Source organism: Nicotiana tomentosiformis, chromosome 11, assembly GCF_000390325.3.
Source record: "Nicotiana tomentosiformis chromosome 11, ASM39032v3, whole genome shotgun sequence".
In the NCBI taxonomy this organism is placed as follows: domain Eukaryota; kingdom Viridiplantae; phylum Streptophyta; class Magnoliopsida; order Solanales; family Solanaceae; genus Nicotiana; species Nicotiana tomentosiformis.
In genome coordinates this window covers 91,753,791-91,825,879 of record NC_090822.1, presented here as the reverse complement: position 1 = coordinate 91,825,879, position 72,089 = coordinate 91,753,791, and the positions used below count along the sequence as shown (strand labels likewise).

General features: G+C 36.6%; 5 protein-coding genes across 5 annotated transcripts; 4 read left to right on the top strand and 1 right to left on the bottom strand.

Moving 5' to 3' along the window:
- Positions 1-21,541: 21,541 nt before the first annotated feature.
- On the top strand, positions 21,542-27,266 carry LOC104095279 (membrane steroid-binding protein 2-like). Its single transcript, XM_009601372.4, has 2 exons — positions 21,542-21,965; positions 26,666-27,266. The coding sequence occupies exons 1-2, from the start codon at positions 21,655-21,657 to the stop codon at positions 27,060-27,062; spliced, it is 708 nt and encodes a 235-aa protein (XP_009599667.1). The 5' UTR covers positions 21,542-21,654; the 3' UTR covers positions 27,063-27,266.
- Positions 27,267-33,238: 5,972 nt separating this feature from the next.
- LOC138901834 (secreted RxLR effector protein 161-like) lies at positions 33,239-33,742 on the bottom strand. The gene has a single exon (XM_070189631.1). The coding sequence runs from the start codon at positions 33,740-33,742 to the stop codon at positions 33,239-33,241; it is 504 nt and encodes a 167-aa protein (XP_070045732.1).
- A 20,322-nt stretch (positions 33,743-54,064) lies between these two features.
- Positions 54,065-58,209, top strand: LOC104103637 (protein phosphatase inhibitor 2-like). The gene is made up of 5 exons (XM_009611548.4): positions 54,065-54,236; positions 54,902-54,956; positions 55,666-55,784; positions 57,141-57,287; positions 57,724-58,209. Coding segments are annotated over exons 2-5 (492 nt in total). The 5' UTR covers positions 54,065-54,236; positions 54,902-54,954; the 3' UTR covers positions 57,948-58,209.
- A 1,011-nt stretch (positions 58,210-59,220) lies between these two features.
- LOC104103638 (probable methyltransferase PMT15) lies at positions 59,221-62,684 on the top strand. Its single transcript, XM_009611551.4, has 6 exons — positions 59,221-60,253; positions 60,347-60,557; positions 60,691-60,976; positions 61,206-61,598; positions 62,085-62,162; positions 62,269-62,684. Exons 1-6 carry the CDS (start codon positions 59,504-59,506, stop codon positions 62,522-62,524), a joined length of 1,974 nt encoding a protein of 657 aa, XP_009609846.1. The 5' UTR covers positions 59,221-59,503; the 3' UTR covers positions 62,525-62,684.
- Positions 62,685-63,138: 454 nt separating this feature from the next.
- Positions 63,139-63,843, top strand: LOC104103639 (protein 108-like). Its single transcript, XM_009611552.4, has 2 exons — positions 63,139-63,482; positions 63,614-63,843. The coding sequence occupies exons 1-2, from the start codon at positions 63,206-63,208 to the stop codon at positions 63,619-63,621; spliced, it is 285 nt and encodes a 94-aa protein (XP_009609847.1). The 5' UTR covers positions 63,139-63,205; the 3' UTR covers positions 63,622-63,843.
- The last annotated feature ends 8,246 nt before the right edge of the window (positions 63,844-72,089 follow it).

The window sequence follows — 72,089 nt, the reverse complement described above, 5'->3', positions numbered from 1 at the left end:
AAAGAATTATATTTGAAAAATAATTGTTTGAGAAAATTATATTTAAAAGAGAGTTATCTGGAAAAATTATATGTGAAAGACATTTATTTGAAGGACTTGATTTAATTGGGTGTAATTGTGTTTATTAATTATTGAGTGATATTAATGGTACTTGTTGTGTGTTGTGCATATAACTGGTTATTTTATCCTGCCTTATTATTATTTGTTTCCTATTATTTTGTATATTACATTGCACATGTTATTAGACTAGTGAGTATCTTGACTGTACCTCGTTTTTACCCCAATGAGGTTAGTCTTGATACTTACTGGGTACCGACTGTGGTGTACTCATACTACACTTCTGGACATTTTTGTGCAGAGCCAGGTATTGGAGATCTCAGACTTGAGCAGAGTTAAAGCGGGATCGTAAGGATTCAAGGTAGAGCTGCTTGGTCGTCGCAGTCCCTTGAAGTCTTTTCATTTCATTGTACTGTTAATTTGTAATCAAACAGTATTGTATATTCAGTCCTCATGATCATTCCATGTATTCAGTTAGAGTTCGTGACTCAGTACTACCAGTCTTGGGAGGTTGTATATCGTAATTATTTTCGCTGTTAGTTTTGAGTACTTAAAAAAATGGCTTCAAAATGTAATTAAAATCGGCTTACCTAGTCTTAGAGACTAGGTTCCATCACGACGCTTGTGGTGGAATTTTGGGTCGGGACACAAGCTTATGACAACTAGCGCGCCAACCCTATAATAAAGAAATACGTGTACAACTTAGATGACAGTGGTATATCACGTATCTCAAATGGTAACACGATTCTAAAATAAAACGGGCAGCATTTTCCCTGATTTCACTGCTCCCTCAAGCTTACTATAGGTGAGATACAAACATAATACAATCAGCAACTCAAAAACAACCCAACTATAATTTGGGACCTTCAATACAACAAAACTCCCAAATATACCATAACATACCCAATCAATAAGTTATCAATTAGCCTGAAATTGCAACGATGAACGACCAGCCTACTACCCTACTACATGTGGAATTTCTCCATGCCCTTCATCCTTCCAAACTCCATAAAATAATCAGAACAATAGGCCAACACGAGTGGACTACAAAACAGTCCACTAAAAGTGAAATAAATCAAACTCACGGCTTTCGATCACCGTCCCGTGAGTTCTAACTATTAGGAAACCAATTTATAAACCTTACTTGATATTTACACACTTAAATACAGAAAGTACACATTTTCCTAACTTTGAAGTATCTTCCAAAACTCAAACTACAAAGAAAAAGTGAGACGATATAGCGATACTTACGTCGTAGAGATCGTTTTAATGTTATCGTTTCTTGATTCCATGTCTGGGATGATAATATTGTTTGAAGCTCTTGCAGAAAGCTTAAGAGTAAAGTTAGGGGTATTATTTGGTTGCGTGTTCTGGAAATTTAAATAAAGAAACGAGATAAGGATATAAATATCCACTTTGTTTGAAAAGTCAAAAGGTGCTACTTGGCAACCTAGCATTGGTCCTTCTTCCAGCGCTTATAACTTTTTATCTGGGTGTCGTATGAATGTACGGTTAAGAGCATTGGAAACTAAATTCCAAGACCTTCAATTTTATATATAATATGTTCCAAAAAGACCTCATATAGCATACAAAATTTATTTCTCAAAAAGCTCTGTTACAAGGCAAATCCTTAGTCGATTTTTTCGCAATCCGATTTTTTCCAAACTTTATATTTTCTATCCAAACATCATATATAACCATATTATGACTTTAAACTCATTTAAATCATGGTTAACAAGTCTCATATTCATTACGTCGCCTTGGGACGCACATGGTGTTACAATCTTTCCCCCCCCCCAGAAACATTCGTCCTCGATTGTTAAATTTCGAGAAATCTATAGAAATTTTTGGCAGAGTCTCCTCTATAATGGTACTACTACCAACCTGTCAGACAGAAAACCCAACAACACAAGTCCACACTGGGCCATAATCATCAATAACACCAATGGCCTCACATGACTAATGATAATAACTAACATAATAATCAAGTACCATATACGTACCTAAAGGTTGTGATGTCTCAGTCTGATCCTCCTCCAGAAGCGGAAACAAGTGAGGATACCTAGACTTCATGTCTTCTTCAGCTTCCCAAGTCATCTCCTCCACATTCTTGTTCCTCCAAAGTACTTTAACTGAAGCTACGTACTTAGTTCTCAATCTCTGAACTTGTCTATCTGGTATAGCAATGGGAGTTTCCTCATATGATAGATGCTCTATGACCTGAACATCGTCAACTAGAATGACTCTAGAAGGATCTCCAATACACTTGTGGAGCATAGACACGTGAAAAAACTGGATGTACTGACTCCAAGTTGGAAGACAAGTCTAACTCATATGCTACCTGGCCTACTCTGCGTATGATCTTATAAGGTCCAATGTACCGAGGGCTAAGCTTTCCTTCCTTACCGAATCTCATAACACCTTTCATCGGTGATTCCTTTAGGAATACCCAGTCATCTACCTGAAACTTCAAGTCTCGTCGTCGATTATCTGCATAGGACTTCTAACGACTCTGAGTTACTAATAGCCTTTCCCGTATAAGCTTAATATTCTCAACTGCCTGTTGTACCAACTCTGGTCCTACTAACTTAGTTTCCCCAACCTCGAACCATTTGATATGTTACCTACACTTCTGTCCATAAAGTGCTTCATAGGGAGTCATTTGGATGCTTGAATAATAGCTATTATTATATGCGAACTCAATAAGTGGAAGATGATCATCCCATCTACCTCTGAAGTCCATCACACATGCTCGTAGTATATCCTCCAGTGTCTGAATAGTACGCTTCGCCTGACCATATGTCTGGGGATGAAATGTTGTACTAAGACTTACTTGAGTCCCCAATCCTTTTTGGAAAGACCTCCAGAAATTAGTTGTAAACTGAGCACCTCTATCTTAGATAATAGATATAGGGACACCATGAAGTCGTATTATCTTCTTAATGTAAAGCATTGCATAATCCTCTGCTGAGTAAGTAGTCCTAACAGACAGAAAATGGGCTGCTTTTGTAAGTCTATCAATAATAAACCATATAGAATTGAACTTACGTTGGGTACGAGGTAAGCCTATGATGAAATCCATATTAATCACTTCTCATTTCCAAGTTGGAATCTCTATAGGTTGAAATAATCCACTGGGTTTCTGATGCTCAATCTTAACCTGCTGACAATTAGGGCACTGAGCAACAAACTCTACTATATCCTTCTTTATTCAGTCCCACCAGTATATTTCCCCGTTATCATGATACATCTTTGTCGCTCCTGGATGAATAGAATAATGATAATAGTGAGATTCTCCCATAATCTGTTGGCGCAATCTGAGGACTCCATCTCCTGTAATCTCAAATGGTGTATTCTCCTTTCGAGGGGATGTATCTCTGTAATGAGCTAGCACAGGATCCTCATATTGGCGTTCCTTCACTTCAGTTACTAAAGAGGATATTGTCGTGTCCTGAATAGTAACTCTGATATCACATGAGTCCAATAATCGAACTCCAAGACTAGCTAGATGATGAATCTCATGAGCTATCCCACTATTCTCTGGCTGTAAATATGATAGGCTACCCATAGATCTATGGCTAAGGGCGTTGGCTACTACATTCGCCTTCCCCGAATGGTATAAAATATCAACGTCATAGTCTTTCAGTAACTCCAACCATCTCCTTTGGCATAAATTCAATTCCCTTAGCTTGAAGATATATTGAAGGCTCTTATGATCCGTATAGATATCAACATGAATGTCATTCAAATAGTGCCTCCACATATTTAGTGCATGAATCACCGCGGCTAACTCTAAATCGTGGGTCGGGTAATTTTTCTCGTGCTTTCTTAGTTGTCTTTAAACATAAGCATTTACTTTTCATGGTCGCTCTGACACTTGTTGCATGAATATATGGCTTATCTCATTGCCCACGAATACTGGAATTTTCTGTAACTCATATGATCTCAAATATCATCTTTTGATTTTGTTTTCTTCCCGTTCATTAGCCATAATATGTGCCACTTTCTTATGGAGTGTATACAATGTTGTTGTGAGACTGTTGTTACAAGACCATTTCTTCCTTATGTCACTATGCTTGAGTTGAAGCCTTCCTCCTTATTCCCTCATCTAGTCTTTCTTTGTAGTACTTAAGAGAGACGATTTGACTCCTGTAAAGCTGCGAGCTTATTACATCGTATACCCGAAAGAATTTTTGATGTTCTTACTTACCTATAGTTATCCTTAGTCACTTGCCTCTATGCCCTTGTGCTCGTAAGGTTGATTCTGAACTGAATTTTTTTACTGTCTTCTCAGTGGCACCGTTTTTTTTAATTTTCGTAACACTTATACGATACCTTTAACAACCCAACTCCTATCTGAATATTTCTCAAGGATTACGATGTCATCATATTTGTGAGACTGAATTCCCTATGTTGAGTTTCACTATGTTTATCTTGCACAACCTGCTAATTTGTCTATATCCTCTTGTTTAGCCATGGCTAGGCTCTTCCTGAATCCACTACTAACTACTCATTAGTCCATTCTCATATCTATATTCTGCATAATCTCTCTTGGGTTATATCCTTTGTTTTAACTTACCCTGCCAATTGGCTCCTTACGTATCCAGTGTTCATTTGCACTTATTTATCAATGATATCTAGTGATGTAACCCTTACTGCCTCCCCCCGTCATCATTCTTACATAATATTCTGGTGTCATATCATATCCGGAGGATCTGAATAAATGCAATCTCATTCCTTTCGCCTTTATACCATATTTTTCCTTTACTATTCCATAGTTACCTAAACCACATAACTCCGACTTAATACTATATCACACCATCTTCCCCCTTTATGGGAGTACTAACATTTAATGCTATGAAGATTTACCTATAAATGTTTTACCTCTTTATCTTTGGCATCTCTTCATATTTCCACAGACTTTTACTTGCCTTATGGTAACCTTTCTATATCATGGATAACTGAATTTCTTACGCACGAAGGTGACACCTAGTGTAACTAGCACACTTAGTCCCTTAAGCTTAACTCTGCTCACAGTTTTTGCTTTAGGGAAGCGTCTTCCTGAATGACCTTTAAAGGTTATTTGTATATTGTCCATTCAATTATCGCCGGAATGCGATCTCTAGAATTCTCACGATCAAATCCTTTGGTCCCGAATTCATGTTCAGTTTATCTTATTCACTAGCCCATACTAATTTCTATTACTCCGAGGGTCTAACTTTTACTTCTGGTAATCACGTACGAGTCACCAACTCATTTCTCGAAATGGTGACATGACTTTATGGCTTATACTTTTTTATTGTCTCAAGGTCTGTAACTTCTTGTCCCTTCACTTGACTATAGAATCTGCAGTCCTGTGATATTTTGATTTACCGTTATCACCCATTTATCACATCTTAATTATAATGCTTCATTTACTTTCTTCTTATTCTCCTCCTAATATTTCTGTCTATCACCTTATTATGAAAACTTCTTCAAAATATTCTTTCACTTTTAGTCCCCCTTGATTCAACTCACTGGCTCTTCGGGTCACCTAACACTCTCTCTTTACTAGGGACGGGAGCCATACGAAAGTGAATATTTATCCCTTCTAGAATTCCAATGCTAATCTTCTGAAATTTCTAAACATTCTAGTATTCATATCTGATTGTACTATTCTAGAGTGCACCATCTGGGTGTCTCACAAGTAGAACCATTACCACGTTTGCAATATTCCTCGAAAATGTGAGTTAATGATAACAATCCATCCACAATTTTGGGTTACTCTAACCCTAGCTGGATGTTGATATCCCATCCTTCTCTTAAATTATATATGTTAGCTCCCACAAGGTATAACTGAAATGGGTGTTGTCATGTGTATATATCTCTGTTACTGTTGAAAGTAACTTATAATGCTTATATTTCTTTGCCTGAAATGTAAATACATGTAATCTTCATTAACTGAGTACCTTGTATCCTTCTTCACCTTGCTCATTTTACTTGTTGAAACTTATATCTACCTTCTAATTCTCTCGTTACTTTTTACCATAGGGGTGGATAGATATTCATGCCTTAGGGCTCCTTATCAAGAAGCTTACACATCGTAGAACACACATAATCTACTAAAGACCTTACATTTATTCATCATAAGCATGACGCAAAATCGAGTTCCTCTGACTCAATTCTTCCACAGCCACATTCAATCTCTTACCAACTGTCTTTCTGGATGTAGATGTCGTTGTATAACGAATAAAATAGAATTAAGGGGTTTGAATTTCTTACAACTGAGCTCTACCACACGATCTAGAGTAAGAAGAAAGAGTAACAATCTTAAATGCATTGTAGCCTCCTGCTTATAAGTGTGGTGCACAACACACCCATAAACAAAACTCTACTAGACACGGCTTGTAGACTCCCTAGGACAAAACTGCTATGATACCACTTCTGTGACGACCCAAACCGTAGGGCCGCGATGGGCACCCAATGCCTAACTCAACCAAGTACCAACGTAACGTATCATTCTTATGATACTATCATGGGTAAATGAACCGGAAAGGCCGTCATGAGATAACTAGAATAAAACATAAGGGAATACTAGACATAGGACGACCCAACATGATATAGAAATTTATACATATGACATACGAGCCTATATGGCCGACATAATAATTTGTATACTCAAGACATAAGCCGATAAGACCATACAAGTATCCATAATACATGTTATCTGTCTACAAGACTCTAAGAGTACATAAATGTAATAAAGGTCGGGATAGGGCCCCGTCGTACCAATCAATACATATTCAAATCATACTGACCAAATAGGCAACTCCGGAGCAAGTGGAGTGCACAAACACCTTCTGTTGAGCTGATAGGCTACTAGGAAAACTCTCATCCTGTCTATCGGGACCTGCGGGCATGAAATGCAGCGTCCCCAGGAAAAAGAGACGTCCGTATAAATAAAGTACCGAGTATTAAGGCATGAAAGAAACATGGAGTAAGGAACTCAACCTGTAAGTCTGATAGCTCTGTGAATCATGAAAATATTTATAATGTCATGCATGTGCGTATAAATGCCATACCATGCATAAGTATATGCGTACATAACATCATCTAGCCTCTGAGGGCATCCCATCATATCATCTCAGCCACTATGGGTGAAATCATCAACGTATACCAGTTGATCGGGTGGTGGTGCATATATAACGACATAACCTTTCCCCATACCCCATATACATATACTATACGCATATATAACGCCATCTGGTCATGGGTCAGTATACATGTATAAATGGATGCAATGCATAATAAAGTAAGTCAATAATATCTCTCGGAATGTCATGAAACCCATAAATAGACAATATAAAAGTAGGACATATGGGGAATCTAGAACATATGAACCCCTAATACTTCTATGAATAGAGTCATTTATGAAAGTTCAGCGTTTGTACGTTTCATTTGTATCATATGGATCATGAAAAAAGGAAGAATAGATAGCCTTAACATACCTCAAGTCATCAATGCAACTCAACAACAACCTCATGACAACTAGCGCACCAATCCTATAGCAAAGAAATATGTGTACAACTTAGATGGTGGTGGTATATCACGTATCTCAAATGGTAACTCGATTCTAAAATAAAACGAGCAGCATTTCCCCTGATTTCACTGCTCCCTCAAGCCTACTATAGGCGAGATACAAACACAATACAATCAGAAACTCAAAAACAACCCAACTATAATTTGGGACCTTCAATACAACAAAACCCCCAAATATACCATAACATACCCAATCAATAAGTTATCAATTAGCTTGAAATTACAATGACAAGCGACCAACCTACTACCCTATCACATGTGACGTTTCTCCACGCCCTTCATGCTTCCAAACTCCATAAATCTGCATCACAATAGGCCAACACAAGTGGACTACAAAACAATCCACTAAAAGTAAAATAAATCAAACTCACGGCTTCCGATCACCGTCCCGTGAGTTCTAAATATTAGCTAACCAATTTATCAACATTCCTTGATATTTAAACACTTAAATACAGAAATTACATATTTTTTTAACTATGAAGTACCTTCCAAAACTCAAACTTCAAAGAAAAAGAGAGGCGATATAGCGATACTTACTTCGTAGGGATTGTTTTAATATTATCGTTTCTTCATTCCGTGCCTGGGATGATAATCTTATTTGAAACTCTTGCAGAGAGCTTAAGAGTAAAGTTAGGGGTATTATTTGGTTGTGTGCTCTGGAAAATTGAAGAAAGAATCGAGATAAGAATATAAATATCTATTTTGTTTGAAAAGTCAAAAGGTGTTACTTGGCACACTAGCATTGGTCCTTCTTCCAACGCTTATAACTTTGTATCAGGATATCGTATGAACGTACGGTTAAGAGAGTTGGAAACTAAATTCCAAGACCTTCAATTTGGTATATAATATGTCCCAAAAAGACCTCATATAACACACAAAATGTATTTCTCAAAAAGCTCTGTTACAAGACAAATCCTTAGTCGATTTTTCCGCAACTTAAATCCGATTTTTTCCAAACTTTATATTTTCTATCCAAACATCATATATAGCCATATTTTGACTTTAAACACATTTAAATCATGATTAACAAGTTTCATATTCATTACGTCATATTGGGACACACAGGGTGTAACAATACATGTTGTTTATGTACTCACGCTACACTTCTGCACTAATCGTGCAAGATCTGAGGCAGGTGCATCTGGCATTCATTGAGGCGCGCACCCCCATTACCCTGAAGTATAGCGGTGAGCTACTTTCTGAGTCCGTTCTACAGCACTCGCAGTCTCTCTTTTGTATTTACTTTTTGTCTATCTTATTTCAGACAATAACATATGTATTTTGTATATTCTACTAGTTGCTCATACACTTGTGACACCGGGTCTTGGAAACATGTTAGTAGAAACTTTATGATTTTGAGTATTTATTTCACAGTATTTTATCTTTAATTAGTTTACGCCTTACTTTACTATAAATTTTCACTTCCCATCAACCTAATAAATAAAAATCAACTACTTTTGAAATTTTTAAAAGAATAAACACATGACTAGTTTACCGTTGGCTTGCCTAGCGGCGACGTTGGGCGTCATCACGGACTATAGGGAAAATTGGATCGTGACAATATATAAGTCTCTAAAATTTATATGGGTTTGCGACTTGAGATAGGAGGGTATTCAATTAATCTTTTTTGTGCTCATTTTTTCTCAAAAAAAATTGGAAGATTTGTTGGATGCTTGGAATTCTTTATCCCGTTCTAGAAATTTTTGGAAGATTTGAAATTTAGAATGGGTCAAAGAGTTCCAAGCATCCAACAAATCTTCCAAAACTTTCTTGAGAAAAAATGAGCAAAAAAATAAAAATAATTGAATACCCACCAATGTCAAGTCGCAAACCCATATAAATTTTAGAGATTTATATATGATTGAAAATCAAGATCTTACCAGAGTTTGCCAACAGTCTCTAATCAATTATTATAAAACTTATAACTTTGACATAAACCAAGCAAGAAAAGAAACAAATGCATCAAATAGAAAGAACAAATAAATATTATTCTAAGAAAGTAATAGTATATAGATAAAACATCTTGAAAGTATATCAATCTCAAGAGAGATACATATGACAAGTTTCTACCTTCCAGTAAACACATGTTTCATTAGTTCCAGTATTGTAAGGTATTTAAAATAATTCTTGAAGAAAATTGTAGGGTACGCTTCCAAAAACTAATTGTTTGATTTATGTAAGGTAATGTTTTAATCGCTTCCTAAATATTTGTATTTTTTTACCTAGTTCAAGAAGGAAAGATTTAATGACCAAATTTTAGTTGATTTTAAAGTTCTAAATTATTAGGAAAATAATTAATTACAACTTTGTCCACTATGAAATTTGATTTTTAAGGGGTAAAAAAGGTGAACTACATTTGGCTAAAGGCCTCCGTACTTTTAATAATGTATAGATTATTTTATTATCAAATTATTTTATTGTAATAATAAAATTATTCAAATTTACTCATGTATTTAAAAAGTCATCAAATTAATTTTGTAATAAACAAATCACAATTTGGCAGCACATTGCTATATGTGTTGTAATTAATGACGTTATTGTCATGAACCAAACCGATGGGCCGCGACGGGGACCCGGTGCCTTACTCAACCGAGTATCAACGTAACGTATCTTTCTTATTACATCATCATATACACATGACATAAGGACCTAATAGGCCAACATGATCATTAATAAACTCAAAACATAGGCCGACAAGACCGTACAATCCTTCATATACATGACATCTATCTACAAGACTCTAAGAATATATAACTGTCATAAAGGTCGGGACAGAGCCCCATCATACAAAACCATACACATCTAAATCATACTGACCAATCAAGCAACTCCGGAGCGGATGGAGTGCACCAATATCTTCTACTGAGATGATCGCCTACTTGGAGGATTCTCAACCTGTCTATCGAGACCTGCGGTCATGAAACACAACGTCTCCGGGCAAAAGGGACGTTAGTACAAATAATGTACCGAGTATGTAAGGAATGAAAACCATTAAATAATAGACATGAGAGAAACATAGAGTAAAAGACTTGACATGTACGTCATCATAGCTCTGTGATTCATTTAATATTTTTATAATGTCATGCGTATAAATGTCATACCATGCATAGGTATATGCGTTCATAACATCATCAAGACTTTGAGGGCATCCCGTCATATCATTTCGGCCACTATGGGCAAATTATCAACGTATACCAGCTGATCAGGTGGTGGTGCGTATATAACGCCGTAACCTTTTTCCATATCCCATATACATATAATATAAGCGTATATAACGCCTTCTGGTCATGGGTCAATGTACATGTATAAATGCATGAAATGCATAAGAAATACGTTAATAAGATTTCTCGAATATCATAAAATCAATATGCCTTTCGGACAAACTTTATCAAATACGTATTTTTCTGAGACCCATGAATAGAGGATATAACAATAATTCGCATGGGGAATCAAGAATGTAGACACCCCTAGTATTTCTATGAATAGAGTCATTTATGAAAGTTGCGTATTTTGCTAGTTTCATTTGTATCATTTGGATCATGCCAAAAAGAAAGAGGGGATAGCCTTAACATACATGAAGTAGGGAAATATCAGTATGATATTCTTGGAAAAAATTGCACCGTACTCCTTTAGAAACGCAAAATTTTACGTTGCTAATAATTCTTGTTGGATTCCTTTTGATTGCAAGAATTCAAGTTCTTTTGTGGGAATTTGCAGAAAATAGGTAAGAAGTCATGTTGCTAACATCTCATCTTTTGTGAGTGAATTTGCTGAATGTTTCTCTGAGCTTGGTAGAGATTTACTAATGAATTAGATAGGTTTCTTTTTAATAATTGAGTGTGGGCCCCACTTAGCAAGACTTTTCCACAAAAATTAATCTAACTTCGCCATTTGCTTTGTGAATAAAGAGTCACTTGCTTAACTATGTCTTGCTGCCATGTTGGGATTCAAGGCTTATCCAAAAGATTTCTATTAATTATCCCTCAACTTCTTAATTAACTAGGTAATGTTCCATTATCCAATAATTAACCAATTATCCACATAATTACTTAAAATACTACTTACTTTTAACACCCCTTATACACCTTATTATCATGGTCATATGGTACCTTGTATGACACTAGTCCATAAATACGGGGTATTATAGCTTAGATCGTATTTTACCCCAAAATGTCAAATTTTGACAAAACTCATTTTGTTTGATTCGTTTACCCTTTCACCTTCACAAATTTACTCATCATTTGTTTGAAATTGCCTAATACTTTAATCTCCAAATAATCTTGTCCTTGAACTGATGTCAATTATCTTACGATAAATTCAACGTACAATACTACATGGTGTAACATCGTCGTAATAAATTACTGCGGAGCGTAATATCATCGTAATAAATTACTGCAGAGCGCAACATCGTCATAATAAATTACTGCGGAGCGTAACATCGATGTAATAATGTGAGGTGTAATATCATCCCCCCTCTTTGGAACATTCGTCATCGAATGTTGACTGATGCACTTATCATTCTCATAACCCATAAGCTCTTCCGAATACTTTAATACTCTTCTTGTCATTTAGGCAACTGTTCTTTGAATAAATCCAAAGGCCAGGGCATTCCCCCTTTTAAGCCTATTTCTCACACCACGACTTGTAGTCGGAATCCTTCTAATCTCGTAACTGTTGCTACCTTCTATCATGTAGCATGTACGACTCTAACTTTGTATGTGGGCCTATGCGATTCTTCTCTCCCCTTTCCTCCAGCTCTTAGCCAATCTCTAGGCCTCACTTAGTGAACATATATAAAATTATGTCAAGTTGTCCCTCTCGACGTCATTTGCTTTATTATATCTAAGTAGGCCATACTATACCATAATTTTTACTTCGCTTTATCGTTACTGAGGTCTACTACAGAACTCCAGGTTACTTTCGTTACTTATCCCATATGCATAAAGCCAAGTCTTTTAACGCTTCTTCATTACTGTTCGTCTTAAGAATGATGGTCTAATCTCATCTCGTACTTTGTATCTTTTATCCATCCATTGTCGATTCACCTCAATGTTGATCTACAATCTTTTATTGATAACTTGAAACTTCTTACATAATACATTGCCATTAGGGCTTATGCTGTATCGAGGAATATTTGAAGTGATTTTCCTGATCCACTTAGGGGTGATACTGTACTTCAATAATCGTATTTTATAGCATCCCAATGTGATTCACCTTATATTTTTAATTTCGTATAATCCATGAAATTCTCTTCAAATCATTACTCAATCGAAGGCCCAAACGTCGTCATTTATCTATCACAATCACACCCTTATTCCACTACCAGTGCAACATTCTATTTTTTCTAGATATTATTAGTCTTAGACTCCTTTGAGTTCATTCAGGCTATACTGAACAACAAGAGAGACATCACATCATCTCTAACTCTTCTTTACTCTCTTGACTAGATCTCTCGTTACTTAGAAACCATAGGCTGGAAGGTACGCCACTGACGACGCTGCTATCATTCCTGGATATTGAATCCTAGTACTTCTAGCCTTCTATCCGAAGCATGGACTATTCACAATTTTCTGCCTTTGAGTATATTGTATGTTGTTCACCTTTACCTTACTTACCTTAAAATCTCGCATCGTATCTTTGATATCTTTCATGATCTCCCTTCCACATAGGTATAATTCACGTCCATAATTTGAAGCTCTATTATCATACTTGCACCTCTGGTGCCTATACAATTCGGTAGGAGCTCCATACTGAATTCTTATGAGATTGGTATTTTTCTAACTGACTTTATCGTAGAGCCGTTATAGAATATGGTTGTTGTACTATCCCTTTGGTACCTCTAATATTAAGAGCGATCCTGTAATGTTCTCAATAATGATTTCTATAATTTTCTAGGTTCAATAATCAGATTCCCGATTTACTTAGTTGGTGTAACTTTTTAGTTTCCTCTTCCTTCTGATCATCCTTTATGTAGTATTAAGCTATCTTCCGATCTGCGGCTCATGGCATTTAGTTATTACTTTAGCCTTTCATGGACGCTATGCAAAATCATGATACAATCTTCTAATGATTCAATCCTTTGTCTATGACTTGGACCCAATTCCTTCTTTTAATTTGTACCGGAGTCTTCTACGACTGATCATTAATCGAATAATTCCTTTCGTTCCATTTCAGCTTTCTTCAACGTAAGCAATTTCTTTTCCTGGTCTTTTGCCCCCTTGTTGCGTGCATACTTAGCTTATCTGAGTTCTCACGAATGCCGAAATTTTTGTGCAACTCATATGGTCTCGCTTTTGGTTTTACTCCCCGCTCATTAGCCATGGTAGGTGCCACTTTCTTTTGGAGTGCATACAATTTTCTAGTGGGACTATTGTTACAAGACCATTTCCTCTTTAGGTCACTTGTGCTTAGGTTGGAGCCTTCTCTCTTATTTCCTCAACTAGTCTTTCGTTGTAGTACTTAGGGAAGACCCTCTGACTCTTGTAAAGCTGCGAGCTTATTACATCATATACATGATAGATTATTTGATGTTCATACTCATATATAATTATCCTTAGTTACTTTCCTCCACGCTCATGTGCTCGTACGGTATCTTCTGAACTGAAGTTTTGATTGTTTTCCTAGTGGGACTCTCTTTTATTTCCATAACACTCATACAGTATCTTTAACTACCCTAACTCTTATCTAAATATTTCTCAAGGTCGCGATGTCATATCTGCGAGACTGAATTCCCCATATTGGGGTTCACTCTGTTTATCTTGCACTATCTATTGATTTGTCTATATCCTCTTTTCTAGCCATAACTAGGCTCTCCCTGAATCAACTACTTACTAGTCATTGGCCCACTCTCATACCAATATTCCACGTAATCTTTCTTGGGTTATTTCCTTTGTCTTAACTTATGTCTCGTACTGGCTCCTTATTTATCAATAACATCTCGAGCAGGAACCCTCACTTCATCTCCTTGACGTCGTGTTTGCATAATGTTCTGGAATTGTAGCCTATTTGTAGGCTTTGAATAAGTGCAATCTCATCCCTTTCTCATTTTTATCGCATTATTCCTTTACCATTCCACAATTACTAGAGCCACTTAATTCTGACTTAATGCCACATCACTCTATATTTCTCCCTTTTGGGAAGTACTAATATTTAGCACTACAACGATCTACCTATAGGTGTTTTACCTCTTCATCATTGGCGTCTTCTTGCATTATCGATGACCCCTACTCGCCTTACGGTAATCCTTCTGTACCAAGGATAACCAAATTCCTTACTCACGAGAGTGGAACTTAGTGTAACTGGCACACATTGTCCCTTAAGCTTAACTTTGCTCACATTGCTTGTGGTAGGGAAGCGTCTTCCTGAATGATCATTCTCTGAATTTCTCATGAATCTTCTTCTGTTGTCCATTCTATTATCGCCGGAACGAAATCTGAAACTATCATGATGCTGAGTATTATCCAATCACTCAGTCCCTAATTCACGTTTAGTTTATCTTGTTCACTAGCCCATACTGATTTCTATTACTCTGGAGTCTAGCTTTTCCTTCCGGTAGTTGCGTTGGAGTCACGAACTTATTTCTTGAAGTGAGGATATGACTTTATGGCCTATACTCTTTTGTTGTCTCAAGGCCTATCACGTCTCGTCTTTTCCTTCACTTGACTATAGATTCTGTAATACTCTACCGTTGTCATCCATGTATCATATCTTATTCATAATGCTTCATTATCTCTATTCTTATTTCCCTGCTAATATTTCTGTCTATCACTTTATTCTGAAAACTTCAATAAGACATTCTTTTGCTTTTAACTCCCCTTGCTCCATCCACTGGCTCTTCGGGTTGCCTAACATTCTCTCTCTACTAGGGACGGTATCCATACTAAGGTAATATTTATCCCTTCAAGGCTTCTAGTGCCTATATTTGAATTACTCGTATCTAGCTGTACTATTTTAGAGTGCACCATCTGGGTGTCTCACGAGGAGATCTATTAGCACATTTGCAATATCCTTCGGACATGAAAACCCACGCAAACAAGCCATCCACCATGTTGGGTCACTCTAACCCCAGTCGGATCCTAATATCCGTCCATCTCTTATACTACTTCTGTTTGCTTCCATAGGGCGTAAATGAGATGGGTGTGGCCAATTGTACATACCTCTGTTACTGTTGAAGGTAACTCAAAATGCTTATATCTCTCTTCCTGAATTGTAGATAATGTTCATCTTTACTAACTGGGTACCTTATACCCTTCTTCACCTTGCTTTTTTTACTTCTTGAAACTTGTATCTACCTTCTGAATCTCATATTGCTTTTCACCATATGGGTATATTCTTGCCTTAAGGCTCCTTATCAAGAAGCTTACACGTCTTAGTACACATATGATATGCTGCATACCTCATATTTATCCATCATAAGCATGATGAAAAAATTGAGTTCCTTTGACTCAACTCTACCACAGCTATATCTCTTACCAATCGTCTTTCTGGATGTAGGCATCATCGTATTATGAATAAGATAGAGTTTAGGAAATTGATTTCTTACAACTGAGCTCTACCATACGATCTAGAGTAAGAAGAAAGAGTGACAGTCATAAATGCCCTGTAGCCTTCTGCTTATAAGTGCGGTGCACAACACACCCATAAATAAGACTCTACTAGACATGGCTTGTAGACTCCCTAGGATAGAACTACTCTAATACCACTTTTGTCATGACCCAAACCGATAGGCCGCGACGGGCACCCGGTGCCTTACTCAACCGAGTACCAACATAACATTATCTTTCTTATTACATCATCATATACACGTGACATACATACCTAATAGGCCAACATGATCATTAATAAACTCAAAACATAGGCCGACAAGGCCGTACAATCCTTCATATACATGACATCTATCTACAAGCCTCTAAGAATATATAATTGTCATAAAGGTCAGGACAGAGCCCCATCATACCAAACCATAAACATCTAAATCATACTGACCAATCAAGCAACTCTGGAGCGGATGGAGTGCACCAATATCTTCTGCTGAGATGATCGCCTACTTGGAGGATTCTCGACCTGTCTATCGAGACCTGCGGGCATGAAACGCAGCGTCCCTAGGCAAAAGAGACGTTAGTACAAATAATGTACCGAGTATGTAAGGAATGAAAACTAGTAAATAATAGACATGAGAGAAACATGGAGTAAAAGACTCGACATGTACGTCATCATAGCTCTGTGAATCATTTAATTGTTTTTATAATGTCATGTATATGCGTATAAATGTCATACCATGCATAGGTATATGCGTTCATAACATCATCAAGCCTCTGAGGGCATCCTGTCATATCATTTCGGCCATTGTGGGCAAATTATCAGCGTATACCAGCTGATCAGGTGGTGGTGCGTATATAACGCCATAACCTTTTCCCATATCCCATATACATATAATATACGCGTATATAAGGCCTTCTGGTCATGGGTCAATGCACATGTATAAATGTATGAAATGCATAAGAAATACGTTAATAAGATTTCTCGAATATCATAAAATCAATATGCCTTTCGGACAAACTTTATCAAATACGTATTTTTCTGAGATCCATGAATAGAGGATATAATAATAATTCACATAGCGAATCAAGAATATAGACACCCCTAGTATTTCTATGAATAGAGTCATTTATGAAAGTTACGTATTTTGCTCTTTTCATTTGTATCATTTGGATCATGCTAAAAAGAAACAAGGGATAGCCTTAACATACCTAGAGTGGGAAAAAATCAGTATGATGTTCTTGAAAAAGGTTGCACCATATTCCTTTAGAACCACAAAATTTTACGTTGCCAATAATTCTCGTTGGATTCCATTTGATTGCAAGAGTTCACGTTCTTTTGTGGGAATTTGTAGAAAATAGGTAAGAAGTCACGTTGCTAACATCTCATATTTTGTGAGTGAGTTTGTTATATGTTTCTCTGAGCTTTGTAGAGATTTACTAATTAATAGGGGTGGACGTTCGGTCGGTTCGGTATTAAGAAATTCGGTTCGATTATTTGGTTTTCAATTTTTTAAAAGTAGTAACCGAAACCGAAATGAAATAAGTTTGGTTCAGTTCGATTTTCTAATTTTGGTTCGGTTTATTTCGGTTCGGTTTTTGGTTTGAACATTATCATATTGGGCTCTCTATGTAATAATTGGACCGACGAACATTATCATATTGAGCTCTCTAGCTAGCAGAGTTGATTCCAGAAAAACTGACTTGAAATTGGATATATATGGAGTTAATTGCAGTAGTTTATTTTTGAAGTTCATGCATGCCATATTGCCATCTGCTTTTGACAACATAGGAATTATTTTTTAAAAATAAACAAGAAAAGACTCGTATCGAGTGGAATTGAAAGGATTGCAGAAAATGCTGCTATGGAGAAATGTATAAAAGGTGAAGCCCATGAGTCCCGAGAAGTAGTATTTGCATGCATGTTCAAGAAGCAGAATACACTTATACAAGAAATTTGGAAATAACAAAATTAATAATAAAAAGTTCAGCATATTGGGGGTGATTGAATAAACATGAGGAACGAGAGAAGACAGAATATGAAGCATTATCTTTTCCTCTTTTTTTTTTCCCTTCAAATCATTTATTATGACATAAAGGTTATTGCATATGAAACCTGAAGTTCCTCTTAGATGGGGAAGAAGATGGTGACAACCAGACAAGTTTTCAATTATTTGTCTCATTTTTTTTAACTGTTCTTCAACCTTAGGAAGACATCTGGTTTAGATTTTAAAATGTGTTTCCATGAAGACTTAACTGTCTTAATTATAGAAAAGAACATAAAAGTGCAGTCACTAAATTCGGTTTAGATTATAAAATGTGCTTGCTAATAATTCGTTACCGAACCAAATAAACTAATAATCGGAAACCGAACCGAAAAACTGAAATTTTAAAATTTTAAATCGAAACTGACCGAAAAAATCGAATAACCGAAACCGAAATAAAAATATTTTCGGTTCGGTCGGTTTTTTCAATTCGGACCTAAATATGTCCACCCATGCTAATGAATTAGAGATATTTCTTTTTAATAATTGAGTGTGAGCCCCACTTAACAAGACTTTTCCACAAAAATTAGTCTTGCTGCCACGTTCGGATTCAAGGCTTATCCAAAAGATTTCAATTAATTAAACCTCAACTTCTTAATTAATCAAGTAATGTCTCATTACCCAATAATTAACCAATTATCCACATAATTATTTAAAATACTACTTACATTTAACACCCCCTATACACCTTACTATCATGGTCATGTGGTACCTTGTATGACACTAGTCCATAAATACGGGGTATTATAGCTTAGACCGTATTTTACCCCAAAATGTCAAATTTTGACAAAACTCATTTTCTTTGATTCGTTTACCCTTTCACCTTCACGAATTTACTCATCATTTGTTTGAAATTGCCTAATACTTTAATCTCCAAATAATCTTGTCCTTTAACTCAATTATCTTACAATAAATTTAACATACAATACTACTTGGTGTAACATCGTCGTAACAAATTATCGTGGAGCATAACATCGATATAATAATGTGAGGCGTAACAGTTATGTAATACTTAAACGAAGTTGAGTGATTTTATTATTACTACTTAATAAAAAAGGTCATGTGACTTTATAAGATATTAAGTAAAGTTGAATGAATTGTTTCATTATAAAAAATAATGTGATTTTAATTTAATAAAATAATAGTTGAGTGACAGTCCATAAAGTCAACCTAATGTTTGGATGATTATTACCCATTGTATTATATTGTACTCCTATTATTAAATATTTATTTTTATTTTGAGCTAAATGTTATCATATTGAATTATTGAATTTATCATTATGAAACGGTAAAATCAAATGGAATACACAATAGAGTTAAATAGAAAAATACCATGAAAGCTAAAATAAGATTGATAATATATACCCATAATAAGTAAATGCATAATAAAAAATAAATAATCTAGAATTGATTAAATGATAACTATTTACGTAAAATGACAAATTTCATAAATTTATTGATTCCATACAAATTACAAATACAAGATGCCGGTAAAATATTTCTATCTATGTATTCAACTTAGTAAAAAAATGGTATTATACTTTCGATTTGTTCTTTTACTTTTGAGAGAATTATTTTAAATTTTCATTAGCTAGTAAAAAAAACATAGTTATACATAGTTTTATTTTTGACAAAGAAAACAGAATAATTGTTTTGAGTTCATCAGGGTATGTTTGGAAAGCCCCCGGTAATTGGAATTGGTGTAATTACTATGGTAGTAATTACACAACCAAGTAATTACACAATATAGTAATTACAATGGCCTGTTTGTTTGTCATAAGTGTAATTATAAGCATACTGTTTGGTTGCGCAAATGTAATTACATAGTTAAATTAAATTTTAAATGAACTAATTATTAAAACTTAAAATTTAATATAATAAATATATGCATATAAATAATTTTTTATAAGTATAAACAATATTAGATTTGGTATTTAAGATGCATATTTTTTTTTGAATATACAGTAATTAGTAATCATATATTTATAATAATATTATAAAAATAATTGATTTATATTTTTCAAATTAATAATATTTAGTTTAATTAATTATAAAAACTAAAAACATACATTTTGTAAGAACATCATATAATGCATGTTTGATAAAATAAATTAATATTTTATAAATAAAATACCATGACATTATTCAAATGTTTGACAAAACTAATCTATCAATCTTAACTAAAAAAATAAACAACATGCAATGTGAAATAACAAGACAATACTACTAAAACAAGTAAAATGGAATCATAAATATAACACAATTTCAAAATCCAAAAAAAAAAGTTTAACATATGTCAAATTCTAAAATAATAAAAATAAGTTCCAATACAACTTAAGATTACGAAACATAATAAGTTTATAACCTCATTCAACAACGAAATTCTATTTTAATGACATCAATCATCATATCCCAAGTTTATTAATGACTAATTATTTCTACTATTAGGAGGCGTAGTTTCAAAAACTAGAATAATAATCCAATTACGCTAAATAAAAAAATAAAACAAATAAGAAATAAAATATATGAGCAATTACATGGAATCACAAGAAGTAAATGTAGAGAAATAAAAGACAAGTAATGTACAAAGAAAAATATAATTTAAAATTTTTCAAAAATTAAAAATAATAGAAATATAAAAGTTATGAAGAAAATAAATTAAAATAAAAACAAAATGGAAAGAAATTAAAAAGTAATCTTGTAATTATATAGTGTAATTACTACCAATTTTTACGTCCCTTTGAGATTTAGAGAGTTTAATTACACCTCTCTAATTACACCCAATTTCATGCTGACCAAGTACCAAACTGTGTAATTATACCTAATTACAACTTGTTTGGATGGTTGTTACATATCGTTTCATATTGTATTGTATTGTATTGTATTGTATTGTATTGCATCATTTGATGAATACAACGTTTGGATAGATTGTGTCGTTTGCCGTCGTTTTATGATATCACACACCAGCAATATGAAAAATAAACTTGCAATATTATAAAAAAAATGATATAGTATATAAAAAGGTAGGATAAATTGCTAAAAAAAGGGTAGGGTAAATGATAAAATAAAACTTTTTAATAATAATGAAGGGTGATATTGAGAGAAAAAGACAAGGTAACAATGCGACTATTAAATCGGTCGTTATATAAAGTAATACATTTCGTTATTAAATCATGACTAATTAAACGATACGATATAATAAAATTTAAGTAATAATAAAAATAAATTTATATTTAAAATAACATGTAGTAACAACAATCAAACAAGTTGTTAGACTCGTAGCTTTCCAAATAGGATCACAAAGTTGGTAAAACAGTCCAAAAACAACCGAACATCTCAAATGGTCCACACTTGACACTCCTATCCCCTCTATCTCACAAACCCCAATTAAAACCTCTTTGCTCGCCCCACTTCCCTTACACCTCCAATAAAGAGCTATGGCCCTGCAGCTATGGGAAAACTTGAAAGATTCAATCTTTGACTACACAGGCCTTTCCCCTACAACTTTTTTCACAGTTGTTGCTTTGGGTCTTGCTTTGTACTATGTAGTCTCAGGGTTTTTCAGCTCACCTGATCATGTTCACCACCAAAGGTCTAGAAATTTTGAGGAACAGATGGAACCTCTTCCCCCACCAGTTCAGCTTGGTGAAATTTCTGAAGAGGAGTTGAAACAGTATGATGGGTCTGATCCTAAGAAGCCTTTGTTGATGGCTATCAAGGGTCAGATCTATGATGTTTCTCAAAGCAGGTATTTTTCCTTTGTATTCTAGTGTTTTATGCTAGTTTTTTAAGGTGTTTGATTGATATTGGAGTTTGTATTTGGATTTTAGATAATTTTTGGTATGCTTCTTTGAGTAGGATTTTTTGGCTTTTCTTTTTCTGTGGAAGTTTTTGTTCTTGATTGTTCATTTAATTGCTTTTCTTGATCAATTATGGAGAGGCTTTTATTTGACTTTGGAGAATAAATTTATTTGACTTTGGAGAATAAAAAGGTATCTGTAAAAGAACCTAATACTAAAGGGTCGAATCAATCTCCCTTTTGCTGTTTCTTTCAAGTTACTGTGAAGTGCTTTTTCTTGTCCTTTGGAGGAAAAAGTATGAACTTTTTCTTATAAAAAAAAATTGTCTGAACTTTACTGAAGTCCTTAGACTCTTTAATCTGCTAATTACAAAACCTGGACATGGAAATTCGTTGAATAAAGGAGGTAATTAGGAGTTAGTGCTGTAGGTGCGTCATTCAATATGCTTTCCTTCTTAACTTGCTTTCTCTACTAACACCGTGGGGCGAAAAGTTCTATTTAAAAGATTTCCTTTTGCAAGAATAACTCAATTGGCTGTTTAAGTGTGTCAATTTGCTAGCCTGGGTCCATAAGGATTGAGGTCTAGTCTAAGGCCATAAGACCCTCTTTAATTTTATTATGATTAAGACTTCTGAATCTGAATATACATGTGAATATTAAGATCTTACATTTTAATATGAGCACTGAATAATTAAGACTTTGGTTTTTCAGCATTTGAATGTGGATATTATATTTGTATTTAAAAACTAACAAATATAGAATTCAGTAAATTACTACTAATAAATATTATATCCACAAAATATTAGAGAAAATCTTAATTAAATTGGTGCTATATAATTTGTTTCTTTGATGAATTACACTCTAAAGTTAGCGGCGGTGATTGACGAGGTGGTGGTCGACAATAATAGTTGTAAGGTGGTGGCTATGGTCGCCATAGTTATATGGAGGAGGTTGACAATGGTGGTTGTACGGTGGTGGCCAGAGGTGATGGATGTGGGTAAAAGTTGGCAATAGTTTTGGTGGTGCTTACTAGTGGTGAAGGTGGTTGTTGGTGGTGATTGCACTGTGGAGGTTAGTGGTAGAGGCGGTTGCTGGTGGTAACTAGTAGTGAAGGTGGTTGTTGATGGTGGTTGTGTGGCGGAGATGGTTGTTGGTTGTGGCTAGTGTCAGTTGTAGTCAGTAGTGGAGGCGTTGGTGGTGGTTGATGGTGGAGATGGTTGGTGGTTTGATGATAGTGGTTGATGGTTGTGGATGTGTCAGGTGGTGGAGGTGGTTGTGGGTTGGTGGTTGGCGGTGATAATAAACATAATTGTGGTAAAAGGCTACATTCACATGGATTTTAAGTGAATGTCTTAATGATGCTAGGATTCATTAACAGCTAATAAATGGTTGTGAAAGAAAGAAGCAAATGCACTTAATAGGCTGACACTATTTTATTTAGATCTAGACCTCCATTAAGTGCAAATAAATAAGGCCTTTTGATTGAATGAATATGAGACTTTAAAATACGAAAAAGTGAAGCATAATTAAACAGAAATATATTATAAAGAGAAATTCTAGTTCTTTTTTAAGTAAATAAGTTCTTTTTTGTTACTTTCTTCTTCTTATTATTATTATTTTTATAACCGTGGTGTCCGGACCAACTTGTCCGCACCCAGACTTGTTCAACGGGATACCTGCCACCTCCTACCAGTAACAGATGGGAAAAAATCACCTAGTGTTTTTTGCCTCCGGAAATTGAACCTGAGATCTCATTGTTCTCACCCACTTCATTGACCACTAGGCCATATCCTTGGGTGCTTTTTGCCTATGTTGCGCGGACTCTCCAAAATGATGCCGTACCCATGTCGGATCCTCCAAAAATACACTATTTTTGGAGGATCCGACACGCACCCGGCAACATTTTCGGAGATTCCGAGCAACATAGCTTTTTGCTACTTTCTTATTCTTATGTCAAGTTTACTTTTGTTTATACAACGTTAAAATTTAGTATTGTGTTACGTACATTCAAATAGTATAAAAAATATTATAGTATACATACTTTCAAATGTTAGAATTTTTAAAAAATACTTAAGTAGAGTATCAGTATCTAAAAGGTTCAAGAAAATTTATGTTACTTTAAAAAAGAACTCTTTTCTCTTTTTGAATCCTTTTTACGTTCTCTACCTGACTTTGCAATTTTTTTTAATTTAAACTGATATTTCAATTAATAATAAGAATGCATAACATTTATGTTAATATCAGTATTTTCATTCCAAATTGACAACACATATCTCCTCGAAACTGCAAGCGTCGTCGAGTCAAGCTCTCCACCATGAGTTTTCCCTTTTGACAAATGAATCCGCTATCATGTGCAAGAAGTGCACATAGGAAAACAATCATCACCCTCAAAGAGGTCTTCATCAAGCTATATTGCAATTGCTACTTAGACCAATGCCTTTAGAATAGAGCATAGATAGTTTATTTTTTAATGCATAGCTTGACTTACTTATATACTTGTATATATAATATATGGATAAAACTAAGGATCTGCATTAATATAAATATTTCATATTGTTGATTGTACTAAATATTGATGAGAAAATCTACTGTTAATTTAATCAAAACTTTAAAATGTAAAATTTATACCTAGTTAGAGTCCAACATGAGAAAACATATAATAAAATTCAATTATTTTACAATTTCATTTAATAAATTAATTGAACTATGTTATGTTCAATAGAATATCTTAGTAGCCATACTAAATTTGTAATGCAATAAGGATTGATTCTATCATGCATCATCCAAGAAAAAGAGGATAGAAAATCATGATATCTCATTACTTCCTCTATCCCATTTTATGTGGCACACTTTCCTTTTCAATCTGTCCGAAAAAGAATATCACTTTTCTATATTTAAAAATAATTTGACTTTAAACTTCTAATTTTACCTTTAATGAGATGATTTATAGTCACATAAATATCCATGACTTGTTTTAGACCACAAGCTTCAAAACTCTTCCTTTCCACATAGATTAGGATGGAGGGAGTACTTTTCATTTTTATAATGAAGCATCTCGTTACTTTTTAATTGGGTCAACTGTGAAGACCAATTTACAAAATTAATTATATCGTCCATCTTTTACGTGTGCATTTGCTGACAAGTCACATTCACTTACCATTACACTTTGTCAAATTATTATTGAAGTCCAAAAATTGAGTAATTATCAAGAATATGTCGATGTATAATTACTCATTCACAAAAATAGTTTTAAAAAATGTACTTATAAGTGCATGTGACTTGTCACAAGTGCACATGTGACAAATTAAAGATGGAAGAATATTTAGTATATGCATCGCGTTTCGAAGTTGACCCAAATTCAAAAATGATGAGCTGTCATGATTTGGATATTCTTAATGAATGTGATAATTGATCCACAACATTTTTGCAAGTTTAATATGGCTATATTCTATTAAACATCTTATAGTTCACTTTACTAAAAGAAACTGTACACAAATTGGTTATTATAATATGCATTTTCATGTTGGGAGTATAATTAGGTAGAAATTTTAGTGTTTAATTTTTTTTTATCAAACTTAGTAATGTTTCTCATTAATATTAGCACATTGACCTGCATAAAATGCATACTACTGAAGATCCTTTGTTTCATCCTAGTGGGTAAGTCAAGCTATGCATTAATCAGAAACTTTCTACTAGAATCTTAAAGGAATTGATCGAGGTAGCTATACCATGTTAGGCTGACATCTTTTGAGATGTTGATCATTTTCCTACGTCCACTTGTTACACAAAATAGAGAAGATTCATATCAATGTTATGGACATGGAGAAAGTATTCACTCAACGTGCATGTTGCATGGAAGAAAGTTCGAATTCACGCTTGAATTATAGAGGAGATGGGTTGTGAAATAGAAAAGAATTTCTCATTGATTTGATTAATAATGTACAAGAGGTGCTCCTCATATATGAGTGTTAGATTATGTATGTATGATAGGTAATAGATTATAGATTATGTATGTATGGTAGGTAATAGATTATGTATGCATGATAGGTAATTTGAGATACTAAAGATCACTTTTTTATGTGATCTTAGGAGCTTGAGTTGCGCAATTATAAATCAAGTGGTTTTGGACATTGTAGATTGACATTTGAATTGTATTCTGATAATCTCCTGAATTCAACTTAGGGGAATCTTGTTTGTTCTTGATTTTCTTTATTTTATTAAATCATGTCAAGCTGAAGCTAATTGCTTCAGATTTAATTCTTTTGTTTAGTTTGAACTATTTAGTATTCTCCTAGTTATGATATTATTTTCAGGACTTCAATAACTTTTGATTTGGAAATGTTCACTTGGTAACTTCTTTTTTCCAGCAAGCAGAAACTCAAAAGTTCTCATATGAGAATTGTGAAGGTCAAATTGTTTTCTTCGTAATTCCGTCAATCGGCGTATAGACTGAATTCATTAAGGAGACAGTCTTTGGAATTCAAATATCTGAGATGAGTTTGAATATGTTCTTCTTTTAACAAAATGTTATGCTTATATCTTGACCATTAGTCCTTTTATAACCAGGGCCATATTTTTCAGTTTTGCAGTAATTTTCCTACAATAAGTGTTGTCACCACATATTTGTGCTAAATCTGTGTGTGCGCAGAATGTTCTATGGACCTGGAGGACCTTATGCATTGTTTGCTGGGAAGGATGCGAGTAGAGCTCTTGCCAAGATGTCCTTCGACGAAAAAGATCTCACGGGTGATATATCTGGTCTTGGTGCATTTGAGCTTGACGCTTTACAGGATTGGGAGTACAAATTCATGAGCAAATATGTTAAGGTTGGGACTGTGAAGCAGACAGTAGTGCCTGTAAGCGACGGGGCAGCTAATAGGGAACATGTTGAAGCAAATAATCACGATGCTAAACCAACAGAAGGTGGTGCACCAGAGAGTGTCAAGCCATCAGAAAATGCTGATCCTCGTAATGAGGCTTCATCAGAGAGTATTCCAGCTGAAACTCTGAACAAGTTTGATGGTGATGCTGACAAGAAGGAATAAACACGACCAATTTTCATGAGCAAGCTGAGAAAGAGAGATAACAGGTTCCGTAAAAGCATGATACTTGGTGCATGTGTATTATCTTGTATCAGAAGGATATAAACAGGTCTTAGTTAATCTCTATTACTATAGTAGTTGTTTGAACAAAAGATCTTATTAAGATTAATGCAAGAAAAGAGACAGGTGCATGAGTAGCCTATGTAATTCCAAGTATCATTCAAGCTGCATTTGTTTTTCTTGATTGGGAGCAATCCTCACCAGTAGCAGTAGCTCTTCCATGCATTTTTACTACAGCCAACAATGTTACTAGTAATTCCTGAAGGGGACTGAATCGAGATGAACTTACATATGACATTGAACATTTACATACTACCACCAACATGTTTTGTTCACTCACTTGTATGTCTCTTGCTTGTAATCCTCTCGACTATAGTGTTCTTTCACTATCAAGGTTTGCAGCACTTTTATTTTGTAGCTAAAGATGGCCTTGTACTCTTGGGGCTTGTTTGGTACGAGGGATAAGAGATAATTAATTCCGGGATTAAATTTGAGGTGTGTTTATTCCACATTTGATTGGAATAAAATCACGGTATAAATAATCTCGATATTAGTTTTTCGGGATTGTAGTGTTATTTTTATCCCTATGGGAGGGTGGGATAACTAATTTCAGGATAATTAATCCTGGGATAACTTGTTTCCCGACCAAACAACATCTTAGTTGTTGCATATGTCTAGTCTTTTCTTTCAGTAGGAGCACTTACCCTTTAATGGGCCAGTAAAAAGAGGAAATCGGGTATCATGTTCTTTATAATTTTAAAATTAAGAAAATAACATTTTTAGAATGACAAATCATCTCAAAATTCTTTCCAATATTTCCTAAATAAAGCTCATCTCCACTTGTTTATTAAATACGAGAGTTGAATTCAGCTTCAGTACTAAGCTCGTTCACCCAAAAAAAAAAAATGGCTGGTGAAATATACTCCATGTGTCTTGAATTAATTGCGTTGAATTTTATTTACAATAATTTGATCATTTCTTAATTTGGCAGTCCTTTTCAAACCAAATTTTAAAAGAAAAAGGCTACTCCACCAAACATGACTTTTTGTAATTAAAATAATAAAAAATAATACTTAGAAATTAGGATCAAATGAGAATTTGATTGATTAAAGAAAAAAGAAGACAGAGAGTACTAATTATATATTATTATATACAAGTGTACTAGACTTGTGAGGTCTAAACTGTTAGATTACATATAGGGAAGGAAACAATTACATTATTATATTCACGTGTGAATTAAACAATTAGTATATACGGAGATTATTCGAGTTACCTCTTGAATTGTGAACAAAGCAGATTAATCTCGGTCTCCAGTTCCAAAGTTGCAAGACCGCGACCTCATCAAAACCTTCACAATCTTCTACCGTGTTACCCAAATAATATCCGGAAAGAGAAAATTTTGGGTGGGCGAAATTTCAAGGAAGAAAACATGTAAAACCAATGCAAAAAAAAAAAAAAAAACGGGCAGCCTATATGCAATATATATAGCCGCATTTTTTTAGGTTAAAACCATTTTCCAAAACCTGTTAGGTTTTCTTCTTCCACTAAGGAAATGCTTCATTTTATTTCCTATTATTTAGGCACAATAGAGACCACATAATTTAATTAACAAGGCTTCCTATTATGGAATTAATTTCGAAATTTGAAATTAATTTCTACCATAATAAATTACGAATTATTCCACTAAAAATTCGTAATTGCACTCCTTAGTACAATTCGAAATTCTTCGATAAAACCTTATTTAACTCCTCATGTTAAGATTCAGATACTAACCAATCAAATTAAATTACTGACAATTTAATTTATTGATTACTTCCTTTAGACTGTCGCTTAACTTATTTCATGTGTCGGATACAAAATGCACCGGCCGGGTTTACACATGAAATTTTATAAGCTTTCATAAAGGAGTATCATCAATCTCAAAAATCGAAACATGGATTCTATCAACTAATTATTACTTCGCCAATGTATATCATTATTGTCCAATTTACCACGCTTATTGACCCACGAAAAAAAACTCGCCTTTTAATAAATCAAAACAATAATATAATAATTATATCGAGATTAAGAGTATAAGTACATTGAATGCACTAGAGAAATTATTTTATTAAGTAAGTATAAAATACTTATCTCTACTTGATCCGTTCAATACATAACAAATGTACTAGCACAAAAAGTCTGTCACGACCCAATTTTTCCTCCGTTGGGTATCGTGATGGCACCTAGTCTTAGGGACTAGGTAAGCCTAACAATAATTAAAACAACAACATTATTTAAATAGAATCTCTTAAAAATTTTAAAACCGGTAGTACAAGTCATAAGCTCTACAAAGTGTTTTCTAGAAAATTTCTAAATACAACTGTCGAGAAATGAGGATAAACAGTGCAAAACAAAAACTAAAAGGTGACTCCGAAGCCTGCGAACGCAGTATCAGGTTTATCTTGAGTCTCCACAGCAACAGTCCACACAGCTAGCTAACGAACAAGTACCTGGATCGGCATAAAAATGTGCAGAAGAATAGCATGAGCACACCACAACGGTGCCCAGTAAGTATCAAGACTAACCTCGGTGGAGTAGTGACGAGGAACAGTCAAGACCCACTGATCTAATAAACTGAACATATATAAGTACATTAATAACAGAAGTATGATGTCTATATAAAGACTATGCAATATGGCTCACAATACAGTAATGGCAATAAAGAAGGAAACAACAAGTATCAGCGGAATACCATGAAAATGACACAGACAAAGTGAATGGAACACAACCTAAATCCGGAATCACGAGTACAACAAGGACAAGTTTTCTCAGTAATTACAACCGCTTTTACATCAGGTCTTAGTCCACAACTCCACGAGGTACCGAACCTCAGACAATTCACAACTCACGGGTCTCAATACCTAAACCCTAACACTTGGCATTCTCTGCCCTCATAACACCTCATAACCACACTGACGACTCACGTGCCAATAGAGCCAATCTCATATAGAAGGCAAGTAAACAAGAGTGAGCATCTATGCTCAACAATATCAAGAACACCTCTTATCCGATAAGAGTGCTTAACTACGTATATGCTTGTGCAAGTGTCCTAACATAGTCCATACCAGCAAATAAGCATAAGGAAGAAGAAGAACGGACAACACGTAGAATATTTTCTCACAGCTTTCACAAGATAAAGCTCACACAGGTACGTATACCACTACACAAATATCAACAACAAGAATTCCCCCAGGCCATAAATCATCGCGATTCAATCCCTGACACATCCCACCTTGTCTCGCCACGTGTGCAATAGTAACATAAATGCCCGCCTTGTCTTGCCACACGTGCATAATAATGTTCCCACCTTGTCTCGCCACATGCACAACCCATAAATATATATACATATCCCGCCTTGTCACGCCGCATGTGCAAATATAAATGGTAACAATTGCACAGCAGAAACCTCGTGCAACTCCATAATAACAACCGCACGACAGAACCCTCATGTATCACAATAATAACAACCGCACGGCAGAAACCTCGTGCATCACCACAACAAGTACCACAGCAACAATGACAATAATACAAAGTACGAAAAGTAAATCAACTCAAGAACTTTAATTCACAAAGAAACGGTAGAACCAATTCACAAGGAATTACCACAATAAAGAATTCTAGGCGTAAAGGGGACAGCTCAACAAAGGGAAACTAATGTGTACCAACGATCCTACAATATACATTTCAACAACAGGGAAACTAACATGAGTCAAATAATTCTAAATAAAACAAGTCGACTAAGATATAAGATATCTAAAACTTCTTTTAAGGTTGAGGAATTACTAAAGATTTTCAACAATTTATTTAAGGATAAGCAGCGGAAAGATAATCATAACCTCAATTAAGACTGAAAAAATTATAAGATGATATAATAATAATTTCAAATAAAGATAAGCAGTTATGAAAAGATAGCATGACAATAGAGGAGGTAAAATCTTCAGTTAAGTCAAATAAGAGTCAAATAGGCAATAAGAGTGAATCATGAAAGCAATTAATTCTAATTAAAGCATGTAGAGGTGAAACTAGTAAATAGAAACTTAATCATATCAAGAAAAACTTCATACTCAGTGAATATAAGGACCTAAGAATCCTAAAAGGCCAACTTTTCATAAATAAGTCTGAGCACGTACTCGTCACCTCGCGTACATGGACCACAATCAACATAGAAGACTCAATCCTAAGGGGAAAATCCCCCACACAAGATTAGGCAAGATACTTATCTCAAACCAAGCTCAACCAGTCCGTAAGAATGCCCCTTTTCAATTATCCGACTCCAAATGGCCCAAATCTAGCCAAACACAATTGCATAACATGAATACAACCATAATAGAATCATCTAATTAACAAAATCATTACTTTAACAAAAATTCCGAAATCCGCCCTAAAGGTCGACTCGGTCCCATGTCTCGGAATCGGGTAAAAGTCAAAAAAATATGAACACTCATTCACTCACGAGTCTAAACATACAAAAATTATCAAATTCTGATACCATTTCGTCCCTCAAATCGTGATTTTTCATTTTGAATTTGTTCTTTCAAAAACTATCATTTTCTTCAACTCAAAACACAAATTAAATGATAAAAATAAAGATAGAATCATGGAAATAAATAAATTCTAGGTGAAGAACACTTACCTAATCGATTTGCATGAAAAACCCACAAGGAATCGCTCAAAACCGAGCTCTAGAACTCCAAAAATGGTGAAAATGGAAAACCCTCGGAATAAAGGACTTTATATTCTGCCCAGGGGTTTTATGCATCGCGAATGCAAAGAAAGGGACGCGTTCGCGAAGAAGAGAAACAAAAGCTGCCCAGTTGTTCTTCGCGAACGCGACAGCACGTTCGCGAACGCGAAGAGGAAAAATATGATGGTCCAATGAATGCTCTTCGCGAACGTGTTAAGTAGTACGCGAACGCGTAAGTGACACGGAAACGTAAAGAGGAAAATGATCACCAGTGCCCAGGGCCTGGTTTGCACTTCGCGAACGCGAGATAGGGAATGTGAACGCGAAAAAGGGGGTGGCAGAACTTCACGAACGCGAGAGGGTGACTGCGAACGCGAAGAGGAAATATTTCACCCTCCAAAATAACACTACGCGAACGCGAAGGCAAGGACGCCAACGCGATGAAGGAAACCAGATGACAGATAACAACATTTCAAAAATAGGGGGAAAAGACCCGTAGCCCATCCGAAACTCACCCGTGACCCCCGGGACTCCGTCTAAACATACCAACAAGTCTCATAACCTAACACGGACTCGCTCGAGGTCTCAAATCACATCAAACAATACCAAAAATACAAATCGCACCACGAATCGAAATTATGAACTCCCAAAACTTCCAACTTTGAAAACTCGTGTCGAAACCAATCTAACCAACCCGGAATGACGTCAAATTTTGCATGCAAGTCCCAAATAACATAACAGAGTTGTTCCAACTCTCGGAATCGCATTCCGACCCTGATATCAAAAAGTCCACTTCCGGTCCAAATCTCTAAAAATTCGACTTTCGCCATTTCAAGCCTAAATTAGCTACAGATCTCGAATTTACAGTCCGGACACGCTCCTAAGTCCAAAGTCACCCAACGGAACTAATGGAACCGACAGAACTCCATTCCGGAGTCGTCTTCACATAGTTCCGAGTATGGTCAAAATCCTAAGACTTAAGCTTCCGTTTTAGGGACTAAGTGTCCCAAATCACTCTGAATCATCCGCTAACTGAATTCAACCACGCACGCAAGTCAGTTCACATAATATGAAGCTGCTCAGGGCCGTATGCCGCCAAACGAGACTTTAGTTCTCAAAACGACCGGCCGGATCGTTATAAAGTCAGATTAAACCATTCCCATAATCAAAATAAATTATATTTAATCTTGTGCTACAACCATACCAATGGTCTGTCCAATTCCATCATTAGATTGTGAACATAAACTTTATGACTTATAAGAACCGATGATTTAATCTTCCGTGTATAAGTTAAACTCTATACACTAAATCATCTACTATATAAGCAATGGACACACAGACAAATACATGATCTATTAAAAATAAACTTTATTAAATTGAATAAATGAATAAACAATTATTCCATAAAGAATACTATAACAATACACATGGCTGCCTCAGAGACTGCCACATATTCGGCTTCCATGGTGGAATCAGCAACACAAGTTTGCTTGATGCTTCTCCAACTTATGGCTCCACCTCCCAAACTAAACACATTTCCTGAGGTAAATTTTCTAACATCTATATCTGATTGGAAATCCGAATCAGTGTACCCAATAGGCACAAGGTCATTCGAATGGTAGACTAGCATGCAATCCCTAGTCCTTTTTAGGTACTTGATTATATGCTTAACCGCTGTCCAATGTTCTCTCCCAGGATTAGACTGAAATCTGCTAACAACGCTAACGGCAAAGTAGATATCGGGTCTAATATATAACATAGCATACATCAGACTCCCCACAGCAGATGCATAAGGGACCGCTTTCATCTTTTCTATCTCTTCATCAGTTTTAGGAGGCTGATCTTTAGATAGAGAAATTCCATACATGAAAGGGAGAAATCCTTTCTTGGAATCATGCATGCTAAATCTGGAGAGTATTGTATCAACATAAAGAGCCTGGGATAAGCCTAATATCCTTTTTCTTACGATCTCGCAAGAGCTTGATCCCAAGGGTATGAGTCGCTTCTCCCAAATCTTTCATATCGAAGTGCGTGGACAACCATTGTTTAACCGAACCCAACATGCCCACATTATTTCCTATGAGCAATATGTCATCTACATATAAAATTAAAAATGCCACTTTGTCCCTATCACGACCCGAAATTCTCACCTTCGGGACCGTGATGTCGCCTAATATTTTACTTGCTAGGCAAGCCAACGTTAGAATATAATTAGCCATTTTAACAAAAATTTAAATTAATTAATAACAAATAAAACAAATGCAGAAATAAAGTCTGAAATAAAGTGAATAATCCATAATAGACACGATATCTAAATACCATCCCAAAATTTGGAGTCACAAGTGCACGAGCTTCTAAAATAATACAAATAAAGGTCTGAATAAAATTCAAGCTGTTTGAAATATAATACACAACTGAGATAAGATAAAAGGGGACTTCAGAACTGCGAAAGTTGTGCAGTTATACCTCAAGTCTCCACTGATAGCTGTATCCGGGTAAATCTACAGTACGCCGCCGGGACTAACTCCAAAATCTGCACAAGAAGTGCATAGTGTAGTATCAGTACAACCGACCCTATGTACTAGTAAGTGCAGAGCCTAACATCGACGAAGTAGTAACGAGGCTAAGGCATGTTACTTACATTAACTTGTACGCAATAATAATAATAACAACAATAATAGAAATAAATCAGGTAACTCATTTTAACATTTGAAGTCAACTCGGCAGTCATAACCAATTATTATTTCAATCAACTTCCGTTGCGGCGTGCAACCCACCTCAACAATATAATTCCTCAATAAATTTCCGTTGCGACGTGCAACCTGCTCCAACAATATAAACTTTAAATAAATCTATTGCGGCGTGCAATTCGATCCCCCAATATAAACTTTAAATAACTCTATTACGGCGTGCAACCCGATCCCCCAATATATTCATATTCAATTTTGTTGCAGCGTGCAACCCGCTCCTCCAATATATCTACTTATCAATTCTTATAAAAGAAATTACTCCAATAAATGCAACAATTAATAAAATATTATAAGACAACAAGCATACAATAATTATGATTCATTTATGAAACAAATAATGACAAGTAACATTTAATTATAGAAATCAGGGAGAAAATAGGCAGTATAATATTTAATATACTAAATGTCAAGTAGCAATTAAGACACATAAATCAAATAAGCAAGTGACAATTATTACAGAATTCACGAATTAATATTTGACAAGGAATAAGAGAGAAATGATTATTTTAATAATTAATTCATGTCTTAAAATAATTTAAGATATTTAAATAATTAAACAAACAATTAAATTGACAAAGTATAGGCACTCGTCACCTTGCCTATACATCGTTACACATGAAATTCACATAGCAAATAATTCAAGGGTTCTATTCCCTCAAGTCAAGGTTAACCACGACACTTACCTCGTTTTGCAAACAAATTCAAGAATCCAATAAACCTTTGCCTCACGAATTCGTGTCCGAAATCCTCAAATCTAGTCATAAATAATTCAATATATTCAATACAAATCGTAGGAATTAATTCCATATAAATTTACTAATTTTTCGGATTAAAATCCGAAATTCATTTTAAAAGTCGACAATGGGACCCACGTCTCGAATCCCAAAAAAATTCATGAAATTCGAACACCCGTTTCGATACGAGTTCAACAATACAAAAATTATCGAATTCCAACATCGGATTGGATTTCAAATATTCATTTTACATTCTTGGAAGATTTTATAAAAATCTGATTTTTGTTCCATAAATTCACGGATTCATGATGTAAATGAGTATGGAATTATGAAATATAATCAATATAGGATAAGGAATACTTACCCCAATATTTTTCCATGAAAATCGCCCAAAAAGTTTCTTACCCGAGCTCAAAATCGAAAATAGTGAAAAAGGGTCGAAATCTCATTTCCAGAACTTAAATTCTATTATCCAGATTTTTACGCATCGCGATTGCGAGAATTCATTCGCGATCGTGTAGAACAATTTCCGCCTAGGTCCATTTTACTCTTCGCGATTGCGGATAACTCATTGTGATCGCGAAGCATATTTTGGTTGCCCAGATTATTAACTCTACGCGATCGCATAAATGGTCATGCAATCGCGGATAACATTTTCTCAGCCTTACGCGATCGCGTACTGACTTGTGCGATCGCGTAGCACAAATGGCGTGTCGAGCTTCTGCCTTCATTCCTTCTATGCGAACGCGGCTTGGCCCTCGCGTTCGTAGTGCACTGGGAGCTAACCTTCCGCGATCGCGTGCCTATCTTCGCGAACACTAAGGGTAAAATTCACGGCTCATAATTTCCTCTTCGCGATCGCGAAGCACAATGCACTAGATGACAACTGAAGCTAAAAACCAGATTTCTTTCAAAGTTCAAATGGTCTGTAGGCCATCCGAAACTCACCCGAGCCCTCGGGGCTCCAAACCAAACATGCACACAAGTCCAAAAATCTCATATGAACTCGCTCGCGTGATCAAAACACCAATTTAACACCTAGAATTATGAACGGACACCAAATCAAATGAAATTTTTAAGAAAACTTTAAAACTTCTATTTTCACAATCGGTCGTTCGAATCACGTCAAATCAACTCCGTTTCTCACCAAATTCGACAGACAAGTCATAAATGACATAACAGACATGACATAACAGACATAAAATTTTCAGAACTCGAATCCGATCCCGATATCAATAAAAGTCAATTTGTGGTCAAACTTTGAAATCCTTAAGCCTTTAGGCTTCTAGTTTTCGCCAACTGGCGATAATTCAAGGTAGGGACCTCCAAATTAAATTTCGGGCATAAGCCCAAGTCCCAAATCACGATACGGACCTACCGAAACTGTCAAAATACTGATCCGAGTCAGTTTGCTCAAAATGTTGACCAAAGTCAACTCAATTGAGTTTTAAGGCTCTATTTCACATTTTAATAAATTTTTCATATAAAAACTTTTCGAAAAATTTTACGGACTATGCACGCAAGTCGAGGAATGATAAATAGTGCTTTTGAGGCCTTAGAACACATAATTAATTATTAAATTTAAAGATGACCTTTTGGATCATCACATTCTCCACCTCTAAAATACGCGTTCGTCCTCGAACGGAATTAGAAAAAGTACTGGAGCTGGTGAAAAGGTATGGATATTTACTCCACATGTCCGACTCAGAGTCTCAGGTAGATGCTTCTACCGGCTGACCTCTCTATTGCACCCGAACTGAAGGATAACTCTTAGACCTCAGTTGTCGGGCCTGTCGGGCTAGAATAGCTACCGGCTCCTCCTCATAAGTCAAATCCTTATCCAATTGGACTAACCTGAAATCTAACACATGGGATGGATCACCATTATATTTTCGGAGCATAGACACATGGAACACCGGATGAACCGCTAATAAACTAGGTGGTAATGCAAGCATGTAGGCTACTTCACCCACCCTTTCAAGAATTTCAAATGGTCTAATATACCTAGGGCTTAACGTGCCCTTCTTTTCGAACCTTATTACACCTTTCATAGGTGAAATCCGGAGCAATACTCTTTCTCCAATCATGAATGCAATATCACGAACTTTACGGTCGGCATAACTCTTTTGCCTAGACTGAGCTGTACGAAGTCGATCCCGAATAATCTTGACCTTATCCAAGGCATCTTACACCAAATCGGTACCCAACAACCGAGCCTTTCCCGGTTCAAACCAGCCAACTAGCGATCGGCATCGCCTTCCGTATAATGCCTTATATGGAGCCATCTGAATGCTCGACTGGTAGCTATTATTATAAGCAAACTTTACAAGTGGCAATAACTAATCCCAAGAACCTCCAAAGTCTATAACACAAGCGCGAAGCATATCTTCCAATATCTTAATGGTGCACTCTGATTGTCCATCTATCTGTGGATGAAATGATGTGCTCAACTCAACCCGCGTGCCTAACTCACGCTGTACAGCCCTCCAGAAGTGTGAGGTAAATTGCGTACCTCGATCTGAAATAATAGATACGGGCACACTGTGAATGCGGACAATCTCACGAATGTAAATTTCAGCTAACCACTTTGAAGAATAGGTAACTGCCACTGGAATGAAATGTGCTGACTTGGTCAACTTGTCCATAATGACCCAAACTGCGTCAAATTTTCTCTCTAAGTCCGTGGGAGCCCAACAACACAATCTATAGTGATACGCTCCCACTTCTACTCGGGAATTTCTAACTTTTGAAGCAAACCACCAAGTCGCTGATGCTCATACTTGACTTGCTGACAATTTAGACACCGAGCTACATATGCAACTATATACTTATTCATTCTCCTCCACCAATAATGTTGCCGCAAATCTTGATACATTTTGGCGGCACCTGGATGAATAGAATATCTGAAACTGTGGGCCTCTTCCAGAATTAATTCACGAAGCCCATCCACATTAGGCACACAAATACGACCTTGTATTCGCAGAACTCCATCTTCCCCCACAACAACCTAGTTGGCATCACTGTGCCGCACCGTGTCCATAAGGACAAGTAAATGAGGATCATCATACTGCCATTCTCTAATGCGCTCATATAAAGAAGATTGAGCGACTGTGCAAGCTAGAACCCGGCTAGGTTCTGAAACATCTAACCTTATGAACTAATTAGCCAAAGTCTGGACATCTACAGCTAACGGTCTCTTACCAACCGGAATATAAGCAAGGCTCCCATTCTCACAGCCTTTCTACCCAAAGCATCGGCCACCACATTAGCCTTTCCGGGGTGATACAAAATGGTGATATCATAGTCTTTCAACAACACCAACCATCTTCTCTGCCTCAAATTAAGATCTTTTTGTTTGAACAGATACTAAAGGCTACGATGATTAGTAAATACCTCACACGAGACATCGTAGAGGTAATGCCTCTAAATCTTCAGCGCATGAACAATGGCTATCAATTCTAAGTCATAAACATGATAATTCTTCTAATGAACTTTCAATTGTCGCGACGCGTATGCAATCACCCTGCCATATTGCATTAATACTGCACCAAGCCCAATGTGAGATGCATCACAATATACCGTATAAGATCCTGAACCTATGGGTAATAACAATACTGGCACCATAGTCAAAGCAGTCTTGAGCTTCTGAAAGCTCAACTCATACTCGTCTGACCATCTAAATGGGGCACCTTTCTAGGTCAGTTTGGTCAATGGGCTTGCTATAGATGAAAACCCTTCCACGAACCAACAATAATACCCTGCCAAACCTAGGATACTCCGGATCTCTATAACTGAAGTAGGTCTAGGACAATTCAGAACAACCTCAATCTTCTTAGGATCCACCTTTATGCCTTCTGCCGATACAGCATGCCCAAAAAAGGTGACTGAGTTTAACCAAAACTCGCATTTTGAAAATTTAGCATATAACTGATTATTCTTCAAAGTCTGAAGCACACTCCGAAGATGCTGCTCATGCTCCTCTCAACTGCTGGAGTAAATCAAGATATCATCAATGAATACAACCACAAAAGAATCCAAATAGGGCTTGAACACTCGATTCATCAAACCCATAAATGATGTTGGGGCATTTGTCAACCCAAATGACATCACTAGGAATTCGTAATGCCCATACCGAGTCCGAAAAGCTGTCTTAGGGACATCAGAAGCCCTAATCTTCAACTGATGATAACCAGACATCAAGTCGATATTTGAAAACATTGATCGAATAAGTCATCAATTCTTGGCAGTGGATACTTGTTCTTGATAGTAGCCTTGTTCAACTGCCGATAATCTATACACATTCGCATTGAACCATCTTTCTTCTTTACAAATAATACCGGTGCACCCCAGGGCGAGACACTGGTCTAATAAATCCCTGATCAAGCAGGTCTTGTAACTGCTCCTTCAATTCTTTCAACTATGGCGGGGCCATACGGTATAGTGGGATAGAAATAGGCTGAGTGCCCGGAGCTAAATCAATACAGAAGTCAATATCCCTGTCGGGTGGCATCCTCGGCAAATCTGCAGGGAATACTTCTGGAAATTCACGAACAACTGGTACTGAGTCCATAGAAGGAACATCCGCATTGGGATCGCGAATATAAGCCAAATAATCTAGACACCCTTTCTCGACCATACGTCGAGCCTTCATATAAGAAATAACCCTGCTAGTAGAATGATCAGGAATTCCTTTCCACTCTAACCGAGGTAACCCCGGCATGGCTAGGGTCACCGTCTTGGCATGACAATCCAATATAGCATGATAAGGTGATAGCCAATCCATACCTAAGATGACATCAAAATCTACCATATCAAGAAGTAAAAGATCCACACTAGTCTCAAGACTACCAATAGTAACCACACACGAACGATAAACATGGTTTACTACAACAGAGTCTCCCACCTGTGTAGATAGACACAGAAGTACTTAGAGAATCACGAGGCACAACCAAATATGAAGCAAAATAGGAGGATACGTAGGAGTAAATAGATCCTGGATCAAATAGAACTGAAGCAAAACTATGGCAAACTGGAATAATACATGTGATCACGACATCGGATGACTCGGCCTCAGGCTTAGCTGAAAAAGCATAAAATCGGGGTTGGGCCCCACCACTCTGAACTGCGTCTCTAGGACGGCCTCTAACTGGCTGGCTTCCACCCCTAACGGTCTGACCTCTACCTCTAATGGCCTGACCTCCACCTCTAGCTACCTGACCCCTACCTCTAGCTGGCTGAGCAAGCGGTGAAGCAACCGGTGTTGGTATGATGGCACAAGAATCCTGCCTAGATCTGTTACTTGACAACCTAGGGCAATATCTCCTAATGTGACCAATGTTCCCACACTCATAACACCCATCCTGATTTCGTGGCTGCTGAAGCTGAAGCTGACCTGAACGGGCCGGATAATCGTTGTAGTGACTCTGGAGTAGTGGTGCACTGATAGGAGCTGAATGTGCACTAAATATTTGCTTCCTAGAGTAAGGCGTAATAGGATCGTGACTCCTTGAAGCACCGGGAGATGCCTGAAGTGCTGAACGAAACGGTTTGGGAGGATGACCCATACCAAAATTACCCCTGCCTCCAGACGAGGCACCACTGAAACCACCGAACTGACGAGGCCTCTTATCAGACCTCTGCCGTCTCTCCTGTGCAAGAACCATCTCGATCCTCCTCGCGACATTAGCAGCCGCCTGAAAGGAAATCTCACTTCCAGTCTCCTTGGCCATCTGAAGCCTGATAGAGTGAGTGAGTCCCTCAACCTCCTCACTTTCTCTCCCTCAGTAGGTAGTAAAAGGAGAGCATGACGGGCTAAATCCATAAAACGGGATTCATACTGAGTAACAGTCATACTGCCCTGCTGTAGACGCTCAAATTACCTGAGGTAATCCTCTCTCAATGTGATAGGGAGGAATTTCTCTAGAAATATCCGTGAGAACTGTTCCCAGGTCAATGCAGGTAATCCAACTGGTCTGGTCAATGTATAATCTCTCCACCACCTCTTGGCGGAACCCGTCATCTGAAATACAGCAAAATCGACCCCATTGGTCTCAACTATACCCATGTTCCGCAGCACCTCGTGGCAGCAATCAACATAATCCTGTGGGTCCTCAGAAGGTGTCCCACTGAAGTAAACTGGAAAGAGCTTAGTAAACTTATCCAGTCTCAATAAGGCCTAAGAAGACATGGCGGGCCTATCACCGGCCTGTGCCGTAACAACTGGCTGAACTACCCCAACTGGCGGGGTTGCTGGAGCCTGATTCTGGGGAGCCATCTACTCCGGAGCGGGAGTAGTGGGAGTTTGTGCTCCTCCCCTAACCCGTGAGATGGTTGGTGCCACTGAAAATGTACCATTCTGGGCCACACCCTCTATAAGACTTACCAAATGGACTAGAGCGTCCTAAAGCACTGGAGTAGCTATGAATCCTTCCGGGACCTGAACTGGTCCACCTGGTACAATATGAACTGTAACCTCCTCCTGAAGATCCACCTGAGGTTCTACAACAGGTGCGGCTGCTCGAGCTCTAGACTAAGCTTTATCTCTGCCTCGACCTCTAGCACGACCTCGACCTCGACCTCTACCCCTAGCCATAGTTTCCACTGGGGCTCTGGTCCCTGTTCGTCGATAGATGTATTACGTATTCTCGCCATCTGCGAGAGAATAAGAATAGAATGGTTCAATTATCGATGATAGAATAAAATCGCACGACAGGAGAAGAAAGAAGTGATATTGTTCCTAAACTTTATAGCCTTTGAAAGATAAGTACAAACGTCTCCATACTGATCCTTCAGACTCTACTAAGTTTGCTCATGACTCGTGAGACCTATGTAACCTAGTGCTCTAATACCAACTGTCAAAACACTGGTCTGAGTACGTTTGCTCAAAATGTTGACCAAAGTCAACTCAGTTGAGTTTTAAGGCTCTATTTCATATTTTCATCAATTTTTCAAATAAAAACTTTTCAAAAAATTTTACGGACTGCACACGCAAGTCGAGGAATGATGAATAGTGCTTTTCGAGGTTTTAGAATACATAATTAATTATTAAATTTATAGAAGACCTTTTGGGTCATCACAGTCCCCATCCCACTTCTTGTATACACAAGACTCGTTAAGACACTAATCAAAATCAAAAGTTTTAATCGCCTTGTCAAAACAAGTGTTCCATGCCCTAGATGCTTGTTTCAGCACATAAATGGACCTTTTAAGCTTACACAACATGTGTTCCTTGCCACTTTCCACGAAACCGTCTGGTTACATCATGTAGATGCACTCATCAAGACTTCCATTAAGGAAAGTTATCTTGATATCCATTTGCCAAATCTCATAATCATAATGAGCGGCAATGGATAAGAGAATCCTAATAGACTTAAGCATGGCTACCGGAGAGAAGGTTTCCTCATAATTGATCCCTTCTTATTGAGTAAACCCTTTCGCTACAAGCCTTGCTTTAAAAGTTTGCACTTTTCCTTCTACACCTCTCTTTTTGTTATAGATCCATTTGCATCCAATGGGTTTAACCCCATCAGGTTATTCTACAATATCCTAGACTTGATTAGAGTCAAGCCTTGCTTTAAATTAATGCTAATTTATCACTTGCTCGATTTCCTTTTGAGGAAAAATTTTATTTTGTCATTTTTCCTTCTAAACAAGATTCACAAGTTGGTAGTGCCTCCACTTTTAATGAACTTAAAGGTCCATCCTTGATCAACCTTGAAATTCTGTTTAGATTTATATGACCCATACGCAAGTGCCATAAATATGTTTCACTCAATTCAGAAGAATATTTTTTATTATTTGGTAAATCAATATAATTAAGTTCTTTAGGTTGTAACGGTTTAGGAATAGAGTCAACAATAAAAAGACCATTAAACTTTATACACTAAATCATCTACTATATAAGCAATGGACACACAGACAAATACATGATCTATTTAAAATAAAACTGTATTGAATTGAATAAATGAATAAACAATTATTCCATAAAGAATACTATAACAATACGCATGATTTATAGTATATCCTAACAGAACATCTTTCGTGAGGACGAAGAACAAGACATGGTTTACATGAATTCCCCCCCCCCCCCCCTCTCATTTGACGTGAAGACCTCTTGTGCTACCTAACTGATGATATAAAATAAAAGAAGAAAATATCGAATAATGTGAATCACCCAGTATTGATAACAATAAAATGAGTGAAAATTAAGTGAAGACAAAGAATGTTGGATGTTATTTTTCTGTCTCATTTGCTTTATTTTTTGTGGCCAAATTAAAGTTGTTAGATAAATGTATTGATGGGAGCAAATACTCGCGCAAAATAGCTCAAATACCATTATTCTAAATTTAAAAAAAGGTAAGTAATAATTGAGTATCCTGGTACCAGTGGCGGAAGCAAGATTACCGTCAATAGGTTCAAAAAAGAAAAGGCTAGTGGAAATATAACCAGTGATCTATAAAAGTTTTGAATCCACTTGATCACTAAACTATGCTTTTGGGTTATGTCGGGGGATTCAAAATATAATATATAGAGATAAAAAAAAGTTACCTTATATATATATATATATATATATATTATAATTTTTCGACGAATCTGCACCTAAATCCGCCATTCTTGGTACATACGCGTTTGTCTGATATAAACAATACGAAAGCACAGCAAATGAAAGCAGCATGGCAAAAGAATGATGAAAACTCATTGGTAACAAATTGTCAGCTTTGGACCAATTGTTCATCAATCTATTCCTTATAGGCATTTTTAGCACCCTTTTAATTTTTTAACGTGGGGTATTCATGTGGTAATGTTATCAATCTGTATTTGTAATATAGTTCTGAAAATAACATACAACAATAACGATCCATTAAAATCCCACTAGTGGGGTATGAGGAGGGTAGTGTGTACGCAGACCTTATCCTATCCCGAGGGAGTAGAGAGGCTATTTCCAAAAGACCCTCGGCTCAAGAAATAAGAAAAGACAATATATCAGTACCATCAACAGAAACCAAAGGAATAATAACAACTCATAAAAGCCAGAAAATAGATGAAAATAATAGAAATAACCAGTAAATAGACCCGACACTATAAAACAAAAGAGTAGTAAAAACACAACATTAACCACTAGCAGTCTAAGATAAAAATCCTATCAGACTAGCCTCACATAGTTACGACCCTACCCTACAACCCTAATACTTGACCTCTACAGCTTCCAATCAAGGGCCATGTACTCGTAAATCTGAAGTCGCGTCATGTCCTTCCTGATAACCTCTCCCCAATACTTCTTAGGCCGCCCCTGCCTCTTCCCGTGCCTTCCAAAGCAAGTCGCTCACACCTCCTCACCGGTGCATCCGGGCTTCTCTTCTGTACATGCCCGAACCATCTGAGTCTCGCTTTCCGCGTCTTGTCATCAATGGGAGTCACGCCCACCTTCTCCCGAATATCATCATTCCTAATCTTATCTATCATCGTGTGCCTGCACATCTACCTCAACATCCTCATTTATGTTACTTTTATTTTTTAGATATGTGAGATCTTAACTGGCCAACACTTAGCCTCATACACCATGGACAGTCTAATCACCGCTCTATAAAACTTACCATTGAGTAATAGTGGCACTCTCTTGTCACACAGAACACCAAATGCTAACTGTCACACCTCCTGTAATAGGGGAGTTTTTCTAATTAAAGTGACATTATTCGAAATGAGATTATTTATTTTATTAGAGTCGCCACTTGGAATAATTATTATGGTGTCCCAAGTCACCGGTTTATTTTAAAATCTCAAATCGAGGAAATTGACTCTATTTATGGTCCGCGAACACAGAAGACCGGGTAAGAAATTCTGTTAACCTGGGATATGGTGTGAGGTACTCCCGAATTCCGTGATTTTAGCACGGGCGCTTTACAATTACACATAGATTAATTATCTGAATCATTAAAACATTTTATGTGTTACTGCTTCTATACCGCTTTTAATTATTTATTTAACCACTTTTAGTATTTATGAAATATATTTGAATAACTCGCGATGTCGCGCACTCGTATTTTTGTACATATTGCGAATCGCGCCACGTGAAACGTACCCGTGATTCACAACATGTTTATTTTAATTATTTGACGTTGGGATCAAGTCGCATGAAACACGCACTTGAGTTTGGAATTATGTATCATGACTATGCCACAGAAAACCCACAGTCACGATAATTTTATTATGAATCGCGCCTAAAACAAACTACAATATTCATAAATTATTTATCTCTTGCAAATCCGAGACAATTATTTTGTCTATCTTCACTCTTCTCTTTTTTTTTTTGCGACGAGTCTTGAATTGATTCACGACCCGCCTCACTCCCTCACAATTGTTATTTCTGCTCTCTCTTTTTAGTGTAATGGACCTTGGATATACCCCAACCCACATATCTCACTCACAATTGTTCTTTCTATCACACATGGGGCCGCGCCTCTAACCTAGGCCCAAATCAATCAAAAGAAGCACCTTGGGTTCTTTATCAAATATCAAGCCCATTATTAAGAGGCCTAATTACTGAAACAGGCAGCTAAACAAATTCCTATCAGGACTTCAATAATTAAAACCAAAACAATCACATGGCCAATATCAGAACACATGTTCAACTTCACGGGGCCCGCCATTGTTCAATGGCCCATATTTGACAGTCCAATACTAGTCTAAAATGATCGGCTAACCAAGAGAAGCAACAACTAATATGAAACTAAGTTTGAAGCAAAGATCTTTGAACTATTCTTAAGCCACAATAACTATTAATCATAGAACTACCTTAACACATAAATAGCCAAAAATGAGCAGTAGGCAAGCATAGAGACAAAATATTATCATGAGCCAAGAATAGTATTTTATTCAAGCACAAAATCCATAGCATTTGAACACTAAATCAACATTAATCAAGGTTGAGACAAGAAATGAACCTAAAAATATGAACCTGACCTTACAATGTTTCACAGCTTCACAATTCAAAATTGAACTAGGCCACAGACGAACAACTTGACTGAAGCTTGACAACCTCGAACCGAAACCTGCTAACGAACCTCTTGACCCACGACTCAAATGGACGACCGTTGTCACCGGAAATTTGACCGGTAACTCGGCTGGATTTTGGTGTAGTATTTCAGCTCGTTTTTGGGTGGTTATGGACTGCTTTTTCGAGCTAATTTTGGGACTGTTTGGTGCTGTTTTTGAGTTGGTTTTTGGCTCGTTTTATAGGTTGTTTTTTGGCGACCTTTTGGAGTTGTTTTCAATGGCCATTTTCCTGAGTTTTTCAGCTATAAACGGTGGTGTTTTGGAGTGATTTTGGAGCTGTTTGATGGAGTTTAAGAGTGGCTTAGTGGAGGTTTTATGGTTGCACTTTCATGGTTGTTTTTGCTAGAGATTTTTAGGTAATTCATGGCTTGAGATGGATGTGTAAAGGGCTGATTTTGGGGTGGGAAGGTGATAGATGAGTTAATGAGGAAGAAGAGAGGGGTGCGGCTATTTTAGCTCTTAGATTGCTAGTTTTTTTTTCTTTTTCTTCATTGTGTTGCTCTCTATATGTAGTGAAAATGGTCAGGCGTCGGGTGAGGGGAAGAGAATTGGAGAAAAAGAAATACGTGAGTGTGTATGTGCAGGTGATGAAGGGGATAGTGGGGATGTGAAGAGAGGACATGAGTGGTGAAAGTGAGAGTGTGAGAAGGAAGTGGAAAGTTAGGTATTGGTGAGATGAATGGGAAAAATTCAAGCACGGTCAAAAATTAGGTGCTCACACTAACCTCCACTTCATCCACCCAACCCCAATATGGTGTGTGACATCCTCGTCGATCTCCCCATCTCCTAGATAACCTATCCAAGGTACTTGAAACTGCCTCTGCTGGAGATGACCTAAGATTCAAGCTTCATGTCCATGTCCGTTTCCCCCGGCTCGATGCTAAACTTGCACTCCAGGCATTTCGTCTTGGTCCTGCTTAGCTTGAAACCCTTAGACTCAAGGGCCTGCCTCTCGTTAATATCGCCTCGCATCTCATCAATCAGAACTATGTCATCCGCCAATAACATACACCATGGTACCTCCCCTTGAATATGGTGTGTTAGTACGTCCATCACCAGGGCAAATAAGAATGGACTAAGCGCAGATCTTTGGTGTAACCCCATACCAACCAAAAAATGCTCTGAGTCACTTTCTACAATCCTAACTCGAGTCTTAACTCCATCATATATGTCCTTAATCGCCCTATTGTAGGCAACCGACACACCATTTACCTCCAAGCATCTCCAGAGAACCTTCTAGGAACCTTGTCATACACTTTCTCCAGTTCAATAAATACCATGTACAGGTCTTTCTTCATATCCATGTACTACTCCACCAACCTCCTAATAAGGTGAATAGCTTCCATAGTAGAACGACTAAGCATGAACCCGAAATGGTTTTCGGATATAGACATCGTCCTCCTTACACTCACTTCTATCACCCTCTTCCAAACTTTTATGGTATGGCTCAATAGTTTGATACTCCTATAGTTGTTACAACTCTGGATATCACATTTGTTCTTATACAACGAAACTACCGTACTCCACTTCCAGTCATCTCGCATCCTCTTCGTCCTAAAAATAATATTAAACAGCCCAGTCAGCCACTCCAAGCCTGCTCTTACCACATACCTCCAAAATTCTACCGGAATTTTGTCTGACCCGGTCGCTCTGCCCCTACTCATCTTACGCATAGCTCCCACAATCTCCTCAACCTTGATGCGCCTACAATACCCAAAGTCACAATGACTCTTGGAATGCTCCAACTCACTTGGCTCAATATCCCGATCCCCTTCTTCATTCAAAAGTTTATGAAAGTAAGTTTGCCATCTCCTCTTAATCTAGGCCTCAACCATCAATACTCTACCATCATCGTCCTTGATTCACCTCAATTGGTCCAAATCCCGAGCCTTTCTCTCTTTCGCCTTGGTCAGCTGGAATAACTTCCTCTCCTCGTCTTTGTCCCCAGTTCCTCGTACAGACGACCAAAAGCTGCAGTCTTAGCTCCGTGACCGCCAGCTTAGCCTCCTTCCTACTCTCCTCCTCACATGTGCTCCCTACTAACTCCAGGTATGTCGCCTTCTTCACTTCCAACCACTTCATTCTACTATCAGTTGCCTTTATGCCCGCCAGAGTAGCCCGTCGAGACCCCTAACACCTTTCTTGTAGCCTCCTTTATACAGTCTGTCATCGTCGCCCACATAATGCTCGCGTCCGAGCTACTACTCCAGGCTCTCATAGCCGCTAACCTCCCCTCCAACTCCTAAGCTTTATCCTCAGTCAAGGCTCTCCTCCCGATCCTCGATCGTCCTCATACAAACCTCTTCTTCCTCTTTAACATAATACCAACGTCCATCACCAAGAGCCTATGTTGTGTCGCGATATTCTCACCCGAGATAACCTTGCAATCCCTGCACAACCCTCTGTCATATCTCCTGAGGAGAAGATAGTTAATCTGAGTCTTCGCCACCGTACTTTGGAAAGTAACCAGGTGCTCCTCCCTCTTCGAAAAACTAGAGTTCGCAATCACCAACTCAAAAGCTTTAGCGAAATCCAACAGCGAAGTACCTCCTCTGTTCCTATCCCCAAAGCCGAAGCCTACATGCACCTCGCCATAGCCACCTGCAGTCGACCCAATATATCCATTGATATCCCCTCCTATAAATAATTTCTCAGCAGGCGGAGCATTATAATCTCATCCAACTCCTCCTAAAAATGTCTTTTAACCTCGTCATCCATACCCGCATGCGGCGCATAAGAGCTAACGACGTTTAGGGTGCACTCTCTAACCACCAACTTAATAGTCATTAATCTATCATTCACCCGCCTAACCTCAACCACAGACTCTCTAAGTTCCCTATCCATCAGAATACCTACTCCATTCTTACCCTTCCGGACTCTAGAGCACCAAAGCTTATACCCCTCCGTATCCCTCGCCTTCAATCCTATCCACCTTGTCTCCTCGACACACGCTATAGACTTATCCGTCAATGTTCCTATGTTTCATGACCCAATTCTCAACCTATAGGCTCCCTTGTTCCCCTTCCACCCCGAAGACATGACCTTACTCTACCATCCTAGACTACAACTACTATACCTACGACAGACTAAACTAGAAGAGAACAAGTTGTAACTACATGCACGCTAATATGGAGATTAAACTAATGTGAACTAAAATGAAAACAATCTAGCTAACACAAAGAAGAGAAATATGAATACGGGAGATACCAACTCCCGCGAATAGAACCTGGAGATTGTCTTGATGCACACGACGATGTTGCGGCACCTAGCACGTTCCTGTCCAATTTCCCGCTGCCTCTTGCTGACACTCGCCCGGGCTGTTCTCCAATGTTTACACACACATGTCTCGCTCGTTGCCAATAGCCACCAATTCTTACCTGCAATACACATAAAACACCACGACATCAAGAAAGAGGGGGGGGGGCTGTCACCGCTACCAATGGTGAAGCCCTAGCAGTAGCAAATAAGGGGACATAGGCGCCTATATAGTTGCATAAAAACTGCACCTTACAAACATTTGGTTCGTCAAATTTTTTAATCGCCATGTCATTAGACTAGTTGACTTTGCATACTCATCTATTTGACCTCCATTCAACTCTCTTTTGGGGGGAGAAAAGAGAAAGAGAACTAAGAAACCTATTGTTATATGTTCATTTGCCTTAAAATGTGACCAACTGGGTGTGGGTGGTCGCCAGCGTCTCTAGTGGTCTCCGGCCACCGGTCATACAAGTGACCGTTAGAGCTGGCTGAAAGAGGGAGTGTGGTGAGAGAAAGAGGGAGAGGGAGCAGAAACCTTCCCAATAAAACAGAAATAACAAAAAACAAAAATATAGAAGAATAGAAAATTAATCAAAACCCATTGAATTCACAGTATTTTCTTAAGTAACTTAATCTCTTCCTAGTACCCGATGTTTATGATTATTTCCTCCCAGGATAGAACGGCTTACACACTGGTGTAGCGGTACTTCAAACCCCAGTGTTTTAGCGAATATAAATGATAATAGCAATCATATTTACTTTATTTGTTTTGTAAGAAAATAATGCAGAAAAAAAGAAGGAATTTCAGAATTTTCATAAGAAAAATATGAGGGAATTGTCTAGTATTTTTAGCCAACAAGTTGGGTTCAAAAGAAGAGGTGTAACTCTTCCAGATGACTGTTCATGTAAAACGGCTATTACGAAATGGTTATTTACGTAAAATAAAACGAAAAACTCAAACCGAAGTAAATTCAAATTACCGTTACGTAAACAGTTGATTTGGATTACAATTATTAATTTAATTTAAGCGCGAGACTTGACTTCTTCTCAACTCTTAAAAAACTAGAAGAAGTGTAATTATATATATACTCAAGAAATAAGTTTTTCTCCTTCAATATGGGACAATGTTCTTTTGTAAAGAAGAGAAAATTTTATTTTTTCCTCCATTTCCCATTCACCTCGGTTTTGAACAAAAAACCAACACGTCAACACGATTATCCCTAAAAACGCCAGTCATGCCTTTCTTTCTTTTTCTTTTGAGCGACTTTTTTCTTTTCTTGGTTTTGATTGACTAATTTGTTCTATGAGCCCCCAACACAGAAAGAAAAGTGCATGTTGGAGTAGGAAAAGAAAAGAGCTGATAGTTGAGAGGAGATTTGTGACGGTAGTTACTTTGAAAGAGTTTGTCAAACATACAAAGACATACAATGTTATAAGGTACTAGGTACCACAAACACATTTTTTTTAATTGTGTATGTTGCTTTCAACTCTCGTGTACTATCCTATGGACAAGTTGATCAATATCAATAATTGAAGGAGATAAGCAGTACCCTTTTTTCCCGTAATGCATAAGTAATAGCTTAACAATCTATATATATTAATATAAAGCAGGGGAAAAGGAAGGTGATGTGGCTTTCTCATACAGTAGGATTTCTATTTATCTTTTTTGTCATTGTTTTTGCCTTTTATGCCATTTTAGTTTATTTATTTTATTTTTTAAAAGTTTATAAGTGTATGAAAATGCATTAAAAGGTGCGACTTTACAAAACAACCGTTTTGACACCTTTTAGCTTCTAAAAAATGGTTGACCTTTCAATTACCAAGAAACGGTTCATTTTTAGAATTATTAATACCTTTCCTTGGTTCCGAGAACATGTAGGTACGCAAAGCACACTAACCAAATGTTGTAACAATGAAGGAGAATGGAAGAGGAATAGATAGGTGCTGACGGATCTTCGAATACCATACTTTTACATATTGTGTTTTTCTTCTTCTCCCGGATTCTTATTGTTCACTTGACTTGATAACTTCTATGAGTATTTCTTTAAACAAACTTATTTAGAACTGACACCGGTAATTTATTCCAGGTAGTAGGTTTGGCTCTCACAGATATGCATTTATCTCCTATAATTTTGATGATCTATCTTCTCCATTTTGCTTACATTTTTAAAAAAAAACTTTCTTCTTTTACTAACGTTTGTGAACTTTTTGCATGGGCCGAGGTTCTTTAAATATATTCTTTAGAAAATATTCAAAATAGAAGGAAGTTAGTCCTTGGTATATCAAATTCTTCAAACTAATGAATAAGTTGGGATTACGACATCTTATTTACTTATGCAAAAAGTTTTAGATTTTGTGATTACTACCATTTACTGTCGGAAGAGATAGCAAATCATAATGTAAAGTTCTCTTGACCAATTTTTACTAGCATGTGTAAATTCAGTTTTCTTACTATTGATTTTTATTAAAAGAAAAAATTTTGCACAATCAAAATTTACTGTTTATACTAAGTCAAATTTTATCCTCTATTCTTTCGTGTGTGAGTGCCTATGTATATACATAATCCAAATCATAGAAGTGATGACGTTATATGTCTCTTAATATAATAAACTGATCTTTTTTCTCATGCTATTTAAATCTCATTAAATTTCTCCTATAAATTTAAAAGAGAAAATAAAATACCACCCAAAGAAATTGATTTTAGCAACGGAATTTGCCACGAATGGTTTTACCTTGGCAATATTAGCGAAGAATTAACTGATTAGCGATGAAATTATGCATTTAGCGACATAAATCGTACTTAACCCTGAAATTACGTAGTTTAGTGACAGAAATTAATGCTCCATCACTAATCTCATTTTTTTTATAGTGACGGGAGTCGGGAGAGAGAGGTTGATAAAAAATGCACAAAAAAAAAAAAGAAGAAGCATCAAACCACTAGAAGTAGAGTACTCCCCCTTCCACTGATATCAGCCGGATATAGTCGTCTTAGGTTTAGGTTCCTTTCATGAAAGATTAAAATTTGAATGGGAAAAATAAAGTAGGGTTTTTGAGAAGTTTAAGTTTATATTCCTTTCTGATTTCACTTATGGTTATATATATTCTTGCACTTTATTGAAATTCCATTCTTTTGCACTATTTATTTTCAAATGAAGTATTTACTTTTTTCAAATATTTCATAGATTGAATTAAGATGTCCCAATCTGTTTCAAATGAATAACTATAATATTGCTTAATATTATAGCTTTTGATGTATTAGACATATGCATTATAATTTGGTTGTAATCTTCTGTTATTAGAAATCTATTTGATAAAATAATTCAAATTTTTATAGACTGCACGAAGCGCGGATAACTTTACTAGTTTAATAAATATTTAACATATTTTGACGAAAATAATCCAAGAAAATGATGAGATCGACGATAATGTCACACATCGTATTAGAACATAGTGAATAAAATCGAGACTCACATATGATATTTTATGTGATAAAAATGTACCACCAAGACTTAAAAGTAAGTTCTATAAAGTAGTTGTTATATCAATATATTGTATGGGATATAGTGTTGGCCAGTCAAAAACGCTTATGTTGAGAAGATGAAAGTAGCAGAAATGAGGATGTGAGATGGATGCATGAGCATGCTAGGGAAGATAAGATTAGGAACAAAGATTTACTGAGCAAGGTGGGAGTGGCCTCCATAGTGGACAAGATGTGGGAAGCAAGACTGAGATAGTTCATATATGTGAAGAGTAGGAGCACAAATGTCCCAGTGAGGGGGTAAGAGAGATTGACAATGATAGGTCTAAAGAGAATTAGAGGTAGATCGAGGAAGAACTGGGGAGAGGTAATTAGACAAGACATGACATATCTTCCAAACTCACTGAGGACATGATCCTAAATAGGAGAGCATAAAGGTTGAAGATTAGGATAAAATATTAGTATGTAGTCGATCAATTTCTTTCTTTTCTGCGAGAGAACACAGTTCTAGTTTGGAGTACCTTATATGCTCCTCTTTGTTAGCTCTTACTTTGGTTACCTTTACTTCTTTTGCTGTCAATATTATTTTTTATTTAGTATTTTATCTTAAGTGTTTTTACTCTTATATTTTTCAAACATATTTTGAATTTTTTTTTCTTGAACCGATGGTTTATCGAAAATAACATTTCTACCTTATACAAGGTGGGGTAAGGTCCGCATACGCTCACCTTCTCAGACTTCACTTGTTGGATTATGCTAGGTATGTTGTTGTTGTAGTATACTTTAACGAAAATCAAAAGTGTTACTTTTGATAAACTTAAAGGACTGAAATTACTCAAGAATATATTTAAAGGACTATTTTAAACTTACTCTAAGAATAAGGGACCGTTTTTGTCATTTTCTTGGCATTTGGTCTATGGATTTCAAACAAGCCCAAATCTTTTCTAGTCCAATCCCTTTACATGTTCGGTTTACAACAAACTGAAGGTTTCCAAATTCAGACCCACCGCCAATTTTTCAATATATGACGGCGGAGTTCATTTTGTCAGAAGTGGATTGAACGACGACCAGGACCAGTTAACTTTCCCCCAACATTGCGATCTTGCCAATTCCCAGTTCTAGGTTCATCTCTTTTTCTCTACTGATATTCTTGATCCTTTTGTAATTTTGTGGCTTAATATGCATTCTAGGAAAATCCAGGATTTAAAGTCAATTGGTTCAAAATAAGCGTAATATATTGTTATTATAAATGTGTTGAGCTGATACTAATGGGCACAGTTGAACCTTCTGAATTGTTCCAGATCCACCACTGTTCTCAGTTTGTAATAACTGGAAAGTTCTGGTGTATAAATCTGCCTTTTAGGATTACTAATCATTTTTCTGAATAAGGGCAAAGATGGGATATTCATATGCTTAGGTGTGTTTGATATGAAGAAAAGTGTTCTTTTTTGGTGGAAAATGTTTTTCATTAAGAAATCTGGATCATTTTTCAATGGTTTGGTTAGGACTTAGTTCTGAAAGTAATTGTACAAGTTGAATGCTAGAGTTTAAGAGTATTGTTTTATTGGTATTATGATAGTTGACGATAATATCTAAGTGTTGGTTAAAACTAGTGGTATAAGTAACCATTGACTTCCTCATTTGGTGGGTACAAATATTTCCGCGATGAAAATGATTTCATTGAGAATCTCTGCATACCTGACACATCCTTTATATACTCATCAAATCTAATCAGTCTTTTTTCTGTTTTGGTTTGCCTATATTATCTGTATGTTTTTTTCTTTCAGGATAATCGGTTTAGACTACAACAACTGAACGAGATTTGATCATACTAGGGAAAATGTACTGCCTTCCATTCTCTATAAATTATATTTTAGTTAGATCTTGATGTTACTTATGGTCAAATTCAGTTGCTAATGTTTGTTTCATGGACAAGATTAAGAAAGGAAATTCTGTTGGAATGTGATGTTTTTGTAAGTAGCCTGCTGTTGACTTAATGCGCTGTTCAGCACTCAAATACCAAAATGTATGTTTTACTAGGAGGGTAAATTATATTTTCTTAGCAAGTTTCACCTGGAAATGCTGCGGTCCTTAACAGGACGACTTAAGTCCAGGCGGATCATTATTTCTTTGCTGAAGGCCCTATTAGGCCCCCTAAGTTCAAATTTATTTGCTCACCATCTAGCTTTATAACTTATTGGTTCCGATGGGAGTTTCCAACACAATAGGTGATGGTTCAATTCTCACTGTGCCCTTTTCGCTGCCCCGTTCCCCCGCTCCCCTAGTAATAGAAAAGCTTCCAAAGAAAAAGTTAATTGCCTTGACCTACCTTTATATCTGGAAATTTGAAGGAGTAGGTTTTTCTATAAAATTCTCTCTAGCTCGAAGAATTTTATTATATTCTCCTTATAAAAATAGTTAAAGAAATGGGGTCTAATTGTTTGACCTACTCTTTTTAGAAGAAGCTGAACCTATCTGAATTTTGCTTGTGCAATTAGTATTGTTAGTGATGTTATCTAAGTGCTTCAGACATTTTTTCATTGGTGTGCAGGGGGGCACGTGTACAATGGGATGAGGCAAATTTGGGAGAAATTGAGGCAAATAAACCAGTGAGGCAGAAAATAACTGAACCAAAGACACCATATCACCGCATGACCGATGATGATGATGGTATGTTCATGCAATTTCTATTAGTTTCCTTATGCCTAGTCTTTAGAATAGAACCTTCTTGTTATGCATCAACATAGCAAATTTGATGGTGATGTGTTGCAAATTCCAATTTTTTACATGACAATTAAATAGGTAGGGGTAAGGTCTGCGTACATATTACCCTCCCTAGACCCCGCGTGTGGGATTGCACTGGTTGTTGTTGTTGTTGTAATTAAATTGATGAGATGTAATTAATTTGTAGTTACTAACCTTTCTTACTTGCGCTCAATTATCTGATTCTACCGAGGGATGACCTTGAAGTAGTATTACAGACATCATAAGAGCTTCTTTGCTTGGTGGCTTAACCCTTTTGAATGAGTCTCATTCATATTGATTATCTGGAATTTGACTTGGTTTTGGATTTGATTTTTGTAGAGTCTGATTAGAGTTAGTTTATAAGTATTTCTTTAACTCCCAATGCTGAAGTTGATTTGTTTTTCTTTTTAATATTTCTATTGCATTAGAAGCTTCTCATTTGATGCTCAACCTTCTACACTTTTTTAAATTGTGGTATGTTGGAACTTATCACTACTTATGTTATAGGCACTGGAACCTCTGGGACATTCTTTAAAGTATGAGGGGTATTAAATGCTTGATGATATATTATGTTATTGGTCTAAGACATCCAATTATATTATGTAAACTGAGATCTTCAAAATTTCGAAAAGGGTATTTGAACAATTAGAAACAAGCTGTATTTGACTTAAGCAGTTATCTTCTAGGAAGTGTTTATTTACCTTTGAATTCTCAATTACATTAATGACACTTGATTGAAGGGAAAATTTGATACGCACGTGACCTTATACATACACACATAAATATATATATGGATGCTGTGGTCTTGACCACATGTTAGTGTTGAGATGTGCGTCTCTTCATAAGCTTTAAAATCATCCCTCTAGGCGTGGTCTTTATAAGCCCAATCCACATTATGCCTTGCTTTTCTCCTCATGTTATTAACTGAATTCGGCATTTTATGGGACATTATGTGCTTTTTATCTCTCTACTCATATGGATTTTCTTTTTAACAGATATCATAAAGGTAATTATGTAAGCATGAGGTTTTTACTCGTGTCTAGTTTATTTCACATACAAATAAATTATAATAAGTTTTTGCTATTTTCTCAAATCAGTCTGGCATTCTTTGCTATTGGTTTGATTTGAAAGTTGGTATTTTAATGTCAAATAGGGTTATATTATAATGTGTGGAAAGAACATGTTAAATGTGAAAATCATGTTAATATATACCAGTACTAGAACTATAATTTTTGCTCTTATTGCTTTTCCAATTTTATTCTGACTACAATAATACTGTAGGATCTCTATCTTCTCCGTGGGATAGTTTTGAGGAGGCCAATGGTGATGCAATACACTCAGAAGTCGTATCCAGTGGAAATAATTCCAGACAGTCTGTCTGGACATCTTCTGAGGATGAGGCTGATATCATGGACCAAGATGATGAGGGTCTAGTTTTATCTGTCTTTTATGTTTCAATAATGTGGTTCATATTTCTTTTCTCATTACACAGAGCTTTCTAATAGATACTCTTCTGCAACTATAGTATGTTCATCTAAAAATAAAATCGTCAAAAGCCATCTTTTTGTGTGTTTTCCCATTGCCTATGGTTTTCGGTGGCAAAACATTATGCTATAATGTTTTGTAATCAGTTGCTGCTGCTTTCTTGCCTAGTTATTTTTGGTTATCAACTGCTTGCACTTTCAGTTCTTTTGGATCAGTGGCTTTTGGTATTTTTTCTCGTATTTTATTTGGATCTATAGAGGGGGTGGGTCGGGTTGCAGCTTTGACTTCAATTATGCTAGTATGTTTGTCCACTCTACTCACAACCAACTATTCTCCGGTCTCTGGTCTTTGATTTTTTTTTTCTTTCTGCTACAAATAGATTCTGGTTCAGAAAGGAGCAAGAGCTTTAGGGAGCACAGGCGAGCACACTATGACGAATATAGGAAAATCAAAGAACTGCGTCGAACATGCTCCTCTCTTGAAGAAGCATCTGATGATGAGATTGGAGTTCTTGAGGAAAGGGATGGGAGGTGTAATACATCATCGTCATTGACAGTTGCTGTTAAGGGCATTGACATTGCGGAAGGAGACGCTTCTAAATAGTCCTCTGTCCCTGCCAATTGAACATGGATTGTCCCGAAAAAGTACATTATTGATATGATCTTATTTCCAAGAAGGCCGTTATTACAACCCATCGTTTTGTTTTTGATATGTTCACTTTTACTTGTAAGTTGTATATAGGCGGTTTCAATACATTTCACATATGGGAGGAACATCTTCCATTCCGTGACTGCCATAACTTTTCACTGGAAAATATTGTGAAATCACAAACTACTAATATCGACTTCGTTACTGTTGTTTCATAGTTATCACTGTTGACATATTTGATTGCTGAATCTGCTCAGTTTTCTGGGAATCAGAGTCATGAAAGTAATTTTGTGACGGCTTTGGGCCTTTTCTTTTCTACTTGTGCTGAGTTTCCTGAAATTTGACAAGGTTGTATAATTTTGTACACCATAGAATTGTTGTTGAAACATAATACTTCAAAGCCACAAGCAGAGACTAGAGTTCTTGAATGTATACAAGTTTGTATACTTTTGAAACTATAGAATTGTTGAAATACAAGTATACAACATATCGGAGCCATTTTCATTCTTAACTAGCTTGCAGATTAATGCTCCTCGTTGTTTCATTATGGGTACATAACATGTAATATTTGGCTAGCTTTGTGGAAGTTAGATTCATTGCTTAGTTCATATAGTTTAAGGTTGTCATAAACATTGTGGTTATAAAAACTTCTCATTAAGGGTTAAATTAGAAGTTTAAGTTAAATTATTTTCAAATTTAGAAAGTTGCTTAAGAATGAAATGCTGTCTATTACGTAAACTAAAATGAAGAGTATCACGGTCACAATAATTAATAACTCAAAATATTTATGAACATTGTTCTCAAAGAAAAATCTGTGACTCCCTTAATAGTAATAGTGCCTCATAAGAGGGCTTGAAAAAAGTTAGCTAGGTAGTTAGATAAGGAATGGGCAATTGGCCTCTATTATAGCCTCTTAATTAATCCACGAACATTTGTAACAAATACGTAAAATTTAACTGAAACAGTTAGCTGAAGTAAATCATGGTGAGGATTTAATCCTCCATTCCACGGCTGAGATTATTTCCTATCCAAAATAATACAAGGAATGGCAGCTGACAGAGTAGTTATGCATAATCCAATTGATAAACTCTATTCTCCTATTTTTCTGACTCCATAAAACCATCTCTCCTCATTCTTCACATGTTTCTCTTGGTAGATCTAACCTTTAGCAGCTGTTACGGACACTCTCGAACTATATATATAATTGAAAAATACCTACATTTTACTTAGTTTCCAACAATTGTGACAATAGTATAGTGGGTGCACGAATACTCGCACCCACTAACTTAATTTGCTTGTTGGATCCGCCTCCTCGATCTTTCTGTTGGCCTTTATTCTCTTTCATGTTTATCCTAACACCTTCTGTCAATGCCGATCCAACTGCATCATCATTTAATAGAAGCAATTCAGTTGGATTTCTTTAGCTAGCTATTTCATTTTGTAAACATAAATATATTGCAACTTTTGAGTCATTAATTGAGTTGCAATTAGAGGACTAACTTTGTTGTGCCATGGCAGGTCCTAGAACACCACCATATTATAGCCCAACTTACAAGCCCAATGCAGCCAACTTTCCTTCTTCTCCTTACTCAATAAGAATTAATGTTTATACATTGGCTATAGCCATTACATTTCTTTGCTCTATCACTTATCTCTTTGGCAGAGGCTCCATTTCCACCTCTCCTGTTTCCAATGTTGCAGCTACCATCCCTTGCATTCCCTTGAAAATAACATCCACTGCTGCCGCTTCCAATAATTCCAAAATATCATCATCTTCTTCGTCTACATCGTCACAACTAGACTTCAGCACCAACCAAGGTGACGACGAAGGTGAAGGCGTTGCGCCTGATGATAGTGTCAAAGTTTACCCGGCTTGTGACATTAAGTATAGCGAGTATACTCCTTGCGAAGATCCTCAAAGATCGTTGAAGTTCAAGAGAGACAGATTGATTTATAGGGAGAGGCATTGCCCTGACAAGAGTCAATTGTTGAAATGCCGTATCCCTGCGCCTTATGGTTACAAGAAGCCATTCAAGTGGCCTAAGAGCAGGGATTTGGCGTGGTACGCCAATGTGCCCCACAAGGAATTGACGGTGGAGAAGGCCGTTCAGAATTGGATCCGAAAAGAAGGAGACAAGTTTAGATTCCCCGGTGGAGGGACTATGTTTCCAAATGGTGCTGATGCATATGTTGACGACATTGACAAGTTGATCAATCTTAAAGATGGTTCCATTAGGACTGCTATTGATACCGGCTGTGGGGTAATTTACCAATATTTCTCAATGGCTAGAGGAATTTTAGGATCCCATTTAGCGACGTTTATCTAAAGAAGTTGTGACAACCTATATATGCAGGTGGCGAGCTGGGGAGCTTATCTTTTGTCGCGTGATATACTAGCAATGTCATTTGCACCTAGGGATACACATGAAGCGCAGGTTCAATTTGCTCTTGAGCGAGGCGTTCCTGCTTTAATTGGAGTGCTCGCATCCAAGAGACTTCCCTATCCATCTAGAGCTTTTGACATGGCTCATTGCTCTCGTTGCCTTATTCCCTGGGACCAGTATGGTACGTATAATTGATTAAGTAAATAAAAATGTGTTATTTTTTAATGTGATGGTCACACAATCCAATAATTCTTTCACATGAATATAAGTTTGGTTTTACATATTAAACTAAGTTTATTTGCTTGGTGGATCAGATGGTGAATACTTAATGGAAGTTGATAGAGTGCTGAGACCTGGTGGATATTGGATACTCTCTGGCCCACCAATACGTTGGAGGAAATATTGGAAAGGTTGGGAAAGAACCAGGGATGACCTAAATGGGGAACAAACCAGAATAGAGGAGGTAGCTAAGAAACTTTGTTGGAAAAAGTTTGTTGAAAAGGATGACATTGCAATTTGGCAGAAGCCTTACAATCATTTCCAATGCAAAGAACAAAAGAAGAAGTTAATGTGTCCTGCCCAAGATCCTGATAAAGCCTGGTTTGTGCTTTTTAACTCCTCACAGTTTTAATATCTTAGCTACTATTCGTTCTGTTTTATTTTACATGCACGAACGTTTAAGAATAAAAAGAAGACTTTTGGTAGAACATGTTCTGAAATAGATTCAAAAGGAAAAAGAGTCATATAAAATGAAACAGAGGGAGTGTCAGGTTATACACGGATTTCTGTTAGCATTAATCTTGTTTCTTGTTAAATTCATCATTTGCAGGTATACGGAGCTTTCGACTTGTGTAACTCCGTTGCCTGAAGTTTCAAGTGAAGAAGAGGTGGCTGGTGGACAATTAGAAAAATGGCCTAAAAGATTACACGCAATACCACCTAGGATTAGCAGTGGAACTGTTAATGGTGTTACGGCTGAATCTTTTGAGAAGGATTCACAGCTATGGCAAAAAAGAGTTTCATATTACAAGAGCGTAGATAACAAGCTCAACCAACCAGGGAGATACAGAAATCTATTAGATATGAATGCTTACTTAGGTGGTTTTGCTGCTAGTTGGGTTGATGACCCTGTTTGGGTAATGAATGTTGTTCCTGTTGAGGCTGAGGTCAATACACTTGGTGTCATTTATGAACGAGGATTGGTTGGAACATATCAAAACTGGTAAGCTATTCCTATGTCCTTCGGTACAATCAAACGATTTCTCATATGATTATTTTCGTGAACTTGAGTAGAAAAAGTTCGCCTTTTCCCCCTTTATTTAGTACGGGGCTAAGGGCGAACTTCTAACCTAAGAGTTTTGGTTATGACCAGCTGAAGACATGCTCTCTAGATGCCTTAAAATCGTCCTTTTAACCTATTCCCACTTATGCATACTTTATGGCTGATAGGCCTAGAGACGTTTGTTCCCTCCTGCCTCACCCTCCCCCCACCCCCACCAAAGCCTCTAGTGTCTATGTTCTTTAGGTACTTGTAGTTGAACGGGTGGGATAAGGTTGAGTATTTAGTGAATTCTTTAAAATACACTTAAGACTTATCGAATATGTATCTGTTAACAATATCAAGATATATACCTGTTAACGACTCATGTAACTTAGTCTAGCATTGAGGCTTTGGTATATTTGTATTTAAAATAATTTTTTATTGTAGGTGTGAAGCCATGTCAACTTACCCAAGAACATACGATCTTATTCATGCTGATTCAATATTTACCATGTACAAAGACAGGTAACTAAGTTCTACTATTATTTTAAGTTGTATATATCTTATTTCCCATACAAAGCCGGGAATGTAAATGTGAATTCTGAGTGTGTGGTTTTCATATCATATGTAGATGTGAAATGGAGGACATATTACTAGAAATGGATAGGATATTAAGGCCAGAAGGAAGTGTAATAATTCGAGAAGACGTAGATATATTGGTGGAAGTAAAGAAGATAGCAGATGGGCTGAAATGGGATACCCTAATTGTGGATCATGAAGATGGGCCAATGGAGAGAGAGAAGCTTCTCTTTGCAGTCAAGTCTTATTGGACTGCTCCAGCTACTCAAGATTCTAATAACACCTCCGCCAACCCAAGGATGATCTAATTTCTCAATCCCAATTTTGTCTCTAATTGTTTAAATTTTGTATAGGCTAGTCTGTGTAAGCTTTTAAGAGTTTGTAAACCAATTCTATTTGTCCTTTGATATGACTAATAGATTTGTTTAGCTTAAAAAGTACCTATCGAACTCTTATTTGATTTTTCAATTCTTTTCATTTGTGTCTGCTTTTTCCAATTTTATCTTCTTTCTCCTTTTTAACTAGCAACTTACTCTGCTAGACATGGAGAAACAAGAAGAAGAATAAAAGATTATGAGAAGGTCAATAGCAACTGAAAAAGGGCCAAATATCAGCCTTGATGTACATATTGTATAGAAATAAAATTGTGAATTAACTACATAGATATAATAATACTATAACAAAGTTAAAGAAAAAAGTATTTATCTCCCCGTATAATAACAGTGCCAAACAAGTTGAAATGAAGGGTGTAAATTAATATATCATGATCCAACTACAATGTGCGGGCAACGGCAAACACACAAGAAAACTGACTTGCCAATATCTTCAATTAGGTAGTTCACGCAAAGGGTCTCATCTTCCAAACAAGTTTAGCTCTGTGATCATCAACTATAAATAGAAGCCTATACATCTCCTCTTGGGACAAGAAAAAGCAAGTCAGCTACTTTAGTTTTCTTGCAACAATCATTTTGAGTAACAACTATTAGACCATGGCTGCCATGAAGTCAGTTGTTTCACTAATGATGTTGGGGCTGCTGGTTGTTGTGCTTCAAACCCGAGTAACTGAATGTCAGCAGGGGCAGACATGCTCGGCATCACTTGGGAACCTGAACGTGTGCGCGCCTTTCGTGGTACCAGGGGCACCTAATGCAAGCGCTGAGTGTTGTGCTGCACTTCGATCAATTGATAATGACTGCATGTGTAACACTATGCGCATTTCTGCCCGCCTTCCCTCTCAGTGCAACCTTCCTCCCCTCTCTTGTGCTGGTCAGTATACTAGTATTCACCAATTTTATTATTGCATTATTAGAGTAGAACTATAAAAGGAAGCGTACAGTGATCAAGATTATGTTACATTTCAACTACTGTCTACTGACTTGAGTTCTATTTCTTTGCAGCAAACTGAGTTTGATGGGGTCCGTGCCTACCAGTTCCCAGTCGCTGGGCGAATAATATCATAGTTCTAAAATCAATAAATTTACTTTGTCCCTTCTATCTTTTTTTTCTTCTTTTTCATTGGTGATCTTTATGCTAATGTCCTCACTCCTCTGTTCTATCACAGAGCAAGGTCAGGAAAGAGTTTGTATTGTCATATGAAATCAATAAAACAAATTGTTTACCCGAAAAATGGATAGAGTTGAATTTATACGCAGTTTCGAGGATATGTAGCGTAACTTAACACAAAATATAAGGATAAATAGAAATGTAAATATAGGTTGCAGAGAATGCGAAATAGATAAGGTTGTCAGGAACAATGAATCTTAGGATTCAACAAATAGAATCAATCTAAGACATCTGAAAGAACGATTCTTTACTATAGAAGAATATAGCGCTTTTATTACAATATAAGCCTGAGAAAAAACTTGCTCTACAGAAATGGTAACGAAGCCCTTTTATTGTGGAGGGATTTAGCTCTAAGCATAATAAAATAAGCATTCAGTGGGAGATCCATGATAAGTCAGCTTTTCCACAATTTCTGCCAAGATTCTCTCTAGTGGGATTGCAACGGCTTTTGTCTGCGAGCTCGATCTTGCGAACCCTCGATTTTGGTTTGAGCTTGATTTCGACTCGAGTTCGTGATCTTGGTTCGATCCCGATCTTGGCTCGAGGCCTCTAATTGATTCGAGGTCAATGCTGGTTGGTCTCTACATTGTCAGCATGATAGATCTACTCTGCATCATGGTTCGATTTCGATTCGATCTATATAATGATATCGAACTCGACACGGATCGGCTTCCCCGGGTTCGAGGTTCATTTGTTCCACCTTCGGATCTTACTTCGATAGATCATCGTTCGAACTCGATCGGACGTGCTAAGGCTGAAATCTATTTCGACCGTATACACAAATACATGAGCTTGCAAATTATTAACGATGTTTTTCTGACTTAGTTTTGTCAATGTATCGCCTCACTAATACCGGAACATAGGCAGCTAGTATCCGCCAATCAATGAATCAAACAAGATCTATGAAATTGTACGAGCTCTTGACTTCTTGCCCAACTTTTGGCATGCTTTAGGAAATCGGAAGTTGTTTCTACTGCTTTTGGCATACCAAAATCCAGTCGCTGGACTAGTAATATCATAGATCTTCAATCAATCTGTTTCAAAAAGATTGAGACTAGGTTGTTCTTTGATCGTTTTTCTTAACTATTTTATAAATATTTTAAATTATGAATTATTATGACTTATAATACTTTTTATATAGTTTCTGAAAATATAAATTTTATTTTCAAAACTTGAAGAATATATGTCCAAATTCACAGTAAAAGTTAAGTATTTTAACTCTCATACTCCGAACTATGCCAATCTTTTTGAAACGAAAGGATTATTTATTTTTTGTGGGCGCTCTTTATGTTGATAATTTGAAACATGATTGTAAGTTGATTTCTAATGCCTTGGCAAAAATAACACATGTGGTTCTTTGATAATTTGGTGAAAACAACCAGGAGGGTGGTGATAATCAGGGGCGGATGTAGCGTTATATCTATGTCCAATTGAACTCATAACTTTCAGATGCGGCGTGTAAATTTGTATATAAATATAAACTAAAATTGCAACAAATAGTAGATATGAACTCATAACTTCAAATATATAATAAGCTCATTGTTAAAAACCTTAAAGTCGAAACCATAAAGTCTAAATCGTGGATCCGTCTCCGATGATAATTATTTTTGATGAAATACTCTTCTCTTAATACGCCAATTATGTTTTTTTTCTCTCTCTTCCTTCTCTGTGTCTTCGAAGATCTAGGTGGATAAGTTTAGGGAGGAAGAATGATTGTGATTGAAAGGGAGAAAAAAGAGAAGGGGTTGTGTGTAGAGATCGAGGGAAGAGAAGGTGGACAGCGAAGCAGATGATGCTGCCATTGTCTCTTGTTTTGTGTCAATGGCGAACTACAGTGGAAGAAATGTAATCTTCTTAGAGTAGTTTTCAAAAATCACTATTATTTAGGCGAACACATCTGGCCATAGCTACGTTGGAGAAGATTTGAGGACCGAATTTTTGTTCGTCTCCATTTTTAGTTTTAATAGAATGTATATAGTATTTTGCTTGGCCGGAAAATACCATCTCCGACGAACTTTCTTCTCTTCTTTGCTATTTAGTCACATACAATAATACAAATATATTATATTCTTTACAAATACACTCAAATATATTGTATTTTTGTATAAATACATTATTCTTCGCATGTATTTATATATTCCGAAGATCTGTATTTTTTGAATACAACCGAATATCATTGTGTTTTGTGATTTTTTGTTAAATGAATACAATCAAATTGAAACATTGAATACGATGAATTGAATACAATGTATAATAGTGAATAATAAATATATGTGAATTGAATACAATGTATACAGTCGAATTGAATAAAATCACTATATTTATAAATACAGTCACGCGAATACATATAATACATCACAGTAGCAGCGAATTTTATGTAGAATTAATTTTGTTGAGTTAAATTAGGAGTGATCTATGCTAATTGATCCTCTTTCCGTTATTAAAAAGTTAGACTCCCTTATTTTTTTAGGCGAATTCTGCTACTGTATGAATACAGTAGCGCGAATACAGTCGCACAACTGGATTCCCCTATTTTTTAGGCGAATTCCGCTACTGTAGCTATATGAAGTAATTATGTATATGGTAGCTACATGAAGTTAATAACCGCTAAACAATAGTGATTTCTGAAAATTTCTAGGCCTCCCACTTTACAAGTATACCGTTTGTGACAAAAATGAAGGTGCCCATCATATTTTACAGACCAGTAAGACACGTATCGCTATGCCATAAAAGAAGTCTGAAAGTAGGACAACCCCACCCACATTCTCCCACCACCACACATTTCCATGGAGACAGTTATATAGTACTCACTATAAATGACAACGAAGACGAGTTGCAGATAACTATATTTATTATTAAGGAATCTTTCGCTCACCTGTTTCACCACTAAGATAATCCCCTATGTTTTGAAACGTATGAATGAGAGGGTCTAGAGTGTGTTGAGTTTAGTGAATGTACTGATGTGGGATAGTTAGTGTACTTAGTGTATTTGGGCTTGACACACATTTTATTTATTTCAATTCAGTGGACTGAGTGGGGTCATATAAATATAGTGGCCCACATTTTATTTTACACAAATGAATATTTATTTTACAGAGATGAAATAAGAAAGCTGTTGGTTTTCTCTCTCTATGAAACTTCGAGCCCTAGTTATATTCTTCTCAAATCCATGTCGATTCCAGCTTGTAACATAGTATCAGAGGCTGGATTATGGTGGAGCTTGTCCTTGGCTATCGTCCAATGTTACTCCTATAACTTCTCGCTGGAGTTTTGTTTGAGTTCTCTCATCAGAATCCTTTTCCGATTTCTAGGGTTTCGGTGTTTGCTACTTCAAAATTTTCATCTGTTCGTTATTATCTCGTCTTATCCTTCTGATTCCTGTAAGCATTTGGGACAGTAAGGACTTACCAGCTGGATTCCCGTCAAATTCTAGGGTTTTGGCTTCCGCTTGGTATTTGCTTCAATTTTCATCTATTGGTAACATCTTAAGGCCGTGTCTTTCCAGTTGCGAAAGAATTGGTAATATCGTTTAATCTCTATTCATCTTTTCATTGTCATATTCTGTGATCTCACTTGCATGTCTAGCTAGTTGATATTGTTTGAGCAAAATGACGTTTGGTACTGTTACTCCTGTTGCGAACAAAAGTGTTTCTAAGTCTTCCTCTGTTCCAATTAACTCCTCTTCTTGCCACACTGCTTTTCATCCTGATGATTTTTTTCATCCCTGTCACCCTTTCTATCTGTTCCTTTCGATGATACCTGTTATGGTAGTTGGCGAAGGAATATTATGGTTGCCTTATTTGTGGGCAATAAGCTAGATTTTATAAATGGGACCACTGAGAGACCTCTTGTTGGTTATCCTCTTGCCAGACAGTGGCAACGTTGTAATGACTTGGTGGTATCCTGGCCAACCAATTCCCTCACTACAGAAATCTCTCATAGTGTTGAATACTCAGAACTTGCCAAAGACATCTGGAATGAACTAGAAGAGAGATATGGAAAAGCTGATGGTGCTAGGATTTTTGAATTAAAGAAAGATTTAACACATATTTCCCAAGGATCCTTAGATATTGCCTCCTACTTAATAAAATCAAACTATGGGTTGAAATAGCCTCTATCACTGTCAATCATCTGAGTGTTTGTTCATGTGGGGGAAATAAAAAGGCCGAAGAGGAGCAAAAGGTGTATCAGTTTCTGATGGGACTCAATGAGACCTATCTTCAAGTCAAGAGCAACATCATTATGTTAAAGCCTCATCCTTCCATAAACAATGTATACATCATATTGCTAAGTGATGAAAAGCAGAGACAAGTTTCTTCTGCTTCTTATTTTTCCTCAACTTCTGCCTCATTTAATGTTGGTGTTTCCAAGCAGAATTTCCAATCAAAGGTCAACTTTGATACTCCTAAACCTTCTCTTATATGCAAGTACTACAAAAAGTCAGGCCATACTATTGAAAAATGCTACAAATTGCATGATTTTCCTCAAAATTTCAAATTCTCCAAAACTAATGTCCAAGGAAAATGGCTGCCAATGCCGAAGTGGACAAATCTGATTTTCTTGGTACTTATGGGGGTTCTGATGACCAGTCCCAACCTCAATCTGAACAACTGTCTGCAGTGCCTGGTTTAACAAAAGAGTAGTATTCCCAATTAATGATGCTGCTGCAGCAGTCACACCTGTCTAGTTCAAGCTCCACTCCAAATCTCTTGGCTTCAACCAACTTTGCTGGTGAGTCAATGCCTGAAAGTGGTCTGTTCAGAACCTGCTTGCTTACTAAAATGGAGAACATAGTATGGATTATAGATTCTGGAGCTTCTGATCACATGACTTATGACAAATCTCTTCTTTTCAATATTCAAACTCTTCCCATTCAGTATCTTGTTTCACTTCCCAATGGGTATAAGGTTAAGGTCACCAATATTGGTTCTTTGACTTTGTCCCCTGATTTAATACTTCACAATGTCCTATATGTTCCTTCATTCCATTATAATCTAATTTCTGTTTACAAATTAGTTGCTAGACCTGGTCACCTTGTTCAGTTAACCAATACTAGTTGCACTTTTCAGGGCCCTTCACTGAAGAAGCCATTGGTACTTGATAGACCAGAAAATAGACTTTACAAGCTCTTTCAACTTCCTACAACATCCTTCTCTTGTGATTCTCCTACTTCCAGTATCATTCCTTGTTCCATTCCTTGTAATGTTTCTCCAATTGAATGTTTCAATGTTTCTAGTGTTGATGCTAATATATTTTATGATGCACATGTACATACTGATCATGCACTATTGAATAAAGTCAATAAAGAGGATGTTGTTTGGCATTATAGACTTGGTCACTTGCCTTTTACTAAGATGAAGTGTATTTCTGATTGTAATACCAAACTATCTTCTAAACAATCTTTTACTTGGCTTGTTTGTCCTCTCGCTAAACAAACCAGATTACCATTCCCTGATAGTTCAATACAAATTGTTGCACCATTTCAATTAATCCACATTGATAACTGGGGTCCCTACCATGCCCCTACTTATGATGGATCAAAATATTTCTTGACCACTGTTGATGACTATACTAGAGCTACTTGTACTCACTTACTGGGTACTAAGAGCAATTCTTTTAACATCTTAAAAGCTTTCATTTACATGGTAGAAACCCACTTTCATTATAAGGTACAAACTGTGATGAGTGATAATGCATTGGAGTTAGGGTCTAGTTTATCTTGATCTCAATTTTTCTATGCTAAAGGCATTATGCATCAAAATTTTTGTCTACACACCACAGCAAAATGGAGTGGTGGAAAGAAAATTTAGTCATTTGCTTGAAATTGCCGAAGCCTTACTCTTTCTATCCCACCTACCTATTAAATTTTGGGGAGATTGTATCTTGACTCATCATCTTCTGCTTCTTCACCTATTTCTGTTCTTTCCTCTTCTCTTCCTATACCTCCTTATCTAACTACACTCAGAAGATCTACTAGGGGTGCATAAGCAACCCTCTTATCTTCAGAGTTATGTCTGTCACTCTTCATCCTTAGACTCCTGTTTTGTTTCCTATACTTCTCATTTTAGTTAGCAACCTGTTCCTGAGCCTTTCACTTATTCTCAGGCAACTCTTGTCTCTGAGTGGCAGAATGAAATGACGAAAGAGTTTGAGGCTTTGGAAGCCAATCAAACTTGGAAAATTGTTGAATTGCCCCATGGTAAGAAACCCATAGTATACAAATGGGTGTACAAGGTTAAATATAAAACTGGTGGTACCATCGAGAGGTACAAAGCTAGGTTGGTTGTTAGGGGTGATACTCAGGTTAAGAGGGTTAATTTTTATGAAACTTTCTCTTCTGTTATGAAAATGTCTACTGTTAAGACTCTTATTGATGTAGCAGTTAAAAGAAAATGGCCTTTTTTTCAACTAGATGTCAATAATGCATTTTTACATGGTGATTTGGTTGAGGAAGTGTATATGAAACTTCCTACTGGTTTATCTGTTCCCTCCACCTTTTCATGTGCTACCTTAGTTTGTAAGTTGCAGAAATCTCTCTATGGGCTCATGCAAGCTTCCAGGCAGTGGTATGCCAAACTTTCCCATGCTTTACAGTCTAGACGTTATGCTCACTCCTTAAATTATTACTCTTTGTTTACTAGAGGGTTAGGGGATTCTCTAGTTATCTTGGCTGTTTATGTGGATGACATAGTTCTTACTGGACTGATTTAGAAGAAATTTATGCTCTGAAAGATTTCTTGCATGATAAGTTCAAAATCAAAGACTTAGGATTGTTGAATTACTTTCTTGGTATTGAGGTTCTGTTCATTCCATCCGATATCTTACTCCATCAGAGAAAGTTCCTTCGTGATCTCCTGAGAGAATTTCATTCTGATGTCTCTTCTCGTGTGGTTTGCCCTCTTAAGCTACATGACAAATTGAGGGCTAATGTGGGTGATCCTTTACCCAGTCTGGAGTTGTATAGGAGTTTGATTGGTAAGTTGAATTTTTTAACACATACCAGACCAGATTTGTCATTTGCTGTACAATATTTGAGCCAATTCATGCAGCATCCTTGTGTTTCTCATATGAAAACTGCCCTGCACCTCTTGAGGTACTTGAAAAGGGACTTCTGATTTTGGATTGTTCTTCAACAACTCCTCTGATCTTTCTCTTCAAGTTTACTGTGATAGTGATTGGGGTTCTTGTCCTGATAGTAGACAATCAGTGACTGATTTTTGCCTTATATTGGGTGGCAGTTTGGTCAGCTAGAAATCCAAGAAATAACCTGTTATATCCTTGTCCTCAGCTGAAGCTGAGTATAGGTCCTTGAGCAAAGCTGTGGCTGAGGTTACCTGGCTCTCTAGACTCTTATCTGATTTTGGGCTTACTAATATCTCTTCTATACATGTTCAGTGTGATAACCAGGTTGCCATCTACATTGCTAAGAATCTTGTTTTTCATGAGCGGACCAATCATATAGAGTTGGATTGTCGCTTTGTGCGCACCAAGCTGGGTGATGGCCTGATCTCTCTATTGCACACTTCCAACTCTACTCAAATGGCTGATGTTCTCACCAAACCTCTACCTGGGGCAGTCCATCATCTACATATCATCAAGTTGGGTGTGTTACCACCCTCCAACTTGAAGGGAGGGTGTGTGTGTGTGTTGAGTTTAGTGAATGTACTGATGTGGGCTACTTAGTGTACTTAGTGTATTTGGGTTTAGCCCACATTTTATTATTTCAGTTAAGTAGACTGAGTCGGGTCATATAAAAATAGTGGCCCACATTTTATTTTACATAGATGAATATTTATTTTACAGAGATGAAATAAGAAAGCTGCTAGTTCTCTCTTTCTATGAAACTTCGAGCCCTAGTTATCTTCGTCTCAAATCCATGTTGATTCGAGCTTGTAACATGAGAGCCAAAGTTTTAAAAGTTTGATCTCAATTTAGACGTTTACTTTCGTCATATTTCAAAATAAAGTTTAGATAATTATGAACTAAATGTAAATGGACTATCGCTTATAATTTTTTTTAATTACTACTATTAAAAAATACATCAAAAAGTAGTAATAGAAAAATTATTTGATTTTTAAATTGTAATGTCATATAACATAGAATACACGTAGTAATAATAGAGGCTCTTTATTACCTTAAAAAATTATTATGGATCATAATTTGATCTAGGCACATGAAAGAATAAATCATAAGACATGAAACAACAAATTATGTACCTGTTAGAATAGACATTATAAAGAAAAATTATCCCAAGTCAAATCTCGTACCAAATCATGCTCTGATACCAAGGAAATACTAAACTATGAAGCA

Excerpts from the sequence above, each read along its gene's own strand:
- LOC104095279 (XM_009601372.4), top strand. The coding sequence starts at position 21,655 with ATGGCCCTGCAGCTATGGGAAAACTTGAAAGATTCAATCTTTGACTAC. Across the intron at positions 21,966-26,665 it reads TATGATGTTTCTCAAAGCAG|AATGTTCTATGGACCTGGAG; the intron begins GTATTTTTCCTT and ends GTGTGTGCGCAG.
- LOC138901834 (XM_070189631.1), bottom strand. The coding sequence starts at position 33,742 with ATGCATGATTCCAAGAAAGGATTTCTCCCTTTCATGTATGGAATTTCT.
- LOC104103637 (XM_009611548.4), top strand. Across the intron at positions 55,785-57,140 it reads CATGACCGATGATGATGATG|GATCTCTATCTTCTCCGTGG; the intron begins GTATGTTCATGC and ends ATAATACTGTAG. Across the intron at positions 57,288-57,723 it reads CATGGACCAAGATGATGAGG|ATTCTGGTTCAGAAAGGAGC; the intron begins GTCTAGTTTTAT and ends TGCTACAAATAG.
- LOC104103638 (XM_009611551.4), top strand. The coding sequence starts at position 59,504 with ATGGCAGGTCCTAGAACACCACCATATTATAGCCCAACTTACAAGCCC. Across the intron at positions 60,254-60,346 it reads CTATTGATACCGGCTGTGGG|GTGGCGAGCTGGGGAGCTTA; the intron begins GTAATTTACCAA and ends CTATATATGCAG. Across the intron at positions 60,977-61,205 it reads CAAGATCCTGATAAAGCCTG|GTATACGGAGCTTTCGACTT; the intron begins GTTTGTGCTTTT and ends CATCATTTGCAG.
- LOC104103639 (XM_009611552.4), top strand. The coding sequence starts at position 63,206 with ATGGCTGCCATGAAGTCAGTTGTTTCACTAATGATGTTGGGGCTGCTG.